The sequence below is a fragment of the Scyliorhinus torazame genome, chromosome 10 (assembly GCF_047496885.1).
Source record: "Scyliorhinus torazame isolate Kashiwa2021f chromosome 10, sScyTor2.1, whole genome shotgun sequence".
Taxonomy (NCBI): domain Eukaryota; kingdom Metazoa; phylum Chordata; class Chondrichthyes; order Carcharhiniformes; family Scyliorhinidae; genus Scyliorhinus; species Scyliorhinus torazame.
Genome location: NC_092716.1, coordinates 14,434,335 through 14,506,423, shown reverse-complemented (window position 1 = coordinate 14,506,423; position 72,089 = coordinate 14,434,335).

Here is a 72,089-nt window from a genome sequence, read left to right as displayed (position 1 = left end):
AGTAATTGATAATGGATAAAATAATGACACAGAAATGTGACAACAGCAACTAAGATTCTATGGACTCGAAACTACTTACCTCCCCCACAAACTGTTACCATAGCAACAATCACAACTGTAGAACTTCAGATCGGAATCATCATTCTCCTAGTAACACAACCAAGCATGTTGTTTGTAAGACATCATTCCCAAATGGGTGATGCACAATTGTATCACTCGATGGTGTGTATATCAGAAAACATATGCAATGTGCTGAGGGGTGACAATGCAAACCAACTTCAGTAATAAATTTTGTGTCACTTGAGGTATGAAAAAAGAACACTTGTCAGATAGAGGGCAGTAATTGAGTTGAGAGAAGTTCCAACAATGTTGATATTGATTGAGTCACTGCCTTGTAGTTTATTGCTAGCTGTCTATTATTCTACATATAATATAGATATTTCCTTCTGCGCTTCTGCTTCAATACACATAACCTTCTTACAGCATCTCATTACTGTTGTTGCTGAATTATAGCATTTTGAGATTTCCCTTACGACTGTGCTATTGAATACATTCCCCTCCCCCACCCTCCTAAAATCTTTGGATTTTACACTCCCCCACTGGCAGGCAACTCCTAAAATGCGGAACATGGCCAAACCTGCCTTACTATCTGTTCCAGATCTGTCTCCCATTTTACAGAGGGGGGTGGGAGGGAGGCAGTGGAGGCATAAGGTGGCCCACCTGCCCTATTAAGGATGTTGAGTGGCCAATTAGTGGCCATTTATGTGTTTTATCCCACCCCTGCCACTAATATACTCATGGCAGAGGGAGGCCCACACCATGTGGGTAGCCCAGCAGCTTTTACTGGGTGAGTTAATCTCAGGCAAACTTGGTGTAGTGTTACCTGCGTGATCGATAGCACTTGCTACTCAATCCTTGGCTGATGGTGAGGTCCCCTGAATCTTGCTGAAGAAGACTCAAGCTCGTCCAGTAACAACAAAGGTTTATTGAGTAACTATAACTATTAATGCGTGAGTTCTTTACCTTAACATGGGAACTAGGAATTGGAGAACAAGATTTAACAATTGTAACTAAATGTAACTCCACTAACTATCCATGTGATTTTGATGTTTCCCTGTTCACAGCACACCCGAGAGAGAGACAGAGACCCCGGGCGTCATTCTCCGACCCCCCCAGAGAGGGGTCCGTGCCGGGGAGGGGGATGGGGGGGGGTCCGTGCCGGAGAGGGGGATGGGGGGTCCGTGCCGGGGTGGAGGTTGGGGGGGGTCCATGCCGGGGAGGGGGATGGGGGGTCCGTGCCGGGGTGGAGGTTGAGGAGGGGTCCATGCCGGGGTGGAGGTTGGGGGGGGGGGTCCGTGCCGGTTTGGAGGTTGGGGGGGGTCCGTGCCGGGGTGGAGGTTGGGGGGGGTCCATGCCGGGGTGGAGGTTGGGGGGGGTCCGTGCCGGGGAGGGGGATGGGGGGTCCGTGCCGGGGTGGAGGTTGGAGGGGGTCCGTGCCGGGGTGGAGGTTGGGGGGGGGGTCCGTGCCGGGGTGGAGGTTGGGGGGAGGTCCGTGCCAGGGTGGAGGTTGGGGGGGGGTCCGTGCCGGGGTGGAGGTTGGGGGGGGGTTCCGTGCCGGGGAGGGGGATGGGGGCTCCGTGCCGTGATGGAGGTTGGGGGGGGTCCGTGCCGGGGTGGAGGTTGGGGGGGTCCGTGCTGGGGTGGAGGTTGGGGGGGGTCCGTGCCGGGGAGGGGGATGGGGGGTCCGTGCCGGGGTGGAGGTTGGGGGGGTTTGTGCCGGGGTGGAGGTTGGGGGGGGGGGTTCGTGCCGGGGAGGGGGATGGGAGGTCTGTGCCGGGGTGGAGGTTGGGGGAGGGGTCCGTGCCGGGGTGGAGGTTGGGGGGGGGGTCCGTGCCGGGGTGGAGTTTGGGGGGGGTCCGTGCCGGGGAGGGGGATGGGGGGTCCGTGCCGGGGTGGAGGTTGGGGGGGGGTCCGTGCCGGGCTAGAGGTTGAGGGGGGGTCCGTGCCGGGGAGGGAGATGGGGTGGGTCCTTGCCGGGGAGGGGGATGCGAGGGCAAGTGAGTTGGTCCACCTGGCCAGGTGCCAGCCTCCAACAGTTGGACCCATGCGGTCCATGCCACCTGGCTGGGGGGAGGAGGGGATATGGGCAATGATGACATGTCGTCGTTCCCCTCCCCCCCACCAGGCCGTCATGTTTTCCGATCATCCAGCGATGTTGGCCGCCGTGGCGGCAGCCGCTCATGTCTATGTTGCCCTGGGTGAGGAGGAGGAGGAGGAGGAGCGTGCCAGAGAGGCGGCGCAGGCTGCCGCAGAGGGACAGGCGGCAGCCGCCCAGGCTGGAGGAACACCTGACCGACAGGACGAGGAGGGGGAGGAGGACGTCGCGGCCCCACGGCAACGGAGGCACCCGAGGGCGCCCCGTGTGTACCGGCTCCGGCAGTCATACCAGGACCTCACGGACCGGGAATGCAGGAGGAGACTCCGGATGAGCCGGGAAACCGTGGCACACATCTGCCACCTGCTGGCACACCTGTCACCGCGTGGCACTGGCGGGGGACACCCTCTCCCCGTGTCCGTCAAGGTTACGGTGGCCCTGAACTTTTATGCAACGGGGTCATTCCAGGCACCGAGTGGGGACCTGTCCGGCATATCGCAGACATCGGTGCACCGGTGCATCCGGGCAGTGACAGATGCCCGATATGCCATGGCGCACCGCTACATCCGCTTCCCCGTGGACCGGGCCAGCCAAGATGCCCGGGCCGTGGGCTTCTCTGCCGTGGCCGGGTTCCCCATGGTCCAGGGCGCGATCGATGGGATGCACGTCGCCGTGCGGCCACCTGCAGATAATAGGGCCGTGTTCACCAATAGGAACGGGACCTATTCGATGAACATACAGGTGGTCTGCGACCACCGCATGATGATCCTGCACGTCTGCGCCTGTCACCCAGGCAGTGTACACGACTCATACGTGTTGTCGCGGTCATACATCACCGGCATGTACGAGGGATGCCATCCCCGGCTGAGGGGCTGGTTGCTGGGCGACAGGGGCTACCCATTGCGATCGTGGCTGATGACGCCTATACGGAGGCCACGCAATGAGGCGGAGAACCGCTACAATGATGCCCATGTAGCGACAAGGGGAGTGATAGAGAGGTGCTTTGGCGTGCTGAAGATGCGTTTCAGGTGCCTGGACCTCTCTGGGGGCGCCCTCCAGTATCGGTCAGATAGGGTCGGCCGCATCATTGTGGTGTGCTGCGTCCTGCACAACATAGCCCAGCAGAGGGGCGATGTCCCGCAGGCAGGGGAGGGCGGAGTGGAGGAGCAGCAGGAAGAGGCGCAGTCCTCCCCAGATGAGGGGGATGGGGGTAATGGTCAGGGCAGACGGGCTAGACACAGGCGGGTGACTGTCCACCGTTACCGGCTGGCCCAGCGGGCACGGGAAAGACTGATAGCCGCCCGCTTCACTGGCTAGATGGGCGTGGGAATCGGGTAGTATGGCCACAGACCGCACACCATGGCAACAGCCGACCACCCACACCCCCCACCCATCCACCCACACAGCACCCTCACCCCCCCTCTCCAACCCGACCCACCCCACCCGCATGCACACCACCCCCCCCCATTGCCGATCCACCTGCGGCAAAACGGGCCGGGCTCACACAGTTGCGGGTGGACGCGTGTCTATTGCAGGCCATGGAGGATGATGACAACCCGCCCTGCGGTGAGCTCCTGGCTCCACATCGTTGGACTATGTCTGACCCATGGCCACAGTACCACCATCCACCCGGACCATCCCTGCATGTGGCTGTGACACTGCAGCGCACGGTCCCGTCCTCTGCCCGGGGGGATGTTGATGGCAGCCCAGGGGGAAGGGGCAGACTCACCTGGGGCTGAGGTAAGACCACCCCTCACCCACACACTTGCGCTCAACGTACATGACACCCCCGCACACTTTGGACAGAGCACAAAGGCAGCTTCTGTAGGTGTAACATTGACTTTAATAACCAAACGAGTTCATGCACGTGCCCTAGCCCCTAAAACTCATCTGTGCCCTGCACCCGTGCCAACTTACTCAGTGTCTAATTGTTTGGCCTTACGGGCCCTTTGACTACGTCTACGTGGTTCCCCAGACGGTATAGCAGAACTGGAGGTGGACTCCTGTGATTCCTGCCCTCTGACACTGGATCCCTTTGGCGGCCGTTGCCTGGGGCGTCCTGGCCTAGATGGGCCAGGCTGCGGCCCGGGCGACTGGGATGACGAGCTGCTAGCCTGTCCTGCCCGTTGCCCACCTGATGCACCTGGGACGGAAGGGGGGGAGTCCGAGGTGTCGCGGTGTTCCGGGACCTCCCCTACAGGGGGAGCCGGGACGGACCACACCACCTCCTCCTCCCTCGGGGTGCCCGATGGCCCCCAGGCCTCTACATGGGTGGGGGATGCGAACGGACTGGCCATCCGACGCCCCCCCGACATCTGGCGCTGCCAGTCCTGGAGGCCCATGCTGGTATCGACAGGGGTCTGCAGGTTTGCAGCCATGGAGCCCAGGGAGTTGTCAAACCCTGTCTGTGACAGTGCGACGCCGGCTCGCACATGGCCACTGGCGCCGATGCCCTCAGCGATGGCCTGCTGAGACTGGGCCATGGCCTGCAGAGACTGGGCCATGGCCTGCAGAGACTGGGCTATGGCCTGCTGAGACTGGGCTATGGTGTTGAGCGCCTCTGCCATCTGGCGCTGGCACTGGCTCATGGCCTCCTGTGAGAGGGCAGCCGTGTCCTGGGCCACAGACGCCGCCTGCACAGAAAGCCCCAGGCCTCGCAAACCGTTCCCCATGTCTGACACCGTCGCACCCATTGCCTCCACCGCGGACGGCAGAAGTTCGCTTGGGCTGGGCTGCCCTCCGACCACCCGGCCCCTTTGCTGCTCCTACCTCCACCTGCTGTACCGGGACGGTTGTGTTGTGCGCACCAGTGAGTGTACCAGACGCCTCATCACTAAAGTGCCCAACCGAGGTGAGTGTTTCTGCGATGGTGGAGGGTGTTGGTGACAGCAGTGGCGTTGTGTCGTGCTCTTCGTCCCACTCTGAGTCCATGGCACTTTGGGGTGGGGGTTCGTCTCCACCCATCCACTCTGAGTCACTGTCCGGTATTTCGTCTTCCTGGGTAGTGCTGTCCCGGGTAGGAGTGTCCTGGGCAGTGCTGTCCCGGGTAGTGGTGTCCCGGGTAGTGGTGTCCCGGGTAGTGGTGTCCCGGGTAGTGGTGTCCTGGGTAGTGGTGTCCTGGGTAGGGGTATCCTGGGCAGTGCTGTCCCGGGTAGTGGTGTCTTGGGTAATGGTGTCCTGGGTAGTGGTGTCCTGGGTAGTGGTGTCCTGGCTCGGATGTGACGGAGGCCTGTGGCTGCCCCCCTCGTCACTGGGTGGTCGCTCCCGCACGTGACGGGGGTGTCGTCTCCCTGTTGCTCCAGGTCTCTCCATCTCCCGTGGTGTGCGAGGGGCATCCTGCGGGCGTCGCACGCTGGAGGGTCCGGTTCTCTCTGTCTCCCGTGGCCTCCGAGGGGCATCCTGCGGGCGTCGCATGCTGGAGGGTCCGGGTGTCTCTGTCTCCCGTGGCCTCCGAGGGGCATCCTGCGGGCGTCGCATGCTGGAGGGTCCGGGTCTCTCTGTCTCCCGTGGCCTCCGAGGGGCATCCTGCGGGCGTCGCATGCTGGAGGGTCCGGGTCTCTCTGTCTCCCGTGGCCTCCGAGGGGCATCCTGCGGGCGTCGCATGCTGGAGGGTCCGGGTCTCTCTGTCTCCCGTGGCCTCCGAGGGACATCGTGCGGGCGGTCTGCATCTGCGGGGATGGGTGCCTGGACGTTTGGTCCTGCGATACACAATGAAGCATGCATGGTTAGACACACAGGCAGTGATCAGGTGATATGGGGGAGGGGGGATATGGGGACGGGCTGTCGGTGGCTCACTTGCTAGTACGCCCCCGACCTCTGCATCAGCAACCTCCCGGTCATCAGGTCCGCCAGCCAGTTCCAGGGCCCTTTCCTCGTGTTCGGTCAGTGGCCTCTCATCAGCAGGGCCTCCTCCAGTCCTCACATGCTCCCTATTGTTGTGTGCGCGCTTCTCCTGTTGGGGGGTGGTGGCAGGGGTAAAAGGCAACACTGTTAGGCAGGTATCTGAATGCACGCCATCGGTTGCACGTGCATTGCAGAGGTTAGGGCTGGATTCACTTGGGGATATGGGGGATATGGGGAGGGGGGATATGGGGGAGGGGGGATATGGGGAGGGGTGGATATGGGGGATATGGGGGATATGGGGGAGGGGGGATATGGGGGATATGGGGGAGGGGGCATATGGGGAGGGGGGATATGGGGAATATGGGGGAGGGGGGATATGGGGGAGGGGGGGATATGGGGGAGGGGGGATATGGGGAGGCTCACCCTGCCTGCTCTGACGAGGTCGTTCACGTTCTTGTGCCACTGGGTGCCTGTCCGTGGTGTCAGGGCCACAGCGGTGACAGCCTCTGCCACCTCCCTCCACAGACGTCGGCTGTGGCGTGGGGCAACTCTGCGGCCGTGCCCGGGATACAGGGCGTCCCTCCTCTGCTCCACTGCATCCAGGAGCGCCTCCACATCCCGTGACTCGAACCTCGGGGCTGAGCGGCGGCCAGCCATCCAGTCGGGTGTTCCGGTCGGGTGTTCCGGTCGGGTGGGGGGGGAGAAGCTCGGCCTTATGAGCCGTCACGCCGTGCGGCGCGTATGATGCTGCATGGCGTGAACCACGTGCGCAAGCGCAGATCCCGTTACATCGCTGCTAGCCCATTTCGGGCCGGAGACTTTTGACCCATTTTTCCGGCGTGACGCAAGTCGGATTTGCGCCGTTTTTTGCGCCGATCTGCGGACTTTGCGCCGATAACGGAGAATTGCGCCCCAGATTCCAGACATAGAACCGCCATCCACCTCCGCGTGTTCCAATGTGTCTATTGTTCTGGTCTTTCTGGGTGGTGGTGGTGGTCACGGGTTTGGAAGGCACTTTTGAAGGAGCCTTAGTGTTCAAAATCACAAAATGTTTTAAGAGAGTAAATATGGAGGAACTATTTCTATTGGCAGAAGGGTTGGTAATGAAAGGATTTAGATTTAACGAAGAAAATAATTTTTATGCGGTGCATTGTTATGGTATGGAATGCACTGACTGAAAGGTAATTGAAGAAAGACCTGAAGGGGTAAGATTTGTGGGACTGTGGTGAAAAGGCAGGGGGGTGGGACTCATTTGGTTAGCTGTCCAAACGGACTGGCACAGGCAAAATGGGCCTTATGGCCTTCTGGGCTCTGTCCTTTCTAAGATTCCATCTGTAATAATCCAAGGAAGTCCCAAGGTTACTGCCATCCTGCTGATTAATCACACGGGGTTTCCTATGGCATTGAGTCGAAATTGCTCACAAAGAAGAGTTTCCTCACGCCAGTCCCAATTTGCCTTTCAGAACTTTCTTCCTTGGTTTGTCAGAAGCTCTTACGAAATTGGAAAAAATTAATGGGAGTAATTTCAACAACTGCTGACCGTGTAAAGCTGACAATGTTGGTTCAGCTCGTTCCATAAACAGTAGGGTTTGGAACCAAGAATCAGAGAGGTGTACAAGAGACGGCTGATCCAATGTCTTCGTTGCACACTAGATTTACGCATTGCCAGAATGCACGTGCCAATGGCAAGGTGAGCACTTAATACCCAATCCCTATTTACCTTTAAGAAGGTGGTGATGAGTCACTGGCTTGGACTGCTGCAGTCTGTGAGGTTAAGGTGCTGCCGTTAGGAAAGGAGTTCCAGGATTTTGACCCTGTACATTTACGGTCTGTGACATCTCCTCACTGTCACTTAGTGTTCCTGCAGCTTGCTGGAAATGTGCATGTGGATGTCGCATGAGGCAAGAAATGGGCCATTTCACCTTTAATGTGTTAAAATGGCCCATGGCGATTCACAGGAGAATTTTCAAACAACGTTTGACATTGAGTCACATCGAGGTATTCGGGCAGATAACAAAAAGTTTAATCGTAGATTTTGAGAAATGTCTTAAAGGAGGAAAGAGATGTAAATAGACAACGAGCTTCAGGGAGGGTTAGCGTTGCAGGACTGGGGACATTACAGAGATGGAGATGGGCGAGACGATGGAGGAATTTGAAAAGAAGGATGAGAATTTCAAAATTGAGACATTCCTTCATGGTAAGTACAGTTGCGATGAATGAATGGGACTTGGTGTGAGCTGGAACACAGTGAAACAGCCATCATCCAGGTTTCTGGAGCCCAATCTCGGTCTATATGTGACTTTTGTTGTGGACCTTTGGAGTACAGGTGACTCAGAGATATTAATTCTTAAATTTCTTGTTCTTTGGTTTGTCCTGGTTGAAGTTAATAAAGGTAGAGGTTTGAAAAGAACTGTACTTGATGCTTTTCTTGTTGATAGATGTTACATTCTTCTATTCATTGTAAGAATACCAATCACAGAACAAGGATTGGTAAAACAATGGTGTGAGTTCTTTATTTAAAGATAAGACGAGATGCATACAGTGTTAACTGGGAGGTTTAGGACATCTGTCTTGTAGCGTAATTGCTAGATACTGAGTGTGGAGTCATGGGGTTACACAGCACATCCTGTGGAGATGCGGGTAATGATTGACAATAGTTTAAGATACCATCTATGCACAGGGGCAGTCATTCTCCGTGTACACAGGGGCAGTCATTCTCTGTGCACACAGGGGCTGTCATTCTCCATCATACACACAGGGGACGGGATTCTCTGTTGCTGAGACTAAGTGCTGACGCCGACACAGAATTCGTGGACTTTCACGCCAGCAAAACTGGCACCGAACCTGGATCGATTCAGCGACTGTGGAGGCGTTAGCACTGGCGCCACGTGGAACACAAGCGATTTCAATGAAAAACGGTGCGGGATTCGCCTGGTCCATGATTGACATTCGTGATTGATGCTCCCTTAAAGGTACATGTCGGCCATACCACGACATAAATTCCAACAACAGAATATCAAAATAATTAGTATCAGCAACTGGAAGGAATTACGAGTTAATGGATACCTGGATTGAATTATTTTATACATGGTTCCACACATAAGAATCCCACAAAAACAAAAGCTTGAACATCCCTATTCTAGGTATATGCAATAGTGTAGCCGCTTAGGCGGAGTTCCAGGAGTTGACTGCAACCATGGACCCCCAAAATGGCAGTAAATTCATGAGAATGCAAGACAAGAGGAACAAAATACAATGTATAGAGGTAGCAAGACTACTTTCATCAATTATCCTAATTTGTTTCAGAGGAGATTCAATTGCTTCATCCATGGACCAAAGATGCCATCACTATGAGAGAAATGTACCTCTGAGGAGAGTGAAGGGAGCTTGCTGAACTCTTTTGCACTCAAGTGCTTTGAGTGGAACAGACAATATTGTTAAATTAATAGAAACAGGAATATCTGTTATTGGATAGTCAAAAAGATATAGAGGGAGATTGGGTAAGAGCAGTAAGACTAGTAGGGAACCAACAAGAAAATTATGAAAAACGTCCGCAGGTCTGGCAGCATCTCTAGGGAGAGAAAAGAGCTCGCGTTTCGAGTCCAGATGACCCTTCGTCCAGATGACACTTTAATTCCAGCATCCGCAGTAATTTGTGTTTATCCTAAGAGAAGTAGGGACATGCACTGATCCGGTGCGAAACAATCTTTGCCCCATTGTTGGACCCTCGGTACTGTTGGAGAACAAGAGATAAAAATAATCAACTGTTAGGCTTGTGGCGGAGTTGAAGCCTCTGAGGCAAAGGGCGGGACTTTTCAGCCCTCCATGCTGGCGGAATCTTCCGCAGGTCCCGCGGTGGTGCAGCCGGTGGGCAACGCGAATGGCTATTGACTTCACTGGGACCGGAAGACAATGGGGGCTCAATTGGATTCACTGATTACCCGACTTTGATTCTAGCCTATTCCCCCAAAGCAGGAATGCAGGAAGGAGCTGTACCAAGGTGACTCCTCTCTATTGCCCAACATCCCGGCCCCCTCACCCCCATCCCCCACTCCCCTTCCCCTCAGTCCCATCCCTTCCAACCCATGGCTTTGAAGGGGCTGGTATAGCACAGTGGGCTAAATAGCTGGCTTTTAAAGCAGACTAAGGCAGGCCAGCAGCGCGGGTTCAATTCCCATACCAGCCCCCCCAAAACAGGTGCCGGAATGGGGTGACTAGGGGCTTTCACAGTAACTTTGTTTGAAGCCTACTTGTGACAATAAGTGATTTTCCTTTTTTTCAAAATCGGGCCACCGCGCAATGATAGCTTTGCCAAAGGAGAGAAATTCACTTCAGAACATTTAAACTGAACTGCAGTTTATTCATCATCACAGGGAGTAATTCTTTTTTTTTTGTCAACAGGATCTGGCCTTCCATCTCTTCCAGTGACTGGAATCGTTCTTTAAAAAGAAATCTTCATCTTACCAAATGAGATTTTCTTCAGCAATTACTTTTTATTCTTTGTCCCAGATGGATACTGACGACAAAACATCTGATTTTAGGGCAGATCTCGGAAAAGAGGTTGATAGGTTTCCGAATGCAGAGGTGATACCAATCAAGCCACTCTGATACCAACAATGTGCCTGAGGCAGCAGTTTAAAAAGCTGTAGGTAAGAGATAATGTTGGCAAGAAAATTCTGTGTTTTACAGCTATGCATTTGAGTGACATTGATTCGTGAACTCCCATTTCTTTTATTTTCACAGGTGTTTTGAAAGGGCAAAAGTTTCTGGAATTAGATCATAAGGCCATAAAGATTTTAACAAAATAAATAATCTTTATTTGTGTCACAAATAGGCTTACATGAATGAAATGAAAATCGCTTATTGTAACAAGTAGGCTTCAAATGAAGTTACTGTGAAAAGCCCCTAGTCGCCACATTCCGCCGCCTGTTCGGGGAGGCTGATAGGGGAATCGAACCGTGCTGCTGGCCTGCCTTGATCTGCTTTCAAAGCCAGCGATTTAGCCCTGTGCTAATCAGCCCCAGTATTAAGGCACATTAAGCCTATTTGACCTGCTATGATAATGCTCGACTTCACTGTCCCTCCTTATCCCAGTGACCTTCACTGAGTTCACTTAGTGGCAACCCATGATCTCTGTTTTTACTTGTGGTATTAATATTCTCACCCTCATTTTGAAACTATCCATGGCCTCTCTCCTCCCCAACTCTGTAACCTCCTCCAGCCCTGCAACCCTCCTATATCCCTCCAATGCTGGAAATTTGCACCCCCCCACCTTCAATTTTAATTGCTCCGCCACCAACCTCACCTCTTTCCATCTCTCTCCTCTTTAAGATGCTTCTTAAGACCTACCCCATTGACTGAGCTTTTGGTTGGTCACTTGTCCTAATATCTCTTCACATAATTCAGTTTAAAATTTGGATAATGGGTGCGATTCTCCAACCCCCCACCGGGTCGGAGAATCGCCGGGGGCCGGCGTGAATCCCGTCCCCGCCGTGTCCCGAATGCTCCGCTACCGGAGATTCGGTGGGGGCGGGAATCGCGCCGGTCGGCAGGCCCACCCCCGGCAATTCTCCGGTCCGCGATGGGCCGAAGTCCCGCCACTGTCAACCCACGCCAGCCGGCGTGGATTGACCCACCTTTCGAACGGCGGGACAAAGTGGCGCGGGCAGGCTCCGGGGTCCTTGGGGGGGGGGGCGCGGGACGATCTGACCCCAGGGGGTGCCCCCACGGTGGCCTGGCCCGCAATCGGGGCCCACCGATCCGTGGGCGGGCCTGTGCCGTGGGGGTACTCTTTTCCTTCCGCCTTCGCCATGGTCTTCACTATGGCAGAGGCGGAAGGGACCCCCTCCACTGCGCATGCGCGGGCATGCCGTGAGCGGCCGCTGACGCTCCCGTGCATGCGTCGCCCGGCGAAGTCATTTCCGCGCCAGCTGGCGGGGCGGAAATCAGTCCGGCTCGGGCCTAGCCCCTCAAGGTGAGGGCTCAGCCCCTCAAGATGCGGAGAATTCCGCACCTTTGGGGCGGCGCGATGCCGGACTGATTCGCGCCATTTTCGGCACCGGTCGGCGGACATGGCGCCGATTGCGGAGAATCCCGCCCAATGCTTCCATGAAGCGCTTTGGGGTGTTTCACATTGTTAAAGATTGTAGGTAAATACAAGTTGTTATGATAGCAAATTAAATAATGTGAACTTTGTCTAGGCTGTATGAATTGCTGCCTGGAGATTGGTCAAAAGTATCTCTCACCTACATCTATCAATCAGTATTTCTTAGATGGTATAAGTGGCTAACTTGAGGAATTAACCTTTTTCACCAATTTTTGTGGAACTGTTCAAATGATTCGACATGTATATAATCAGTTGCAGTTCTTGGCTTCTCTTCTCTGTCAGTAAGCTGGGAGCCCCAGCAATTTAGCTGGAACCTCGAACAACACGGATTTCTTCCTTAGAGCAAGACTTCCAGGCATTAGGAAGATGGGAACTGTAAGGTACAGTTGACCAGCGCACGTTCCAATAATTATCCCTCAACCAACATCACTAAAAGACGGACTATCTGGTCATTATCACATTGTTGTCTGTGGGAGCTTGCTGTACACAAATTGGACACGCCATTTCCTAAATTACAACAGCGAGTACACTTCAAAATTACTTAATTGTCTGGAAAGTCCTTTGGAATGTCCTGATGCCATGAAAGGTGCTCTAAGGTCTTTCTTTCCTTTCCTTTCCATTCCATTCCACCTTTGTAATAAAATAGCATATCATCTGTTCTACCACTAGCAATATCACAAGGGTCTGTCGGAATCATAAAACAATCATCTCTCATGAAGAGCGTAGGCCAAGTTGTCCTGTGGTGACACCGACTGCTTAAAGGCTCACGTGACATCTTTGGATGTGCAGGTTAGGTGGATTGGCCATGCTAAATTGCCCTTCGTGTCCAAAATTGCCCTTAGTGTTGGGTGAGTTTACTGGGTTATGGGGATAGGGTGGAGGTGTGGGCTTGGGTAGGGTGCTCTTTCCAAGAGCCGGTGCAGACTCGATGGGCCGAATGCACTGTAAATTCTATGATTTCGCTGGAGCGCGGGCAGTGTGGGAGTTGTAAGAGTTGCTCAGAGTACTGAGTATACTATTAACTGCTCTAAATCCTTGGTCACCATTGATTGGAGCCCAGCACTTCTACAAAGAGAATCTCTCTCTTTGTTTGGGTGCTTTAACTGCGTGTAGAGATCTAGGTGTACAGGTCCACAGGTCACTAAAAGAGGCAGAATGGAGAAGGTAGTCAAGAAGGCATAGGGCATGCTTGCCTTCATTGGTCGGGGCATTGAGTATAAAAATTGGCAAGTCATGTTGCAGCTGTATAGAACCTTAGTTAGGCCACACTTGGAGAATGGTGTTCAATTCTGGTCGCTGTCGTGTTGGGTGTTCTGGTCTACAAACAGGTCAACACGCCTGGAGATGGTGTAACTCTATTTTATTAACAACTCAACTGCAATAACATACTGTAAGCTTGGGTACGTGCATTATCAGCTTATCTGTGGACCCTGTCCTATCACCATCTAGGTGAGGAACTCAGCACTTGGTGAATGTCTGAGAGGCAGGCTGTGAGCTCTGTGCTCTGAGCTGCCTGCTGCTAGAATGACCGGGAACTCTGGTGTCCCCTGTCTTTATAGTACGTGTGCTCTCACTGGTGATTGGCTGCGATGTTGTTTATGCTGGTTGGTCCTATTGCATGTCCATCAGTGTGTCAGTGTGTGTGTGATTGCACCATGATATGCTGATGTATATTATGACAGTCGCCACACTACCAGAAGGATGTGGAGGCTTTAGAGAGGGTGCAGAAGAGATTTACCAGGATGTTGCCTGGTATGGAGGGCATTAGCTATGTTGAGAGGTTGAATAAACTCGGTTTGTTCTCACTGGAACGACGGAGGTTGAGGGGCGACCTGATAGAGGTCTACAAAATTATGAGGGGCATGGACAGAGTGGATAGTCAGAGACCTTTTCCCAGTGTAGAGGGGTCAATTACTAGGGGGCATAGGTTTAAGATGCGAGGGGCAAGGTTTAGAGTTGCGAGGCAAGTTTTTTACACAGAGGGTAGTGGGTGCCTGGAACTCGCTACCGGAGGAGGTAGTGGAAGCAGGGACGATAGTGACATTTAAGGGGCATCTTGACAAACACATGAATAGGATGGGAATAGAGGGATACGGACCCAGGAAGTTTAGAAGATTTTAGTTCAGACGGGCAGCATGGTCGGCGCAGGCTTGGAGGGGCCGAAGGGCCTGTTCCTGTGCTGTACTTTTCTTTGTTCTTTGTTCTAGTGGGAAATGTTATGAATTAATTCTACTGCTGCAGTGGTTCTGGTTGAATGGGATATTGGGTGCAGGGGGCAACAGATCCTTCACACCCTTGCTGCAGGGAATTGTGTGTCGGACCCACTGTTTCCTGAATCCTCGAAAATAAAGTTAATCATACCTGATCCACAGAGATGGGCAGGTTAGGAGCAGATTTGATTGAAGTGTTCGAATTCATGAAGGGTGTCGAAAAGTGTAAATAAGGAGAAAGTGTTTCCAGTGACAGAAGCAGATTCCAGAGGCAGAGTTCAAGTAAGTAGTGAAAGAACCAATGAGAAACATGGGGCGGAATTCTCCGCAATCGATGCGATGTTCGCCGACATCATGGCGCCGCCCCAAAGGTGCGGAATCCACCGCATCTTGAGCGGCCGAGCCCTAACCTTGAGGGGCTAGGCCCGCGCCGGACTGATTTCCACCCCGCCAACTGGCGGGAAAGGCCTTTGGTGCCCCGCCAGCTGGCGCAAATCTGACTTTGCCCGGCAGCGCATGCGCGGGAGCGTCAGCGGCCGCTCACGGCATCCCCGCTCATGCGCAGTGGAGGGGGTCTCTTCCGCCTCCGGCATGGTGGAGACCGTGGCAGAGGCGGAAGGAAAAGAGTGCCCCCACGGCACAGGCCCGCCCACGGATCAGTGGGCCCCAATCGCGGGCCAGGCCACCGTGGGGGCACCCCCCAGGGCCAGATCGCCCCGCGCCCCCCCCAGGACCCCAGAGCCCGCCTGTGCCGCCTTGTCCCGCCGCTAAGAGAGGTGGCTTAATCCACGCTGGCGAGACAGGCATTCCAGCAGCGGGACTTCGGCCCATCCGGGCCGGAGAATCGCCGGGGTGGGGTGGGGGGGGGGCCTCCAACCGGCGCGGCACGATTCCCTCCCCCGCCGAATATCCGGTGCCGGAGAATTCGGCAACCAGCGGGGGCGGGATTCACGCCAGCCCCCCCCCGGAGAATCCCGCCCATGATTTTTTGTTAAATGCAGCAGGGTGTTAAGATCTGGAATGATTGGCTAGAAAGTGGCGTAATTGTAGATTCAATCGTAAATTTCAGAAAGAAAATTGGCTGATATACAAAAAACAAAGAACACAGAAAAATACAGCACAGGAACAGGCCCTTCGGCCCTCCAAGCCTGCGCCGACCATGCTGCCCGTCTAAACGAAAATCTTCTACACTTCCTGGGTCCAGATCCCTCTATTCCCATCCTACTCATGTATTTGTCAAGATGCCCCTTAAATGTCACTATCGTCCCTGCTTCCACCACCTCCTCCGACAGCGAGTTCCAGGCACCCACTACCCTCTGTGTAAAAAACTTACCTCGTACATCTCCTCTAAACCTTGCCCCTCGCACCTTAAACCTATGCCCCCTAGTAATTGACCCCTCTACCCTGGGAAAAAGTCTCTGACTATCCACTCTGTCTATGCCCCTCATAATTTTGTAGAGCTCTATCAGGTCGCCCCTCAACCTCCTTTGTTCCAGTGAGAACAAACCAAGTTTATTCAACTTCTCCTCATAGCTAATGCCCTCCATACCAGGCAACATCCTGGTAAATCTCTTCTGCACCCTCTCTAAAGCCTCCACATCGTTCTGGTAGTGTGGCGACCAGAATTGAACACTGTACTCCAAGTGTGGCCTAACTAAGGTTCTATATATGAAGGGGAAGAAAATTCTAACACTAAGGGGGAAGAACAGGGCTCTGGGGCTAATTGATAAGCTCGTCCAAAGAACCAGCACAGGATCAGTGGACTGAATGGGCTTCCTGTGTGATATATCACCCTATGATTAGCCAACACATGTATTGGTAGACTTGTATGCCTTTATATATGGACCATTTATCTCCATATTTCATGTAGGTTACTGCTAGGTTGGGATTTGTTTGACAGTTGTTAAAAGCTATTACTTTTTTTATGTCAAGCCCAGTGTTGAACTGAATAACTATTCATGCTCCTGGAGTTGATGGATGTGTAGCCTTCTCTATTGTACACCCATTATATTGTTTTGAAAACCGGACTTGTACTCTTTTTGACCATCCCAACGCTGTGCAAGACTGATGGCATGTATTCGCACCGAACACCAGTGCAATTTGTGGGTGTAAAATCTAGCTGTCATTGTTCAATTTCACTGTTCCTTTTCAGCTGGGATCCAAGTTTGAAATAAGCTACTCAGGGACTGTGATTGCCATCCAGCTCACTTCCCTCAAATAGCCTGGCAGCCTTCAGTTGATTTGAATTGTGTGGATCCTCTGGGGATTTAGTCAATTACATTCACACTGTGCCCATAATTCTGAGCACCAGATTTATGAATATATCCTGGTGTTGAAATTGAGAGTTTGTATCCATTGGCTGGTTGAAAGCATAAAGGTCACATCAGCATTGGACACGGTTACAATTGCCAGCCTGGTTTACAGGGGCTCTTGTCCAACACTTGCTCCTTCTGCTGGAGCACAACTTCCTTTCACTTTATTCATCACTCTTGTTTAGTGGCAGTACTAAAGTCTCTGTCGGGGCCCATACCTTTTAAAGAGAAATGTGAATTTCCAGTTAACAGCTAAAATAACAACACACCAAGATTTCAGATTTTAAAACTTTTACTGCAAGAAATGACTAAAAGCACTATTGACTAAACACATTGTGTTTGGGGGAAGAGGTCAAAAATGTGATTTGCGGCAATGGGACTTCTGGGGCGGGATTCCCCGACCCCCCGCTGGGTCGGAGAATCGCCGGGGGCTGGCGTGAATCCCGCCCCCACCGGTTGCCGAATTCTCCGGCACCGGATATTCGGCGGGGGCGGAAATCGCGCCTCGCCGGTTGGCGGGCCCCCCAGGGCGATTCTCCGGCCCGCAATGGGCCGAAGTCCCGCTGCTGTCAACCCACGCCAGCCGGCGTGGATTGAACCACCTTTGGGACAGTGGGACAAGGCGGCGCGGGCGGTCTCCGGGGTTCTGGGGGGGGGGCGCGGAGCGATCTGGCCCCGGGGGGTGCCCCCACGGTGGCCTGGCCCGCGATCAGGGCCCACCGATCCGCGGGCGGGCATGTGCCATGGGGGCACTCTTTTCCTTCTGCCTTCACCATGGTCTCGGCGGATGGGGCGGCGCGATGCTGGACTGATTCGCGCCGTTTTTGGCACCGGTAGGCGGACATCGCGCCGATATCGGAGAATCCCGCCCCTGATCTCCATATCCTCAGACCCTCCCTGATGAAGTTGTAAGATTCATGCCCAGGAAGGGCATGAAGCTGATTTGCATGAATTTGAATGTATTATAATGGCTGGAAGTTTCTGGCCGTTGCGATTCACTTTTCCCGCCGGCAAAGCACGCCTGCCCATGAGTTTCATCGTGACGTGTGGTGGCTGCAATGGGAAATCCCATCAGCAAGCGGTGGGAAGAAATAATTGGCGCGCCGCCGAGAAACACGCGGCCAGGGGACCACAAAATCTTTCCCAATATACTAAGCATGGTTAAAGTTGCATCTTCAGCCCTCATTGATTCTCCCCACCCAGCAGGCTTGATATTACTCATGGTGACGCGAATCACTACCACTTTGTAAAAATGAGAACCAGGCTTCATGACCTCCGGGCCGGAGGAAGGAGATGAGCATCAGAGTCTCCAATGAGCAGCTGGGACTCCAAGGGGATAGAGGCTGCTGGCCAGAGCAGAGAGTGGGGGATTGGGTTGGGTGGGTCAGGAGTTTCTGGGATGGGCTCATGATTGGTGTGGGTGGTGCTGAAGTCTACTGTCTGTGTTGTTTAAAAGTGCTTCCAGTGCTATATCAGTCTGTGGCATGGGGCAGTTGCTGCTGCGGGTCACATAGGGTGGGGGATGAGTTGTGATGAAAATAAAGGAGGCAAACCCCTAATGGGCTATGAGGAGGCAACATGGTGACCAGTCTGGAGGTAGAAGGTAGGGGCGGGCTCAAACCCTGGAGTACCTGGCCAGGAGTCCTCAGTGTGTCAGATCCATCAGATGGCTATTTCATTTTCCGCCAGCCAACCAATCGAAACAAACCCTTCCAATCTCGTGGGTGTCATAAAGTCTGAGTTCCTCTGCTCAAAAGACAAAAGTATATCACACAGTGTACTATTTTGGCATTTTGAGTTCCTTACTTCCTCTTCTGGGCTTTGAGAATTGGACGTCATTTGGTATTCTCCGCAAAGTGAAATGAAATGAAAATCGCTTATTGTCACAAGTAGGCTTCAAATGAAGTTATTGTGAAAAGCCCCTAGTCGCCACATTCCGGCGCCTGTTCAGGGGTGTGGAAATAGGTTTGAGCCTTTGAAGAATGGAAGAATTGGAGGTGGCTTACAGATTCCATGTACCAGCTCTGACAGTCTCCCTTCCTACCTCCTCCATCAACTCTCATCTCCATAAGCAGGGCAGTGATTCCCTCAGAAACAAATCACCACTGGTTTCAATATAAGGGTAAAAACAAAACCAAGGAAAATACATCGTTCAGCATTGGGGCGTACAAAAATCAACGCCTACTCCTGCTCCTAATTTCTATGTTTCTATGTTCTATCTGTCTATCTTTCGATATTGATTATACCTTCCATTACACACCTTCCATTTCTTTTCAACCCTTGTGGCAGAATTGTAAAAGTTACTGATGTCGCGAACAGTCCAAAGGTAAAATTACCCTTTTGCCAGGGACTGGGGTTCGATCCTGGCCTTGGGTGACTGTCTGTGTGGAGTTTGCACTTTCTCCCCGTGTTTACATGGGTTTCCTCCGGCTGCTCCGGTTTCCTCCCACAGTCCAAAGATGTGCAGGTTAGGTGGATTGGCCGTGCTAAATTGCGTCTTGGTGTCCAAAGATGTGCAGGATAGGTGGGGTTATGGGTATAGGGCGGGAGAGTGGGCCGAATTAGGGTGCTCTTTCAGAGGGTTAGACTCGATGGGCCGAATCTCCTCCTTCTGCTTATGTATCCCGAGGTTGGGAGGATGCAGAAGTTACTATTGAGAACATAGACCACATAGTGTTAAGGGCTTCACAGCCTGAGGGATGATACTGTAAGTTCAAAAATCTGATAAGGTAAATTTTCAATAGAACCAGACTTTCACTCTGACAGTTGGCAGTCCCGGAGAATGATAAATGGGTAGTTTTGCATTGAAACAGTTCAACAATGCACAGTCATAAACGTGCTTAAATGTCAAGTTTTGCTTTATTACTGTAATATTAACTTGGCACTTACAAGCATTTGCAGATATAATTCAGATCCAATTTTAACTCGCCCATTATTTCTTAAATTCCTGTTATAATTTCCCATGCCCACGTTTATAATTAAAACTCCCTGTGTAAACTTGCCAGACTGCTGATACGACCCCACCACTCCCTTCTCAATCAGTGGCGACATTGCAGAACCCTCCACCCTCCCCCACACCTTCACTGCAGGAAAGGTGTAATTATGATGTTTCCGATTTGCATACATGCTTTCCATTTTAAATGTTGCTATCGTCAGACTGTGTCAACAGAGGTTAAAAAAATTAATCTAATAAAGGTATAACCAACTAAGTTCCTCTTCCTGTTTTATCCTTCTCCATTTCTGTTCCTCCATACCATCAATCTTTCTACTTCATAGAATCCCAACAGTGCAGAAGTCCATTGAGTCTGCTCCGATCCTTCGAATGACCACTCTACCCATGTCCACTCCCCCATCCACCCTTCCCTATCTCCGTAACCCTGTGGCCTAACCTGCACATCCCTGGAAACCAAGGGGCAATTTAGCATGGCCAATCCACCTAACTCACACATCTTAGGACTGTGGGAGGAAACCGGAGCACCCGGAGGAAACCCACATAGACATGGGGAGAACGTACAAACTCCACACAGACAGTGATCCGAGGTCGGAATTGAACCCGGGTCCCTCGTGCTGTGAGGCAGTAGTGCTAACCACCGTGCCACCATGACTTTGATCGTTCTTCTATCCCAATCTCTCTAATTCTTGTTTTTCCTCAAAGAAAAAAACCTTCATATCTATGATTTTGTCATTTTGATTTGTTCTAAGAACATAGGCACAGGAGTCAGATGTTCAGCCCCTTCAACCTTCTACATCATCCAGTAACATCATGGCTGATCTGATTGTGGCCTTAACATCACTTGCCTGTCTGCATTCCATAAACCTTAATTCCCTTGTCAATCACATTCCTGTCCAAATCAGTCCTTAACATATTCAATATCCCATTGCTCCGTGTGGAAGAGAATTCCAAACACCAACAATCATCTGAAATTCCACCTTATCTCCATCTTATAAGACAGACCCACTTATTTTGAAACTGCACCCCTCGTGTTAAATATCCCCCAAGGGAGGAGGGTCTTCTCAGCATCTACCCCATTGAGCATCCCTCATAATCCAGGCCAGGACTCTCCGAGCCTCCGTGCGGAAATCACGCTCGCCGTCAGACCCGCGACGCCTTTGTGCGATTCTGCAGCGACCGGAGAATCGCTGGCAGTCGCGCGTGTGTTGTCAACGTGGCGCCGATCGGGGGGCCATTGAAAGAGGACCCCGCGGCGATTCTCCGCGGTCGACTGGCCAAGTTCCCACCAGTGTGGTTCTCGTATGGTTCCACCCGGCGTGATATCGGCATCGTGGCTGCGGTGGCCGTCCTGGTGGGGGGCGGGGAGATCAGTCTCCGGTGGGGGGGGGGTGCCTCCAGGACGGCCAGGCCCACGATTGGGGGCCATCGATCGGCGGGCGAGTGTGAAAAGGGCGGCTGGGCCTTCCTTCTTCACCGCCAGCCGGCTGTGTGGACCGCCATGTCGCGCAGGGCCTACACATGCGTGGTCCGGTGGTCGGATGTGCAGGGCCCCATATCCGCAGCAGGAGCTGCTTGGCACACGTCGGGGCCCTGCTGGCCCCCTTAAAGTCGGAGAACGACTCCGGACTTTTTAGAAAAAAGACCGGAGTGATTCGCGCCCGTTTTCTGGCGGGCGCGGGGACATAGCCCCATTATTGGAGAGAATCCCAGCACCTATCTCTCAATAAAATCACCTCTAATTCTTCAAAATTCCAATGAGTATTGGCCCAGACCTGCCTGCTCAACCTTTCCTCATAAGATAAAGCCCTCATCCCACTAATCAGCCAAGTGAACCTTCTTTGGAATGCTTCCAACTGTACTTCGCGTCATAGAGTCATGGAGCTTTACAGCAGAAAAAATCGCATGGACATTGGCTATTAAGCACCCATCTATTCTCATCCCATTTTCCAGCACCTGGTCTGGAGCCTTGTATGCGATGGCGTTCCGAGCGCTCATCTAAATTTTGCTTAAATGTTGTGAGGGTTGCCGGCTCTACCACCCTTTCTGGCAGCGAGTTCTAGATTCCCACCACCCTCTGGGTGAAAAAGTTACCATGGGTGTTGCGAGGAGTGGGGGTGGATGCGAGGGGGTGGGAGGGAGGGGGGGTTGCTGAGGGTGTGGGGGGGGGGGGCATGAATGAGCGCCAAGACAGACTAGGGTTAGGAGCCCCACGTCAGTCCTATGGGACTTCATCCAAGTTGTAGTAACCTACTCACTCCCCATAGAGCCTCACTCTCGCCAAGCCAACTCAATGACAACTCATGCCCCCTGCTGCTCCCCATGACCCCACACATTTGCGGTGCAAATGCAATACGATCTCTCGCCCCTTCCATGCCCATTCACCCAGAATTCACTGGCATGCAACTTCAAAGGTACTTTATTGGCTATGGAGTGCTTTGGGGCATGCTGAGTTCATGAAAAGCCCCTTTTAACTTTGATTTATTTTTTTCAATAAGCTTGCCGCTCATATCCACTCGACAAGGCAGTTACCATTATCCCAGGGCTTACAGGAGTACTTCATGCATTGGCTGAGAAATTGACTTTTTACCACTGCAGCAAAGGTCCAGATCTCTCTGAGACTGATGGGATGAGTATTTCTCTCTGATAGCTGTAATGGTTCTATGAGTTTCAGAGACTTGATCCATTTCCTCACAGAATCAAAGATTCACAGAGTCATAAAGTACAGAAACAAGCCACCATCAAATATACAATTGATCCCATTTGCCAGTACATGGTCCATGGCCGACTATGCCTTGCTGATTGAAGTGCTTGTCCAGTTGCATTTTTTTTTAAATTTAGAGTACCCAATTCATTTTTTCCAATTAAGGGGCAATTTAGTGTGGCCAATCCACCTATCCTGCACATCTTTGGGTTGAGGGGGCGAAATCCACGCAAACACAGGGAGAATACGCAAACTCCACACGGACAGTGACCCAGAGCCGGGATCGGACCTGGGACCTCGAAGCCGTGGAAAACGTTTCCTCAGGTCCTCCCCCTAAACCTCTTACTCCCCATCTTAAACCTTTCCCCTCTGGCCTTAGGCACCTCTGCCATGGGGAAAAGATTCTCACGACCTGTCCGATCTGATCTATGCCTCTCATAATTTAATAGACTTCTATCAGCCCCCCACCCACCCCCACCCCACTCCTCAGCCTCCTGTCTCCTCTTGGGCTTGAGGCTCCTGCAGATAGCTGGCAAAGTGACAGACCGGCGAGAAGCAGGAGGTGCTCTTTTGGAATTGGTCTGGAACAGGATTGAAGCAGACGAAGGAATTGGTGAGGTGGGCGGCGGGGGTTGGCCTTGAATTTAGCTGCGCTTTATATGACCTGGGGAGTGATGTCTACTGAAGCTGACTGCATGAAAAGAAACATATTCTCTCCCCCAGCATTAGAACCCCTTCCCTGAATGGGCACAAGAGGAATCAAGCCTCTATTAAAGCTAAGTTTTTCCTAGTCGATTATCATTAGTCACTGAATATTCTGCAGTCGCTAGCGTTATAGGTTCTGCTCAGCATTCCTCACATCCTCTTGTTTCCCAAGTAAAGAGTTAAGCCAAAGCAGGCTTCTTTTGAATTCAACGGTTGAACCTGAAAATTATACTTCCATGCTGCTAAAAGACAACAGTCAAGGAGAAATTACTCAGTGGCATTGGATGAGTGCCCTGGAAGGCCCTGCAGCAAGAGATAGAACCATACTTCATCTAGCAGCAAACACAGCAAAAGCCCCCTCTAATCATTGGCTTTAAAATGAAGTGACTGCTCCGTGAACCATGACATATTTGGATTTCTCACTTTGTTCCATTTAAAATCAGACAGAAAAGTCCCAGGGAAAGGAGTTATTTCAGAGTCAGTTGACAGCTTAAAAGAGAACGGGATTGATATCTGTCGAGTAAGTGGGTTGGAAGTCACACAGATTGAAGCGTGCAAGTTTTCGGAACAAAAGGAGGTGGGATGGGGAGGATGGCCCATTTGGCTCATCAGGTCGCGCCTGCAGCAATTGAAAACTAATCTTCTTATCCCTTGAATTATCCTCTCCTTCAAATATCTGTCTATTTTTACTTTAAAAGATGTGATGGCATCTTCTCCAGTTATTCTCTGTCGTAAACCCTTGCAACTTCACTGTCTTGGTGTTCACTGTTGTATACGGCCTGACTTACATAGGATTAGTGTCAGATTGAATACAGGACACGGTAATCTAACAGGGCACATGACCCGCACCCAAGCTCAGTCTAGTCTTGGGCAGAGCTGTGTGTACCAGCAAGCACGGAGACAGCTCCAAGCTTGTACTCTTTACTGTATATCTGTAAATAGTTATGAGAGTCAATAAAGACTTACAGTTGACCTATGTATGACCACAAGGCTTCATCAGACAGACCAAACTGCATCCAACACCCAAAAACATGGTGGCGGCCTGTGGACACACCTTGCAGAAAATGCAAAGAGAAACTTAAATGCTGGAAAATTGAGGAAGAAATCAACAAAGCAGCCAGACTTGAAAAGGAGCTCAAAAGTAGAGGTGCAGAGGGAAAAAAAACACAGTGATAATGCTCCAAAGAAAGGCTTGGAAGCAGGAGGCAGAAATTCCTTACTGCAGCAGAAGACTCCATTGAATTTCATTTAGAAGTCCAACTTCTAGTCCCAGAGTGCGGATTCGGCAGACCTGGAAAGGGTGAATTAAATCTTTTAAACTTCCAGGCCAAAGCAAGTCTTGAGAAATATTTAAATAATTCTGAGTCAGAAGTGCCGTTTGAAAGAATCCGCTGCTAAAACAATGACTGAACCGTGGATTCCGAGCTCGCTCCGAAATGGAAAAAATAATTAATAAATAATCCGAGAGAAGTGTGATTGCTAATCAGCTGACAGAAAATAAAAGCCAGGATTCAACAAATCTGTGACTTTAAAGTAAAAAGCTGAGCAAGAGATCTCTGCAGGCAGTTGATCTAGGCAGCCATTGTTGAAAATTGTATTTTTTTCAAGTTGGGCACAATTGCCATTGTAGCGGCATCCATGAGAACTTAACTGAGCATTAAAGTCTGCAGACAGGACTTCCGCTCCTCACTGGGGAGGAAGTCCCGCCTCAGCGAGCTGATGGACGATCTGATTGGCCAGCAGCTCTCCAGTCTCTGCAGTGGCAAGAGCTGTCGTGGGCTGAAGAGAAATTGCATGAAGGCACCAAAGATTAAATTTGGCCAGGATACATTCAGAGGGTCCCAGAGGCGGGAAGGGTTGCGAAGACATGGAGGGATGCAAAGGGTATGATTGGCGTCTTGAGTGAGAATCCGAGAGGAGGAGCGGAATGTGGTGGGCGTGGGGGGGACATGGAAGGAAGGTTAAGAGGCCATCTGACCTTTAGGTGAGCATCTGATGGAGACGCCCTCCGTCCTTCCTGTCTGAAATCTAAGTCTGTTGATTTTCTGGTTCCCCCATGCAATGCCAATACTCACGCCAGGCTAAAAAGTGAGGTGGCCAGGAAATGGCCCCACCTAAAATCCCGATGGTGGAGGAGTGTGAAATTCTGGCCTCCATTTCCAAAGGTATACACAAAGAGGTGAAAATTAAGAACCCAGAATGGCAAGAGAAAGTAGAGCTTCTCACAAAAAGGCATGAAGATTCTCAGAAACAATTGTCAAAATTGCAATTACAGAATGTGAGCTTGAAGGATTGCGCAGAGCAATTATACTCTTCTAAAGAACAACCGATCAGTGTAGAGAGCCAACTTTTTAAAGGAAATACGAGAACCGATGGGAGCATTGAAATGTTGCTCACAGCAACGAGAACACTTGGAAGCTAACTTGAAATTCCTAAATAACAAATGTGTCGAAGTACATTCAGCAACGATAGATCCTCAATTAAAACTTAATGAACTTCAAGCATCAGAAGTCTCCAGTGCGCATCAAGCAAAATGTCTGGAACATGAGAAGGAATTGCTGATGTATGAGAATAGTTGTTTGAAAGTAGAATTAACAACCAAAACTGATAAGCTTCTTGAATTTCAGTTCAATCTCAACAACACCAACAACACCATTTGGAAGAGTATATCCAGACTTTGAAAGCAGATAAGAGAAATTCTACGAAACAGACTGACAATCTAATGAGCGAATTGAAAGTCAGTGACCTTGGAAGAAAGATTCTGAGCAGTATTGAAGGTCCAGATGAAGTTGTCAAACTTATATAAGAGTTCCGCAGGTAACTCTGAAACAAAGGCAAATGTTGTCCTTAATCATACGGAACTGCAAATACTCAAAGAAAAAAAGAGTGTCCTGACTGGGACATTACCTCTGAACTGTCTTCTCTCTTTCTGGAGCAAGTTCCTTCATTCTCATTGCAGGTGCTGGAAATCCTTTGCAAGCCACCTAGGATACAACCATGAAGCTTCCAGTGGAGGATTTAAAACAAGGCGACCAGCAGTCCAATGAACCTCAACCTCCGGGCTCCGATGACGGTACAGCAGGTCAACACTGCAATCACCGAACATAGGCTGCAATTCCCAGCCAGCATGCCAAAGTCATCCATTGCCGACAGTGAAATGTAGAGGGAAGTGTGCCATTGAACCTCATTCTATCCTCCACCACGGAGGACCGTGCCACGAATCGCATGTTGACAAAAGTGGAAAGAAATGACAAGGAGAAGAATACAATATTCATCAACCACACATCAAACAAGTGAGGGTGGCAGCCACTGACCAGCGCAACAGGCAAACCAACAAAGCGAGGTTCAACATGCGAGAATGACAGAAATGGATGAAAAGATACTTAAGTGCCAGAACAATCGCAAACTCAGAGGATGAAATGAAAATGAAAATCGCTTATTGTCACAAGTAGGCTTCAAATGAAATTACTGTGAAAAGCCCCTTTTGGATGAAACAACAGTGACAAAGCCTACTATTACTCCGGCAGTAGTGTAAATGAGATATGGAAGGATTAAAAGTCCTTGAACCAGCATGAACCTTTGAATTCAAGGACTTGAAGGAGGGAGAGGGGTTGTGATAATGTAGTAATGACAATATAAATGCAATACAGTAACAGCTATGTCAGACATAAGGGGCTGGATTCTCCGCTGGTGGGATTCTCCATTGCGCCGGCAGCACACGTCCGAGGATTTCCTGACGGCGTGGGGCTGCCCATAATGGGAAAACCAATTGGCCGGCTTGCAGGATGGAGAATCCCGCTGCCGGTGGTGGCGCACCGCACCAGGGGCGAAATTCTCCGGAAACGGCGCGATGTCCGCCGACTGGCGCCCAAAACGGCGCAAATCAGTCGGGCATCGCGCCGCCCCAAAGGTGCGGAATGCTCCGCATCTTTGGGGGCCGAGCCCCAACCTTAAGGGGCTAGGTCGGCGCCGGACTAATTTCTGCCCCGCCAGCTGGCGGAAAAGGCCTTTGGTGCCCCGCCAGCTGGCGCGGAAATGACATCTCCGGGCGGCGCATGCGCGGGAGCGTTAGCGGCCGCTGACGGCATCCTCGCGCATACGCAGTGGAGGGAGTCTCTTCTGCCTCCGCCATGGTGGACTCCGTGGCGAAGGCGGAAGGGAAAGAGTGCCCCCCACGGCACAGGATCGCCCACGGATCGGTGGGCCCCGATCGCGGGCCAGGCCACCGTGAGGGCACCCCCCCGGGGCCAGATCGCCCCGCGCCCCCCCCAGGACCCCGGAGCCCGCCCACGCCGCCTTGTCCCACTGGTAAGGTAGGTGGTTTAATCTACGCCGGCGGGACCGGCATTTTAGCGGCGGGATTTCGGCCCATCCGGGCTGGAGAATTGCTTGGGGGGGCCCGCCAACCGGCGCGGCGCGAATCCCGCCCCCGCCGAATATCCTGTGCCGAAGAATTCGGCAACCGGCGGGGGCGGGATTCACGCCAGCCCCCGGCGATTCTCCGACCCGGCGGGAGGTCGGAGAATCTCGCCCCAGAAAACTGGTGCAGCGGGACAGAGAATTCCGCCCAAGGTAAACTATTTTCACTTTCAATACATTGGGATAAAGACTTGGTGTAGTATTTGGGTCTGGCAGGTATTGAGTTCATATGAGACTGAGTATAGTACTGTCCCCACAGTGATGTGAGCAATCACATGGCCCACACACACATGGCCAGTCTAGTGTTAGACAAAGCAGTGTGTACCAGCAAGCTTGGCGACAGTCAATAAAGACTTAGAGCTAACCTATGTATGGCTTCTTCAGTCCACCCAAACTGTAACGAACATTCTACAGAAATCACCTCCCAGCATTGACTCCTCTACAACAACAACAACTTTCATTTATATTGCACCTTTAAATGCAGTAAAACATCCAAATACGCTTTGCAGGGGCATAATTAGACAACATTTGACACAGAGTCACAAAAGGAAATAATGAGGCAGGCAATCAAAAGATTGGTCAGAGAGGTAGCATTTAGGGAATGTCTTAAAGAAAGAGGATGGGATTTTGGTAGGAAATTCAAGAGCTTGGTTCCCAAGCATCTGAAGGCACTTTTGCCAATGGTGGGGTGGCAGAATTTGGGATGTGCAAGAGGCCTGAACTTGAAGGGTGCAAAAATCATTCCATTCACTCCAACAAAACTCTTCATAAATTCCATACTGCTCCACTAAATCTCCTCGGAGCTCCTGCACAGTGAAAGCAGTCCCAAGGTTTCAATTCCCTCCTCAAAACTCTTAGCACTTCCTGAGTGGCCTCCCATGTTCTGTGGTCCCTAAGCGTGACCGCAGCCAAATCTCTGCTGCCCATGTCTTCACTTTCACCAAATCCTGCTCATGCTTCATCCCTGCACTCACTGTTCCACATTGGCTGCTAGTTCAGTAGCACCGGATTTTAAAATTCTCAACCTCAATTTCAAATCTCTCCATGCCCCTGCCCTTATCTATTGTTAATCTCCTCCAACAATGCAACCTTAAAAATGTCTTCTCCAAAATTCCCTCCCGACATCTCTCACTCACTACCACTATCTTTCCTTAATGTCTACCTATTTGAACAGGTTTTTAGTCACCTGTCAGAATGTGGTTTGGTGCCAAATCTTCCTTCAAGTGCCTGGGGATAAAAGTGCTTTTTATTATGTCAAATGTGCTATTTAAATGCAAGCTATTGTAGTTGCTGCTGTAGCAGCAGCAGCCATCATTCTGGTGAATATAAACTTTCTCCCTCCCTCTCACAATGAGGAATGTTCCAGTGTAATCACTGCATCTAACCCAACATTATTTCAAATACCCAGCTATGCCCTGTCCATATACAGCAGGACAAATTAAATGAACCTCTTCAATCCACCCCTAAACTCTGTCACCCAGGCCCCAACCACACAGTCTCTGAGGAGAGGCAGAAAAATCCTGAGGCCAACCTATGAAAATTGACCCCTCTATTCCTGATAAGGCCCAACCAAGGTTTTGTACAAAGGAAAAAGTGCTGCAGGTGATGGAGCTCTGTTACCAGCAGTATCTGTTTTTATCTGATTCAGCAGGTTAGGCAGCATTTGTGGAGAGAGTAACAATCCTGATGAATAACCATTGTTAACTCGGTTTCTCCCTCCACAGCTGACTGACTTGCTGAGTGTTTCCTGAAATCTCTATTTCAAGATTTTGTAGTGACTATATGAGCGACATGGTAGCACAGTGGATAGCACTGTTGCTTCACAGCGCCAGGGACGCGGGTTCGATTCCCGCCTTGGGTCACTGTCTGTGCGGAGTTTAAACGTTCTCCCCGTGTCTGCGTGGGTTTCCTCGGGTGCTCCAATTTCCTCCCACAAGTCCCAAAAGACATGATTGTTAGGTGAATTGGACATTCTGAATTCTCCCTCCGTGTACCCGTGTTCCCATACCAGCCTCCCCGGACAGGAGCCGGAATGTGGTGACTAGGGGCTTTTCACAGTAACTTCATTTGAAGCCTACTTGTGACAACAAATGATTTTCATTTCCATTTTCATTTCAATTCATTTTCAACAGGCGCCGAATGTGGCGACTAGGGGCTTTTCACAGTAACTTCATTGCAGTGTTAATGTAAGCCTACTTGTGACACTTATAAAGATTTTACTATTAAATGGTTTCATTCATATCAGCCCAGCTGGGGATAGTTTCCAGGGAAGATTGCATGAGAGACTCATGATCCCATTAATATCTGGGGTATGGACACTACTTGGGAGCGTTACATTCACACACATAATCCATTCACGTACAGAATTCTCTGACAATGATCACAGACCAAGACTTTAGGAGTTTAGACATCGAGTCATGGAGATTTACAGCACAGAAAGAGGCACTTTGGCCCACCATGTCTGTGCTGGCCATCAAGCACCTATCCATTCTGAACCCAATTACCAGCACTTGATCCATATCCTTGTAAGCTATGATGTTTCAAGTGCTCATTCAAATGCTTCTTCGACATTGTTATTCTGCTACCCTTTCAGGCACTGAGTCACTGATTCCCACCACTCTCTGGGTGGAAATATTTTTCTTCAAATCCCCTCTAAATATCCTTCCCTGACCTTAAATCTATGCCCCCCGGTTATTGACCCCTCTGCCAAGCGAAAAGTTTCTTCCTATCCACGTTCTCTATGTCCCTCATAATGTTATCCATCTCAATCAGGTCCCCCCTCAGCCTTCTCTGCTCTGAGGAAAACAACCCCAGCCTAACCAGCCTCTCTTCATAGCTGAAACGCTCCAGCCCAGGCAACATCCTGGTGAATATCCTCTGCACTCTCTCTCGTGCAATCACGTCCCCCCAATAGCATGGTGACCAGAACTGCACTCCAGTGGCCTAGCAAGCATTTTATAAAGCTCTGTCAATACCTCCCTGCTCTTACATTCTGTTCCTTGGCTAATAAATATCCCTTGTCTTCTTCACCACCTTATCCGCCTGTCCTGCTGCCTAGTTGTTTGGTGCGCTCAGGAAATTGCACCTGGAGATTGCCATATCTTTTGAAAAATCACCTCAGTCTTTCCCGTGGCTGCATATGTAGGCAACTGAATAGTTCAACAGGACATTTGTAACTTTGACAATGCAGAGTCTCTGGAAGAATCCAGTGTGTCCACCGTCACGACGAGAGTAGCATTGTGAAGAAATTACAAATTATTTATTTTTCTCAATAAATTTAAAGTACCCAATTCCTTTTTTCCGATTAAGGGGCAATTTAACGTGGCCAATCCACATATCCTACACATCTTTGGGTTGTGGGGGAGGAGACCCATGCAAACACAGGGAGAATGCGAAATTGCAAATTATTGCACCATTTGCGTTGATTCCCTTCCTTGGTGAGGAGTGTGGGCCTTGCATATTGCTCCTCAGTCAGGCCAAGGTAACCCTTCAACTGACGGCGGAGATTGCAAATCCTTTTAAATTTCCTCTGGTGGGCTATCGAATTTTTGAATATTTGCTCATCTTCTTGCTCTCGGTTACTTTGGGTTCTTGCATCCTGGATCACCTTCATGGGTTAATCCTAAACCTTGCACCTTCAGGAAAATCGAGACATAAAAGTAATATTTCAGTAATGCACCAAGGGAACAAATGGCAAACACTGTGTGATTGCTTTTTTCCTTTCAGAATTACGCCTCCATATATTCAGTTTGGGTTTCATTTTGTTTAAAGTTTAAAATATCAAGTGAATTTATTCAACAAAAGATGAACATGCATACAGAATGATAGAATCATACAGCACAGAAGGAAGCCATTCAGTCCACTGTGCTTGGACTAGCTCTTTGAAACAGTTATCAAATTAGTCCCTGCTCTTTCCCCAGGGCCCTTGATTTATCTCCCCCCACTTTTCAATTTTGCATCCGAATGTTAACGCTGAATCTACTTCCAATAACAATTCAGACCGTTTGTTACAGATCATCACAGCAACTCGCTGCACATAAAGATTTATCCTCAATCATCCACCTTCCCTCCCTCATCCCACCCCCAGCACCACCACCCTTGACCTTTTTACCAATTATCTTGAACCTGGGTCCTGTTCCTGTTTCACTGTTCTTTTGTGGAGAAGTGTTTTAAGAATAGCTTGCATTAATATGGAAGATTTAATGTAAAATAATACGCCAAGGCACTTTGCAGGAGTGTTCTCAATCAAATTTAGAACCAAGCCACAGTGTTAAATATCAGGACAGATTAACAAAATCTTCATCAAAGTAGGGATTTTAAGAAATGTCTTGAAGGAGGCGAGAGGTGGAGAGGTAGAAGGAGGTTACCACTACACCTGCTGGCAAATTTATATCATTTAGTTTTATAATTTCAAAAAAACAACCCTCCATCTAATAAGATTCCAACTCTAAAAATAAAATCATTCATTTGCAAATTACCTTGAAGTTGCACGGAATGGATTTATGTGGAATAGCATGATGTGTGACAACAGCGAAGCCCGCCATTCTGTCCTACTGGTCCATATCAATTATAATGCTCCACATAGGCATCCTGCAATTCTCTTTACTTCATTGAACCCTATCATGATAACCTTCTATTTCCTTCTCCCTCATGTATCTATCCAGCTGTCTCTGAAATGTATTTTATGCTGTTCACCTCGACTGCTCCCTGTGGTTGCGAGTTCCACATTCTCACAACTCTTTGAGTAAAGAAGTTTTTCCTGAATTCCCTATTGGATTTATTATCAGTGGCTATCTTCCTTTTTGGAAATAAAAGATCAGTCAAGGTGCAAATAAGGACCGCTGAATCACTATCGCGCATTTCACACTGTCGCTCAGTCAAGAAGGTCTACCCCTGGGTGTTTTTTTTTCGTTCTTTAAGGACTATTAAACTGATTAGCACTGACTGGTTGCATCTCTGACATTTTGAGCTGGCATGTCCCATGGAATGTTCCCACTGCCTTGGTTTAATCGGAACTGGGCTTTTGTAACAGGGATTTCCTGCATTTTGAATACCTGACCTTTGAATTCTTTTCTTTTTAAAAAAAGGGAAGCAACTGGCAGTGAAACACAAACTTGGCAATCAAACAACATGGCGTTATACTTAAACTTTGCATTCTTTAACCCCCTTTCTGCCCTCTCTCTCTTTCCCTCACCTGCAAATCGCAGAAGCTGCAGTGTTGTATGTAGGATGGCCAGGGCACAAGCTTTTAGCTTTAGTAGCCGACAGACAACTCTGAATTCAAAGGAGGCAGCGACTCGACCGCACAAGGTAAAAATCATTCATTTCTTTTGACACTCGCAAGCTCTCCTGTCTGCCTCATTCTATGATTCTGTTTGGATTGAAACGCATTTGAGTTCACAATAGTTCCTGCTCGAGTCCATTCTCTGGTGACCTTGCCTCTGCTACCTTCATACCATCTCGATTGTGAATGTGATTCATAAAAAGTGGGCTGGAAGGTGGGCCATTCAGCCCCATAACTGCCATCATTCAATTATATCATCGATGACCTGTACCTAGACTCCACCTGTCCACCTTCAGTTGCCATGAATTGATACCTGCACCAAATAGAAATCTATCAGTTTTGGAAATGATCAATACTTTGATGTGGAGAGGGTTGCATGATTTCACTGTTCTTTTGTGGAGAAGTGTTTTAAGAATAGCTTGCATTAATATGGAAGATTTAATGTGAAATAATACCCCAAGGCACTTTGCAGGAGTGTTCTCAATCAAATTTGGAACCAAGCCACAGTGTTGAATATCAGGACAGATTAACAAAATCTTCATCAAAGAAGGGATTTTAAGGAATGTCTTGAAGGAGACGAGAGAGGTGGAGAGGTAGAAGGAGGTTGGGGAGGGAATTCCAAAGTTTAACCTAGATCGCTAGCCACCAATGGTGGGGCATTTGTAATCGGGGATGGTCAATAATGCAGAATTGGAGGAGAGCAGAGTTCCTAGAGAGTGGTCACATTGAATTACAGAAATAGGGCGGGATTTGAAATCAAGGTTCAGAATGTTAACATTGAGACATTGGTTGGATAGGGGCCAAAGCAGGTCAGTGAACATTGGGGCTGAGGGGCTATGGACAGGATTTAGGGCTGGATTTCTACTTTTGAGGCAGGTAGCACGAGTTGGGAAATAATAATAATCACTTATTGTCACAAGTCGGCTTCAATGAAGTTACTGTGAAAAGCCCTTAGTCGCCACATTCCGGTGCCTGTTCGTGGAGGCCAGTACGGGAATTGAACCCTGGCTGCTGGCCTTGGTCTGCACTACAAGCCAGGTGTTTAGCCCAGTGTGCTAAACCAGCCCCCGTCCCAACTCAGCAGACATGCCTCGGTTTAAAGTGCTCATCAACGTACAATTTTCACTGGGGGGTTAGGTGCGGGATAGACTCAGGTCCACTCACCCCAGAAGGAGATCTTGGGTGGCCAAGGGGGCTGCTGTGTGCCGAGGCAGGCTGGTTAGAAGGCTTACCTTGGCTTTCCAGAACATTGTTTCAGTTGCAATAAAAGTATATTCAAAGACCCCTCCCACCCGGCTTACTCACTCTTCCAACTTCCTCCACCGGGCAGAAGATACAAATGTCTGAGAGCCCGCACGAACAGACTCAAAAACAGCATCTTTCCCGCTGTTAACAGACCTAAACGAGCCTCTTATGGACTGACCTCATTCACACTACACCTCTGTATGCTTCACCCGATGCTGGTGTCTATGTATTTACATTGTGGACCTTGTGCTACCCTATTATGTATTTTCTTTTTCTTTTATTTTCATTCCATGTACTAAATGATCTGTTTGAGCTGCATGCATAAAAAAACTTTTCACTGTACCTCGGTACACGTGACAATAAACAAAATCCAAATCCAAAGGAGTTTATGAGCAGCACCCCTGACACCACTTAATGCCACCCCCCCACACCTCAGCCACTCGCCATGATCACGCAGGCTCTCCATACCTACTACTAACTGAGTGCCAACTCATGCCCCTTCCATGCCTATTCACTCAGTACACACTGTGTATATACATAACCAAGGAGCATAGCAAGTGTGGAATTGTTAAAATGCCCATTCAAAAAGATTCTTTAAAAGTAAAATCTGCTGCTCCTGCAATCCTATAAAAAGTAGACCAACAGAATATCAATAAGAGAAGCTTCAAGCACTTCCTATCTGTTAATATCGTCACAATAAATATTCAGACATTGACAAAGATGTCACGCAGAGAACAACTTATTATAACCACTTAAAGATGTCAATCACAACATTTACAAATCACTTCACTTGTCAAAACAGATTTCCTGCTGACTTAATGTTTTTTTTACTGGTCTTGGCTCTCAATCAGGCACGCAGAAGAAGGACAGGAGTCCGCAACAGACAAGAAGGCTCAACAGTAAGACCTGTCAGCCAATTGGAGGGCCGGTAGTTCTCTTGAGTGGTGGCCACTGCTGGAATTGCAGGAATTCCTGAAGAATAGGAGCCATGGAACTCTAAAGTTACAAGTGTAGGATCTCACCACGTCAGGCTGAGAAGCTCTGGGGGTGGATAACCAGGATCATAAGGGTGGGAGGGAGGGGACCCCATGCCATACCTGTTCCATGCTCAGGGAGCTATAACACTTCATAGCTTCATTTATTGGAACATGCCTTTAACTGCTATATTTATTCCACATGGGTCCACATAATGCACCTACATAGCTCAATAAGACTAATATTTGAACATTCCTCCCTTAATGGTTGTTCAACTTGATCATTCCCAAGAGGAATTTTGGGAACCCAATAAAAGTCACGTTAACGAACTATTAAAGTAACACCATGCTAATAATGCACATCTTGTGTACGCATCCGCTATAACGCAGTGTAACTTAACAACCCGCCCTCAGGTATTTCTGAATTAATTATCAAACATATTTTTTAATATGCTCTGAAAATTCACAATTTGAAAACTCATTAACTTAATCGGGTTAGCATTTTAGCAGGCGCAACATGTGTGTGAAAGGTAAATTGGATGAATTTTAATAATTATCTATAATATGCAATAAATTACCCATAATATGTGATAAAATGTATTGCTAAAGTACACTTGACTTTTCATCAAACATCTGGCATTAAATTGGAAGGCAATTAATCTCCTCATGACCTCACTAAAGTAGTTCTTTGCCTTCTTTATCAGATGTGAGAATAATTAATAGCTCACAATCTGGCCATTTAAACTTTTTAGTGTTTAATTGCATTGCTGATTATTTTTCAACTAGTAGATTGATTTTAGTTTTGAGTTTTTGGGATGATTCTTATGAATAACAATTATTTTGCTGGCAAATTTGTATTTTAATAGTAATGTCACGGTTCAGTGGGTAGCACTCATGTCTACCAGACAGAAAACCTGTGAGTTGAACTCTTGCTCATTTGAGCAGAAAGTTCTTGGGTGTGATACAACTGCAGTGCTGAGAGAGGGCTGCGCTGACAGAAATGCTGGGCTGGATTTGCCGTTTTTGGGGCTATGTCCCCACGCCGTCGTAAAAACTGTGGCCTTTCACAACAGAAAATCTGGCGTGAAAGGGCCATATATTCATAGCACGGCAGGGGGCTAGCAGTGACCCTTCGGGGAGCTCGCAGCTTTAGCTGCAGATATGGACCCCCGTACCACTGGGTCAGAGGTCGCACATGCGTACGGCGACTGCCTCCAGCAGCCGCGCCGTGCTCCATGGCGGACTCAGACCGCGGAGCTGGACTTCCCAAATAGTGCCCTCGATTGGCCGCGCACCCGACCCGGACAGCCCGCCCAAAAATACCGCAGGCCCGTATGGGGCCACCCCTGCCCTCCGATCGGCCCGTCCCCGACCATGGCGGCCGCGGACTGATTCTGCAGCCGCCTTGCGAGTATCCCGAACAGCAGGACAATGAGTGGTCCACACCGCCGGGACTTCGGCCGGTCGGGGGCGGAGAATGTCGGGGGGGGGGTCTCCAGAAATGAGTGCAGGTAGGGGATTCGGGGTGCGGAGAATGGGGGAACTGCCGCCGGTCCCGATTCCGTGCGCGAAAGTGGATTCTCTGCCCCGGCGCCGGACGCGATTTCGGCATCGGGGTTGTGGAGAATCCAACCCGCTGTGTTTCGGATGAGACACTAACACCCGGTAGCATGGCCAATGTTTATCTCTCAATCAGCATCACAAAATAGACCATATTATCATCATCGTCACCTTGTTTGTGTGAGCTTGCTGTGCACATATTGGCTGCTACATTTCCTGCACTACAAACACTTCAACCACTCCCTTCAAATCAACTTCATTTGCTTTAAAATTTAATGACATGTTGGGATCTTGAAAGGTGCTATATAAATGATTTACTTTCTTTTTTAAGAATCTTTCAGGGGGAGACATTATCCTGGTACAACAGATTTCTTTTTTAATTTATTCATACAATGTGGACATTTCTAGCAATTTATTGCCCATTCCTAATCACCCTTGAGGAGATGATGGGGAACTGCCTTCTTCAACCGTTGGGGTCCTTGTGGTGTAGGCACACGCGCAGTGCTATTAGGGAGGGAGTTCCTAGATTTTGATCTCGTGACAATGAATATTGTCAATCATGATATATTTCCAAGTGGAGATGGTGTGTTCTTTGGAGGGAGAATGCTCAGGGAGAGCGAAACACACCCACCTATCCAGGGTCCAAGTATAATTTGCCGACCATTGAAGTTCTCCCACTTCCACCTCTGATGCCTCATTCCAAGTCACACGTTCTTAACTTGGAACCATGTATATCTCCATTCCTTCATCGTCACTGGGTCAAACTCAAGGAACTCCCTTCTGGTAGTATCTCCACAGCATATACCAAAGCATTTCTGGAATGTGGTTCCCCGCCACTTCTCAAGGACAATTAGGGATGGACAATAAACGCTGGCCAAGCAACTTGTGAATGAAAGAAAAAACAATGCTCTCCCTAATTCCTCTGAAAAACTCATTTGACACTCAGTTACAATGGCAGGTATTTGGTCAGGGGACCAAATCTTTGGTCAAAGGTGAAGAGCGAAAGCTTGGGGTGGTGAGATCTGGAGGAGTGACCACCAGTGACAGAGCAATAAAAATCAGCTTGAAAAAAGCTTGAGATATTGGCTGGAGATCATTTGTGTGCTAAAGTCAGACACTAGGGCTATGAAAATGAGAACGAGGAGATTGGAATCAACCAGATTGGTGATATGAAACCAATGGAAATTGATGACCAAAGTGTGATGGAACCACAACACTTTTCACGAGGGATGACATTGTCAGTTAAGTCTAGGAACTGGAAGCACTAATTAAAATGGAGGGACAATGATGTTTTAACCTAAATTGAAAAGTGGCTTTAACAAGATGGGAAAAAATAGAATCATAGAATCATTACAGTGCAGAATGAGGCCATTCAGCCCATCAAGTCTACCCTCCAAAAGAGCACCCACCCAGGCACATGCTCCCACCCTATCCCCATAACCCCGCCTTGACCTTTTGGACACTAACAGCAATTTAGCATGGCCAACCAACCTAACTTGCACATCTTTGGACTGTGGGAGGAAACCAGAGCACCCGGAAACTCATGCAGACACGGGGAGAACATACAAACTCCACACAGACAGTCACCCAAGGCCAGAATTGAGCCCAGGGCCGGGATTCTCCCGTACCCGGCGGGGCGGTGGGTCCCAGCGGGATGGAGTGGCGTGAACCACTCCGGCGTTGGGCCGCCCCAAAGGTGCGGATTTCTCCGCACCTTTAGGGGCCAAGCCTCACCGTGAGGGGCTAGGCGCGCGCCGGAGTGGTTGGCGCGCCGCCAGCCGGTGGGAAAGGCCTTTGTCGCCACGCCAGCCGGGGCTGAAAGGACTTCACCGGGCGGCGGAGGTCCGCGCATGCGCAGGAGCGTCAGCAGCTGCTGACGTCATCCCCGCGCATGCGCAGGGGGGGGTGTCTTTTCCGCGTCGGCCATGGTGAAGACTGTGGCCGAGGCGGAGGGAAAAGAGTGCCCCCACGGCACATGCCCGCCAGCGGATCGGTGGGCCCCGATCATGGGCCAGGCCACCGTGGGGGAACCCCCCGAGGCCAGATCGCCCCGCGCCCCCCCCACCCCCCGCCCCCAGGACCCCGGAGCCCGCTCGTGCCGCCTGGTCCCGCCTGGAAGGTAGGTGTTTTGATTGATTCAGGCCGGCGGCATAGGCATTCCAGCAGCGGGACTTCGGCCCATCGCGGGCCGGAGAATCGCCGGGGGGGACCCGCCAACCGGCGCAGCGTGATTCCCGCCCCCGCCAAATATCCGGTGTCCGTAGAATTCGGCAACTGGCGGGGGCGGGATTCACGCCAGCCCCCGGCGATTCTCCGACCCGGCGGGGGGTCAGAGAATCCCGCCCCAGGTCTCTGGCACTGTGAGGCAATAGTGCGAACCACTGGGCAACCGTGCCGTCTATACTAGTCCAGGTTTGCAGATAAAATAAGGAACGAGACAAGGAGGATGGATTGCTTTACTTATCAAGAAACATACAGAGATTTTTTTTTATTGATGCTGGCACCCAGGTAGAGTCAGTTTGGGGAGAGTTGTTAATGAGCAAATGATCTTCGACCAAATTAAAAGCAGGTCATAGACATCTGCATAGATAGAGAAAAAATGAATTGGAAGGGGAGTTTTAATTTGGAGATTCTTGTCATGGTGCTACAGTTACACCTCTGGCATATTTGAAATAAAAGTTAGTGGTTTCAATAGTCAGGGATCATTCAAAATCATTCAGCCCCGCATCATTAATCAGCATATTGTGGAAAGAATATAGAGTTGATTCTAGTTTTGAGTAATGGGACTGGACAAGTTAGTGGACCTGAAGGTAGGGGAGAGAGCAATGCCTCTTGCTTCAAATTTGGAAAAAAAAGATAAATGTGTCCATTGAACATAGGAACAGTCTATTCGGCAACTTCAACCGCTTCTGTTTTTCAACGGGTACACGTTACCCTAATGCCATCCACCCCACTTGTCTCCATTTCTTCTTATGCCTTTTCTGGCAAAACATTATAAATCTCAGATTTGGAATGATTAATTCAGCAAGCAGCCTGAGGGAGAATGTTCCACATGGTCTGTGTGGTGAACCACTTTCCATTACTCACTGCTGTATATATATATTCACCGTTATTGTTTGTTCCATTGTTACTGACTGTTGTTGTTCTTGGTGCTTCTGTTGGCTCCGCCCCTGTGGCTCCGCCCTCGGGCTTTGTATATAGTTGACTGATCTGTGGCCCTGCCCCCAGTGAGGGATCAGCAGCAGGCAGGCACACATCTCAGTGTATTAAAGCCACAATTTAGTTCCATAACTCGCTTTGTCTATTATTGGTGGTCCATCAGTCTGCCATCCTTTTTCATGATGAAATGTTTTCTGACTTCTCCCCAGAATAACCTGGTTTTGATTTGAAGGCCCTTTGTTCAAGCCAGCAAAGCATGGCTGTCTCTCTCTGCCCTCCAAATACCGTTCAAATCCTAACATCTTCAATCAAATCCCCCTTTAAACTTCTGTGTTCCAGGAATATTGGACTAGTTCTGATGATCTTTCCTCATAATCTAACCTTTGGAGCCCTTCTGGTAACATTCTGGAGAATCAGAGCGGTGCTCCCTCCAAAGCCTGTAGACCTTTTTATAATTGACTTACGTTAGCTCCTGGTTTAAATACCTAGATTTTCAAATCATCGCCCTCGTGTTCAAATTCCACCACAGCCTTGTGCCTTCCTATCGGGCAGCACGGTAGCATTGTGGGTAGCACAATTGCTTCACAGATCCAGGGTCCCAGGTTCGATTCCGGCTTGGGTCACTGTCTGTGCGGAGTCTGCACATTCTCCCCGTGTGTGTGTGGGTTTCCTCCGGGTGCTCCGGTTTCCTCCCACAGTCCAAAGATGTGCAGGTTAGGTGGATTGGCCATGATAAATTGCCCTTAGTGTCCAAAATTGCCCTTAGTGTTGGGTGGGGTCAGTGGGTTATGGAGATAGGGTGGAGGTGTTGACCTTGGGTAGGGTGCTCTTTCCAAGAGCCGGTGCAGACGCGATGGGCCGAATGGCCTCCTTCTGCACTGTAAATTCTATGATAATCTATGACTATCGCTGTCATCTCCTTCATTTTCACCACACTCCGAGATAACTGCACTCCTCCAATTGTAACCCCTCGCCCGTTCCTGATGCCAATTGCTCAGCCATTGGCCGCTGTAATTTAAGGTGCCAATTCCCTAAATTCAGTAATCACCCCAAGCCCCCCCCCCCCCCCCCCCCACCCACGGTTAAACTTCTCAGACCTTCTGCCCCTCGTTTCTCTTATAAGATGCTCCTGCCTTTTCCTGACCTCACATCTCCTTGGTGACAAATGTTGTTTCAGTGAAGCACCTTGGTACATTTTATTGTGCTGAAGCCAAAATATAAATGCAAGTTGTTGTTGGAAGGTGCAGAACTGGGATGATACACGGCACTCAGGATGTACGGCACTATTTAACGGGAAGATTTCTAAGTGTTATTTTGGACGTGATTGGCGGGTGGTTTTTCGACAGCCACGGTGGCGAGCTCAATGACACCTTGTACCGGAAGTGAGTCTCCACGAACTTCTCGCCATTACCGGCTGTCCCCTCATCCAATTTGCCAGGCTCGTGCCTCAGCGTCTCACCATTAACAATGCATGGAAGCACTCAGACCTGCTCCTCGCTTTGGCGATGCCTACCTGACCACGATTCTTGACGTTGTGGGGACGACACGGTACATTCTGTTCACCCGAGGGGATGGGAGGACCAGCAACAGTGTCACCAATACCGCCTGGGAGGCAGTGACAGCGGCTGTCAGTGCAGGCAGCATGACTAGGAGGACCAGCGTTGAATGTTGGAAGAAGACCAATGACCTCCACTGAGCTGCAAGGGTAAGTTACCACCTCTCTCCTGGCATCAGTCCTGCCTGCCTTCCCTCAAATTCCCAAGCCCCCCAACCAGCCCTCCACAAATCACTGGTTGACACTTTGCACCCTCCCCACATCTGATCTTCATGTTTGTTCCTCAGCAACGGGCCCTGGAAAACGCAGCTTTGACCAAGGAGAGAGCAGTCACCAACAGCGAGATTGGCCTGTGCTGCAGAGGTGAGGATCCACTGCCACTTTACGAAGATGACCTGTCTCAAGTGAGTTGTTCATGTCAGGCAGAATGACCCTTCCCTCTCACTGAGCACATGTCCATTCTCTCGCATCTCCATCTGATGAGGCTGGGCCATCGGGAGTTGTCCCCACCCCTGCCCCAGCCACCAAAGAGACCACCTCCTAGGAGATCACCATTGTGATTTCACAGCTGTCAACCCCACCTTGCACCAACCCAGAGACATGCACCTCAGTGGGCAACAGAAGTGGTATATGCTTCGGGTGCACAATCTGGTGAGCACCACACAGTTGCTGATGCACATCAGGTGGGGGTAGGATCATCCAAGGGAGGCAGCAGGCGGAGGTCTGCTGGATCCCAGGATTCAGCTGGGTCCCAGTCAGATGCCAAGCCTCTGGACAAGGTTATCCCAGAGGTGAGGCAGATGCAAGGGCATAGCCATGAGATTTAGGAGGGGATGTCAGTAACATTCCAGCAAGTACATTGGTGATTGGAGGAGTCCCAAAGGCTATGGGTGCAGGAAATGATGTCAAGAATGTGTGGCACCGAGGTCAAATGGCTAGGGTGGCGACCACAGTGGAAAGCCAGGAACATGGGGCGTCATTCTCCGACCCCCCAGCGGGTTGGAGAATGGCCGTTGGCCACCGTGAATCCTGCCCCCGCCGGTTGCCGAAGTCTCCGCTACCGGATATTCGGCGGGGGCGGGAATTGGGCCCCGCCAGTTGGCGGGCCCCCCCCCGCTCGATTCTCCGGCCTGGATGGGCCGAAGTCCCGCCGATAAATTGCCTGTCCCGCCGGCGTAAATTAAAGTACCTATTTACCGGCGGGACAAGGCGGCGTGGGCGGGCTCCGGGGTCCTGGGGCAATCTGACCCCGGGGGGTGCCCCCACGGTGGCCTGGCCCGCGATCGGGGCCCACCGATCCGCGGGCAGGCCTGTGCCGTGGGGGCACTCTTTCCCTTCCGCCTCCACAACGGCCTCCACCATGGCGGAGGCGGAAGAGACTCTCCCCACTGCGCATGCGCGGGAAACTGTCAGCGCCCGACATGTCATTTCCGCGCCAGCTGGCGGGGCAACAAAGGCCGTTTCCGCCAGCTGGCGGGGCGGAAATCCCTCCGGCGTCAGCCTAGCCCCTCAATGTTGGGGCTCGGCCCCCAAAGATGCGGAGCATTCCGCACCTTTGGGGCGGCGCGATGCCCGTCTGATTGGCGCCGTTTTGGGCACCAGTCGGCGGACATCGTGCCGTTTGGGGAGGATTTTGCCCCAGAGGTCAGCACCATGAGTGATGGTGCCCAAGCCATGGCACTGTCTGTGACAACAATGGCTTCGGGTCTCGACATCACATCGTAGTCGATGAGGAATATGTCCCAGATGCAGGTGGACTTTGCCAAGGCACTGCAGAGCATGGATCAGTCACTGAGGACTATTGCTGAGGGCGTCAACACTATGGTGCAGACAATGGGGACCTCAAGGACTGGCAGAACCAGATGATGCCATGGCCTCTGGAGCTCATTCCAACTGCCCTCTGGCCCCTGGAGACCCCCAGAGCTCTAGGGGCACCAACAGGGAGGAGGAATCACTGGAGACCAACCTGGGGCCTGACACCAAGGAGACAACGGCGGTGTCCAGTTATCCAAATACCCCCCTCCTGACACCGGCACATCTCAAGGGTAAAGGACAGATCAGGGTGGCACAGCGAAGCCAGTGATACTGATAGATTAGCTGGTGCCCTCCACTCCAGGCCCACCAAAGAACGTGCACCAAGGGCATCAAAGACCTTTGGGGCAGCACGGTGGCGCAGTAGGTTAGCCCTGCTGCTTCACGGCGCCGAGGTCCCAGGTTCGTTCCCGGCCCTGGGTCACTGTCCATGTGGAGTTTGCACATTCTCCCCGTGTTTGCGTGGGTTTCACCCCCACAACCCAAAGATGTGCAGGTAGGTGGATTGGCCTCGCTAAATTGCCCCTTAATTGGAAAAAATGAATTGGGTCCTCTAAATTTGTGGGCAGCATGGTAGCACAGTGGTTAGCACTGTGGCTTCACAGCGCCAGGATCCCAAGTTCGATTTACCACTGGGTCACTGTCTGTGCATGTTCTCCCCGTGTCTGCATGGGTTTCCTCTGGGTACTCCGGTTTCCTCCCACAGTCCAAAGACATGCAGGTTAGGTGGATTGGCCATGATAAACTGCCCTTAGTGAACAAAAAGGTTAGGAGAGTTTATTGGGTTACGGGGATAGGGTGGAAGTGAGGGCTTCATAGAATTTACAGTGCAGAAGGAGGCCATTCGATCTATCGAGTCTGCACCGGCTCTTGGAAAGAGCACCCTACCCAAGGTCAACACCTCCACCCTATCCCCATAACCCAGTAACCCCACCCAACACTAAGGGCAATTTTGGACACTAAGGGCAATTTATCATGGCCAATCCACCTAACCTGCACATCTTTGGACTGTGGGAGGAAACCGGAGCACCCGGAGGAAACCTATGCACACACGGGGAGGATGTGCAGACTCCGCACAGACAGTGACCCAAGCCGGAATCGAACTTGGGGTGGGGGCAATGGTTCGGGTGCGTGTGGGGTTCCGGCGGGCGCCAGGTCCCGAAGGGAGACCGTGTCTTGGCGGCCGTCAGGGAATGCTACGTAGGCATACTGGGGGTTGGCGTGCAGCAGGTGGACCCTCTCGACCAACGGGTCCGACTTGTGCGCCCTCACATGTTTCCGAAGCAGGATGGGTCCGGGTGTCGCTAGCCAGGTTGGGAGCGAGGTCCCAGAGGAGGTCTTCCTGGGGAAAACAAGGAGACGTTCATGAGGTGTCTGATTTGTGGTTGTACAGAGCAGCGACCTGATGGAGTGGAGGGCCACCGGGAGGACTTCCTACCAGCGGGAGACTGAGAGATTCCTGGACCGTAGGGCCAACAGGACGGTCTTCCAGACCGTGCCGTTCTCCCTCTCTACCTGCCCGTTTCCCCAGGGGGGGTTGTAACTTGCCATCCTGCTCAAGGCGATGCCCTTGCTGAGCAGGAATTGACACAGTTCATCGCTCATAAAGGAGGACCCCCTATCACTGTGAATGTATGTGGGGAAACCGAACAGTGTAAAGATACCCTGGAGGGCCTTGATGGCGGTGGCTGTGGTCATGTCTGGGCAGGGGATGGCGAATGGGAACCGGGAGTACTCGTCAATCATGTTAAGGAAGTACGTGTTGCGGTCGGTGGAGCGGAGGGGGCCTTTGAAATCCATGCTGAGGCGTTCAAAGGGACGGGAAGCCTTTATCAGGTGCGCCCTCTCTGGCCGGTAGAAGTGCGGTTTGCACTCCGCGCAGATTTGGCAGTCCCTGGAGATGGTCCTGACCTCCTCGATGGAGTAGGGCAGGTTGCGGGTCTTGATAAAATAAAAAAAACGAGTGACCCCCGGGTGGCAGAGGTCCTCGTGGAGGGATCGGAGGAGGTCCACTTGTGCAGTGGCACATGTGCCGCGGGACAGGGCATCAGGAGGCTCGTTTAGCTTCCCCGGACGGTACAAGATCTCGTAATTGTAGGTGGAGAGTTCTATCCTCCACCGCAAGATCTTGTCGTTCTTAATCTTGCCCCACTGCGCATTATCGAACATGAAGGCAACCGACCGTTGGTCCGTGAGGAGAGTGAATCTCCTGCCGGCCAGGTAATGCCTCCAATGTTGCACAACTTCTACTATGGCCTGGGCCTCCTTTTCGACCAAGGAGTGCTGAATTTCGGAAGCATGGAGGGTACGGGAGAAGAAGGCCACGGGTCTGCCCGCTTGGTTGAGGGTGGCCGCCAGAGCTACGTCGGACGCATCGCTCTCGACCTGGAAGGGGAGGGACTGGTCGATGGCGCGCATCGTGGCTTTTGCAATGTCTGCTTTGATGCGGCTGAAGGCCTGGCGGGCCTCCGTCGACAGGGGGAAGGTCGTGGACTGGATCAGGGGTCGGGCTTTGTCTGCGTAGCTGGGGACCCACTGTGCGTAAGGCAGCGGTCTAGGGCCTTGGGGCAGTGAGGGAGGGGGAACTCCATGAGGGGGCGCATGCGCTCAGGGTCGGGGCCTATGACTCCACTTCGCACTACGTAGCCTAGAATAGCTAGACGGTTGGTGCTAAACACGCATTTTTCCTTATTGTATGTGAGGTTAAGGATTTTCGCGGTCTGGAGAAATTTGCGGAGGTTGGTGTCGTGGTCCTGCTGGTCATGGCCGCAGATGGTGATGTTATCCAGATACGGGAATGTTGCGCGTAAGCCGTACCGGTCAACCATTCGGTCCATCTCTCGCTGGAAGACCGAGACCATGTTCGTGACACCGAAGGGAACCCTTAAAAAGTGATAGAGCCGCCCATCTGCTTCGAAGGCAGTGTACTGGCGGTCACCATTACGGAGGGGTAGCTGATGGTAGGCAGACTTGAGATCCACCGTGGAGAAAACCTTGTACTGCGCAATCCTGTTCACCAGGTCGGCTATACAGGGGAGAGGGTACACATCCAGCTGCGTAAACCAGTTGATGGTCTGGCTGTTGTCTATGACCATCCTATGTTTCTCCCCGGTCTTTACCACCACTACTTGAGCTCTCCAGGGACTTTTGCTCGCTTCGATGACCCCTTCCCTCAGCAGCCTTTGGACTTCCGACCTGATGAAGGTCCGGTCCTGGGCACTGTACCGTCTGCTCCTGGTGGCAACGGGTTTGCAATCCGGGGTGAGGTTCGCAAACAGGGGAGGCAGGTCGACCTTAAGTGTCGCGAGGCCGCAGACAGTAAGGGGGGTATAGGGCCGCCGAATTTAAAAGTCAGGCTTTGCAAATGGTACTGGAAATCCAGCCCAAGGAGGGTGGCTGCACAGAGGTGCAGCAGGACATACAGGTGGAAATTGTTGAATTCCCTGCCTTGGACAGTGAGATTCGCTAGGCAGAACCCCTTTATCTCCACTGAGTGTGACCCGGAGGCCAGGGAGATCTTTTGATTTACGGGATGGGTGACAAGAGAACAGCGCCTTACCGTGTCAGGGTGAACAAAGCTTTCCGTGCTCCCAGAGTCAATCAAGCACGATATCTCGTGGCCGTTGATGGAGATCGTCGTTGTAGCTGTTGCAAGCGTCCGGGGCCGACTCTGGTTCAGAGTCACCAAGGCCAGCTGACGTAATTGAGAGTTGTGGTCAGGCAGCGTGTAGTCGGCAGTGCTGGGGGCCTGGGGCCCCATCCAAGATGGCGTCACACATGGGTCGCACATGGTGTCCGGGGATCAAGAAGATGGTGGCGGCGTGGGACAAAATGGCGGCGCCCACTCATCCAGCGTGGTGTCCGGGGGCAAGATGGCTACGCCCGCGGGTCACACGTGGCCTTAGGATAGGGGGGTGGCGGTAAGCGCTGGGCGGTCGGGGTCTGAAAGGAGGTTGCCGATAGTCGCTGGAGACCGCGGCCACGGCACGGGCCTGGCAGACCCCCACATAGTGGCCCTTCTTACCGCTCCCTTTGCAGGTGGCGGTGCGGGCTGGGCAGCGCGGGCGGGGATGATTCGCCTGCCCGCAGAAGAAACAGCGGTGTCCGGCAGCGGTAGCGGGCCTTCTCGCCGCGCAGGCTTGCGGGGTCAGGGGAAAGGTCTGTGGGGCTGCCGCTACGGGGTGCCACGCAGCACAGGGGGCCGCCGCGCGATCGGGTCCAAAGGACAGCGTGTTTTTATAGGCAACGTCCATGGACCCTGCCAGGGCCCGTGCCTCTAAGTCCCAGAGTGTCCATTTCTAGGAGCCTTCGGCGGATATCGGGGGAGGTCATACCTGCCATGAAAGCATCCCTGATCAAAAGTTCCATGTGCTCGCTCCCTGAAACTGGCAGGCAGCCACAGTTTCGGCCCAGCACCAGCAGCGCCCGGTAGAAGTCTTCCAACGTTTCCTCGGGGCTTTGCCTCCTAGTCGCCAGCAGGTGACGAGCATAGATCTGGTTCACAGGGCGGATATAATGTCCTTCTAGCAGCTCGATCGCGGCAGCATAATTTTCCGCCTCCTCGATAAGAGGGTAGATCCCAGGGCTGACCGTGAGCATAGGAGATGCATCTTTTGTCCTTCCGTGGGGGTGTCAGCGGCCGTGTCGAGGTAGCCCTTGAGGCACGCCAGCCAATGTTTGAAAATAGTAGCAGAGTTGTCCGCGTGGGGGCTGAGCTGAAGGCCCTCCGGTTTGATACGGAGATCCATCCTTCCAACTGAAGTTGTAGCAGATTAAATTGATGCGCAATCAATTACTCTCAAGACGAAGTGATTCATAACTGAAGGCTTTAATCTGCTAGAACTGTTCTCCAGCAGCTTCGATACATAAAGTGAAGGCTGCTGGGACGGCACCGGTTCTTATACTCCGCCTCTCAGGGTGGAGCTACGTACATCAGCCAAAGGTAGACTCCTGGGTCTAACCAATGGTCATCCACCTCTCAGGTACCGCAATACCTGGTCTTACCACATGGCTGACTGGGTTATTTCACCCCCCCCCCCCTTCCCCTCCACGTGCAATGGGGCAGCAGCTCCAGTGCCTTTGAGCTGCATGCTGGGAAATGGAAAAGGCTACTCACCTCTTCAGCCCCCCCTCAGCACCCATCATGTCAGCTTCACGTTTTTGAAAAGGAGTGCCAAACGACGCCTGCGTGATTTTCGCGGGAGAGACGGTTAATTCCCGGGAGGCCAATACACTTGACGTCAATCCTATTAATGGGATTGAAGTTTATGCAAATTGGTGTCAGTGATATGCTGGTCACATTTGGGCGAGATCCAAAACTTGCCATCGGGAGCGGGCTGGTCAGATAGCAAACTGAATCACGCCTGGCACGAATCTCTAATTTGGCCTTTCCCGCTGTTTAACCGGCACACCCAGATCCCCGCCCGGTGGTGCAATGCGGTGGTTAAACCGCGCGGCCCCGTCTAACCAAGGCTTTGTCGGGCTGTTGCTAAACTTTCTCCCTTTCATATTCTAGTCGCCTACTCCATTTGCTGCTTCTTTTTCTCTCTCATTGCTACAGTTTAGTGAACCGTGTCAATGGACCCCCATGTCTTGAGGGAACGCCACTGCCCCTGGATTTTTACCGTTTAAATAATACTCAGAACTGTCTTCTCTGATCCAAAATTGATGATTACACACTTAACTGCACTGAAATCCACCTGCCAAAGTCTTACCCAGTCACTTAATCTATCAACGTCTCTCTGTAATTTCATGTTCCTGTCTACGCTCCTGATTATTCCACCAATCTATGTGGTGTCAGTCTTCAAATTAGCGAACTTAAGAGGAACAAAATAGAACTAAGATAAAGTGGTTGGAAATACATTGTTAGATCAACCAGCGGAGCTGTAGTAGAAGTTATTTCACTTGAAATGTGCTAGTTTTTAAAACAAAATCTAATTTGGGAAAGAAGGATGACATCAGAGTCCAAGGGGTTAATTGATAATTGCAGAAGTTAGAGGAAATATGGAATTTGAATAAGGAAGTTGATGTATCGTGGACATATTGCCTGCGAATTTGCTCAGTTGGGATTACACATTCTTAAAACAGACCCGAACATCTACAAGAGCCCCACCAAGGTTTGAAGTTAGGATTGTGAGGTCAGGTAGAAAGGAAATCAGCTACGATTGCACCTCGTGGTCACTCTTCTTTCCTACACCTCCCCTCTCTCCTCCCCAATGCCACCAGGAAGTGATGTCCTGTATGATTGACTGGACAGCTGTCAATCACACATAAAGCACGGGACTGCATCATGAAGATATTCCTAACATCAGTTCAGCTGTACCCTAATGCAAATGGGAGGAATTCGATCCTTTGAAAACAGGAAAGAAAATGCGCTCCATTTCTGTTTTACAAATTTAAAGTACCCAATTCTTTTTTTTTCCACTAAAGTGGCAATTCGGCATGGCCAATCCTCTTACCCTGCACATTTTTGGGTGTGGGGGTGAGACCCATGCAGACACGGTTAGAATGTGCAGACTCCACTCGGACAGTGACCCGGGGCTGGGATCGAATCTCCCTGCACTTTTGTGAGACATGTTTTATACCTGTGCTTGGTTGCACATGTAGCGATGCCTCCAATACCTTTCCTTTAAAACTTTACTGGAGAGTTGTCTCCATAACCTTCGCCTGGCTCTGCTTTGCATCGAGGCTCACACAGAACAGCTGATTGAATCTGGTTCTCAGTAATTGCCCCAAACTCCCTTATCTCCACCTTTTTGGGGCCTAAAATGCTGCTGGAATTAGAAAGCAAGGCTTATTAGCACTTTGGAGCCTCCGGCAGCTCACCACAGGGCCGAGATGGCTGAAGGCAAGTCAGTGTAAGAGCTCTATCTCATCCTGTCCTCATCCTTTAGGACTCGGCTTAACATCTACTTCTGACCACGCTGTCGGTTATTTGACTGAATGTTTCCTTCCACGATTCGGTATCGATCCTTAATATTCCCGTTTGGTGTTCTTTGTGGTTCCGATCCTGAGGATCCTGGATCCTGAGGCATCGTGTTCACAAAGACCGGAACAAGCTTTTGTATGAAGCAAAGCTAAAGAATTATCTACACTACTTAATTGAATTCGACCTCTTACTTCTATATAATAAACAATTGATTGACAATAAATATACAATCTACATTCATCTACCACTAATCTCTACACTAATACAATAACTATGATCTGCTCTCACTCACACTAGCTTTCCTACAGTCTTTCTCCTAGCCTTCTCCTCGACATTTGCCCATTGCTGCTTTATATAATTCTGCATCTAGCTACCTCTAGTGGTTGATTTGAATATAACATTAACCCTTACATTACTGTACATTTCTCATCATGTCACACCCGTGAATTATTTGCGATGTTTTACAACATGTAAGTTGTTATTTTTGTGGTGTGCAGCCAAGAGAGGGACAAGAATGAGATAAGGATCGACTCGGATTGAGGAGGCAGGCGCCTCGATTTTCTAATTGATGCAACCCACAGCATCATTTGGGAAATCCAAGGTACAATATTTACAATTCCACCGACAACACCAACTAGTGTCCTAAATGTAGCAAAACGTGAGCCCTTCATAGTAGTTTTCTCAGACAAAAAAAATAACACCAAGCCACATAAGTTGATGTTGGGGCAGGCTCGGTCAAAGAAGTAGGCTCCAAAGAGCGTCCCAGAGGAGGAAATAGAGGCAGAGAGGTGGAGGGGTTCATGGAGAGAATTTCAGAGCGCAGGGCCTCGACATGTGAAAGCAGATCAATAATAGAGCGATGAAAACCAGGGAGATGCGAGAGGCCAGATTGAACTAGGTTTTTTTTCTATCTCTGTTTAATGAAAAATAATTAGTTTTTTTTTTAATGGATGGTTTAGCAGGCATGCTGGGAAGTGCGAGCCCATAGCCAGAACTGCTCGTATTGATTGGACTGATGAAAGAATAAGCTCTGCTTGGAGCCCCTTGGAATTTGACTGTGCTTGGTGCATGAGAGATTCCTTGGCTGCTTGCGTTTTTATCTCGTCCAAAAGAACAAAAGCAAGGATATTGGGATTTGAAGTCAATCATTATATTGAGATCTCCTGCTCGTTATTGAGTTGAAGTTTTAAATTAGTCCCGCAAAAATGTATTCTTTGAAGCATTTGAAGGATTCATACCTGCTAAAGCACTGGCAGATATCAATCAGGCAAAGGTCCACTGGGAATATGTAACCATTATATACAGAGTGCACAGGAAGATGATCAGTTCCTTAAATCCAATGGAACGTTAAGAAGAGCTGGCATTCCTATTACAGTTATCACACTTGCAGGGCATCCCAAAATGCTTTGCAGCCAAAGATGTGCTTTTGAAATGCAGTCACTGTTGTCATATAGTGCAGAAGGCAGCCAGTTTCTGCACAGCAAGCTCCCACAAGTGGCAAACTGTAAAGTAACGAGGTGATCTGTTTTACACGTTAGCTGAAAGATAGGTGGTGGCCAGGACACAGGAAGAACACCCCTTCGGAAAGTCCTCCAGCTGCCAGCCTTCCTCTATCGCAATGCTGACGTGATGATTGACAGTGGAGTGTTGTGTAAATCAGCAAAGTAACAAGGAAGTGATACCTGGAAATAGCGAGAGAAAGGGAGAGAGAGAGAGAAGACAGAGTGAGGGAGTGAGTCACAGGAAATCAGTCAGACCTGGCTGTCCTGATTTGCCCACACCACTTTCCATCTGTTTCCAAGTCCAGTAGGGATTCAGTGTCAGTGAAAGAGGGATTTTGTACAGAAGATCTGCTCCTTGAGGTCTTGGGAAATAATAAATTTAGAGTGAGATGTGCACTTGATTTTAATGCTATGAGGGTGTGAAGTGACTGGTTTGATCACTGAACTTAAAAACATGTTTTTCCACCTCCCCCGCCCCTCCCAATTTCATCAAAATGTCAGCTGTAATCAGTCAGCTTTTGATATTGCGATAATCCTCCTAGGCTAAAAATCCTGATGTAGTGAAACCCTTCATAGAATGACACTCCTTATGCGCTAAAGCTGCCGGAAGAAACTTAGCGAGTCACTTAGATCTTCTTTGAAAAAGAACTTTAGGTATCACACGATAATTTCCAGTGCAAGTTTTTTTTTTTTAAATTGTTTGTAGGATTTGAACTTTGCTGGGGAGACCCGTCCCCATTGGTCCTTCAACTGAATGGAAATCAGAACCAACCACATGGATCAGGAGTGACATGCAGCAGATTTCCCTCCTCTGAAGGACATTGGACAAGCTGATGGTTTACCACAATGTTTTTACGGCCTTCATCAGACTTTGGATTCCAATTTTTTTCTGGAGTTCAGATTTCGCCGCCTGCCATGGTGGGATTCAAACTCCCCCTCCCCCCTAGAGCGTTACCCTGGGTCTCTGGATTACTAGTCCAGTGACACTACCAATACACCACCACTCAGTTTCTAAATACACAGGAACTTAGGAACGAGTGTAGGCCATTCAGCCCCTTGTTCTGCTATTCTAGTCAGATCAAATCATGGCAGCTCTGCACCACAAGTCCTACCCTTGGTATCAATATTTTCCAGCAATCTATCGATCTCGATCTTGAAAGGTCTCAGTATTCACAACAATGTGCAGTAGAGATTCCCAGATTTCCAACATCCTCGATGTGGGAATGGTTCCTAATTTTTCGCCAAAATGGTCTCGCTCCAAATTTTAGATCTTTTCTCCTTGTGCTTGATTTCCCCCTGCAGTGGAAACACGGGGCAAAATTCTCCGTCACCCGCCGCCAGTAGTAGGGTTCAAAGGGGTAACCCCTTAAGGGGTCCAACAAGAGAAAATCCAACCACCTCCCCTTGACATTCAATGGCATTACCCTCGCTGAATCCCCCACGATCAACATCCTAGGTGGGCGGGGGGGGGGGGGGGGGGGGGGGGGGGGGGGGTTACCAGTGGCCAGAAACTGAACTGGACTAGCCATATTAATACTGTGGCTACAAAAACAAGTCCGAGGCTGGGAATTCTGCAGTGAGTAGCTCACCTCCAGGCTTCCCAGAACCTAAGTACCATCTACAACACAGAATTCAGGAGTATGGTGGAATACTCTCCCCTTGGCTCCCCAACGCTCAAGAAGCTCGACACCATCCACGAATGTCCGCTTGACTGGCACGCCATCCACCACCATCAACATCCACTCCCTGCACAACAGATGCAGAGTGGCAGCAAGAATGTACCATCGGGGCAGCATGGTAGCATAATGGTTAGCACAATTGCTTCACAGCTCCAGGGTCCCAGGTTCGATTCCCGGCTTGGGTCACTATCTGTGCGGAGTCTGCACGTTCTCCCCGTGTGTGCGTGGGTTTCCTCCGGGTGCTCCGGTTTCCTCCCACAGTCCAAAGATGTGCAGGTTAGGTGGATTGGCCATGTTAAATTGCCCTGAGTGCCCAAAAATTGCCCTTAGTGTTAGGTGGAGTTACTGGGTTATAGAGATAGGGTGGAGGTGTGGGCTTGGGTAGGGTGCTTTTTCCAAGAGCCGGTGCAGACCCGATGGGCCAAATGGGCTCCTTCTGCACTGTGAATTCTATGAAATCTATAAAGTAGGCAGCATGGTAGCATTGTGGATAGCACAATTGCTTCACAGCTCCAGGGTCCCAGGTTCGATTCCCCGCTGGGTCACTGTCTGTGCGGAGTCGGCACATCCTCCCCGAATGTGAGTGGGTTTCCTCCGGGTGCTCCGGTTTCCTCCCACAGTCCAAAGATGTGCAGGTAAAATGGATTGGCCATGCTAAAAAATTGCCCTTAGTGTCCAAAATTGCCCTTAGTGTTGGGTGGGGTCACTGGGCTATGGGTGGAGGTGTAGACCTTTGGTAGGGTGCTCTTTCCAAGAGCTGGTGCAGACTCGATGGGCCGAATGGCCTCCTTCTGCACTGTAAATTCTATCATAATCTATGATAGGTTACATGGATTGGCCATGCTAAATTGCCCTTAGTGTCCAAAAAGGTTAGATGGGGTGATTGGGTGGAAATGAGGGCTTAAGTGGGTCGGTGCTACTTGATGGGCCGAATGTCCTCCTTCTGCACTGTATGTTCTATGTTTTTATAAGATACACTGCAGTACCTCATCAAGCGTCCTTTGACAGCACCTTCCTTCCCCTCAACCTCTAGAATGACAAGGACAGCAGACGCATGGGGGAAATCCCCCTCCAAGCAGCACGCCATCCTGACTTGGAACTATATCGCTGTTCTTTCACTGTCACTGGGTCAAAATCCTGGAATCCCCCTCTAACAGCACTGCGGGTGTACCTACATCATATGCACTGCAATGCTTCAAGAAGGTGGCGCAGCACCACTTACTCAAGGGCAATTAGGGATGGACAATGAAAGTGTTGGCCCAGCCAGAAATACTCATTAATAATAAACAAAACATAAATCAAAGGCGATATGCCCATCTTTAAATCAAAACTGCACACAATACTCCCGGTGTGATCTCACAAGCAAGGCCCTATATAAGTGATGCAAGATTTCCTTACTTCAACACTTCGAATCACTTGTAATAAAGGGAATCACACCATTTGCCTTTCACATTTAACATGGAGGCTTGCTGTCCCTCCATGTTAGCTTCCTGAGTTGTGTAGCATAAAAACAGGATATCCAGCCCAAATAGTCTGTACTCTCACCGCATTCCATCCAGCTCACCTCATCCTTTTTGGATATTGATTTTTTTCCCCCCCCTTTTCTCTCGTACACTCAGCTCGATTCCTTTTTTTGAAGCTATATTTTGCAACAGTTTCACGGAACAGTAAAGTTGGCAGAATCATCTTTATTTTGTTTTTCTTTCCTCATCCACTTGTAGTCCTTCCCACAGCACCAGCTCCAATGACTCACCTGACTGAGGCTGGGTCCTGGGGATTTGCATGACTCAATGTCATGCTGGGTGGAGCATTTATACGCATTTAGCTGCTGATAGGGCCAATCTCAGCACATCCCATAATACTTCACGGACTGTAAAGTACATCTTCTAGCCTATTCACTATTGAGATGTTCTAAACAGGGCAGCCAATGCGCACAGCAAGCTAGCACAGTAAGCAAACTGATGTTCACCAGAAAACGTGTTTCAGTGATCTTGTTTGAGGGATGGATGTTGGCCAGGCGATCAGGGATAACACATGGAATCTTCTACATGGCATCTTTCACGTTTACCTGGGAGAGTAAACATGGCCCCGGTTTAGCATATCATCTGAAAGGCGGCACTCACGACAGTGCAACACTCCCTCAGGAAGCAATTTTCCTGCTCCTCACGCTGGCGAGATCTTCCATCCCACTGAAGCCATTCGGGATCGGAATGGCTCGCCGCATCCAACACGAGAAAATGCGCGGCAGCGGGACTGAAAGGGGCCGGCATCTGTATTACACTCGCTCAAGTCTTTGGGTGTGACTTGAAACCACAACCTTCTGTCTCAGAGGTGAGGGTGTCTTCTGTTCGTATGGACCCTCTGATGTAGACTGAGCTCACAAGCATTATGGTTAAAGCTAGTCGAAAGCAATACAGTTCATAGTGACGATTTGATATGGCAATTTGGCTTTCATTGTAAAAGAATGTGAAAGTTGTCACATTTCTCTCAGCTTCTAAGGGAAAATATAATTATCTTCAACCCTCTTCTACTCATCAGGTCATTCTGGTTAACTGGTCATTCATCTATGTTTCTCTTTGTGGTATATTGCTGTGTGCAAATTGGCTACAACCTTTGCTTATAGAACAACAGTGGGCTGCGGTTCAAACTAATTCATTAGCTGCATTGAGATGTCTGACAAACACAATCCAGGCACATTCAACCATAATGCAAGTGATTTTAATTTCAAAAGGATAGCCTATGGCTGCTTTCTGCAGGAATATTTCTAATAACCCTTTCAAAGCATTCTCACTACACTGTTCATAACTGATCAAATGATATCTGGCTGGCTGGAGATGAGGAAAATCGATTATCCTTCTCCATGACTGCTTAACAACTTATTTAAAATGACCGAGTACGAACCTTACGAGGTGGGCACAGAATTGAGAGTAGAACAAATAAAGATATTTATCTTGCACCTCTTCAAAGATTAAAGATTTGGTTAAAAACTTGTCAAAAAATCAATTCAGATTTGCTGAATGTCTATGTTTGAAGTTGTCATTTTATATTTTTGTGGGTGGCGCTGGGTGCTAGCTGCATTAAGTTATCAATTCCAATTGGTTTCCTGCCATTTTCTGCTGCTTTCCATTGATCCCCCTGCCTCCAACACCCTGGTGAATAACAAAGAAACATAGAAAACAGGAGACGGCCATTCGTCCCTTTAAAGCTGCTCAAACATTCAGCATGATCATGATCATGGCTGATCTTCTATCTCGATGCCATAGCCCCGTGCTCTCTACACACCCCTTGACACATTTAGAGTTTAGAAATTTATCAAATCCGTTCTTCAATATATTCAGTGACTTTGCCTCCATGGCCTTCCGTGGTAGTTAATTCCACAGGATCGCCACCTTCTGAGTGAGGACGTTTCTCCTTATCTCAATCCTAAATGGCCTACCCCATATCCTGAGACGGTGACCCCTTGTTCTAGACCAAGCCCAGCCAGAGGAAGTAACATCCCTGCATCCAGCCCTGTCAGAATTTTATACATTTCAATGAGATCCCTTCTCATTCTTCTAAACTCCCGTGAATACAGGCCTAGTCAACCCAATGTCTCCTCATACAATAATCCTGCCATCCCAATAATCATTCTGGTGAAAATCGCTGCACTCCCTCGATGACAAGTACATTGTTTCTTCGATAAGGAAACCCAAACGGCACACAATATCCCAGTTTTGATCTCAAGATTCAACTCCAATTCGATCAATAAGTTTGCGGATGATCCAACTGTGGTGGGCCGTATCTCAAACAACAAACCAGACTACAGAAGGGAGATAGATCTGTATTATACATCTTGCATGGTGTACCGAAAACTGCCTTTCTATAAATGTTGGCAAAACCAAGGAATTGATAATCGACTTCAGGAAGCGTAGCACGACAGCACCCCCCCCCCCCCATCTACATCAGCGTCTTCAAAGTGGAGATGGTCGATAGCTTTAAGTTCCTGCGGGTCACCATCACCAACAATCTGTCCTGGTCCACTCACGTTGATGCAACAGTCAAGAAAGCCCAGCAACATCTCTACTTCCTACAGAAGCTAAAGAAATTCTGCATGTCTGCATCGACTCTCACAAAACTTCTACAGATGTGCGATAGAGAGCATCCTATCCGGCTGCATCACAGCTTGGTATGGCAACTGCTCGGCCCAAGATCGCAAGAAGCTGCAGAGTGTGGTAAACGCAGCCCAACGCATCACACAGGCTTGCCACCCTCCCATTGAGGGCAGCTCGGTAGCACAGTGGTTAGCACAGTTGCTTCATAGCTCCAGGGTCCCATGTTCAATTCCCGGCTTGGGTCACTGTCTGTGTGGAGTCTACACATTCTCCCTGTGCCTGCATAGGTTTCGTCTGGGTGCTCCGGTTTCCTCTCACAGTCCATAGATGTGCACGTTAGATGGATTGGTCATGCTAAATTGCCTTTAGGTTAGATGGGGTTGCTGGGTTATGGGATAGGGTGGAAGTGTGGGCTTAAGTAGGGTGCTGTTTCCAAGAGCCGGTGCAGACGCGATGTACTGAATGGCCTCCTTCTGCACTGTAAATCCTATGATTCTGTCCACACCTCCCACTGCCTCTGGAAGGCAGACAGCATTGTCAATGACCCCACACACCCATGACCCCTCACACCCAGGCTTTGCCCTCTTCCAGACCCTTCCATCAGGCAGAAGATACAGAAGTCTGAAGACCCGCACATCCCGACATAGGAACAGCTTCTTCCCCACAGCTGCTGGACTCCTCAACGACTCCCCCTCATACTGATTTGTTCCCTGTAAGAACACTATTCACAACACCCTATGCTGCTCTTGCTCATGTATTTGTTTTATTTGGCCTTGATCCGCACTGTAACCAATCACTATTTGTCGATGTACTTTGTTGATTATTCTTTTTGTCTACTGTGTACGTTCCCTTGCCGCAGAAAAATGCTTTTCACTGTACTTCGGTACACGTGACAATAAATCAATCAATCAGTCACCCAAAACCCTGTTCAGCTGCAGTAAGACATCATTGCTCTTGTACTCAAGTCCTCTTGTAATAAAGGTAAAATATAATTTACCGTCATAACTGCTGGCTGCATAGCATGCTTGCTTTCAGTGACTGGTGCACAAGGATACCCAGCTCCCTTTGTATGTCAACATTTCCCAATCTATCACCATTTTAAATAATACTCTGCTATTCTCTTTATCCGTTTGAAGTGGATAACTTCATATTTATTAATGTTGTACTGCATCTGCCATGCATTTGCCCACTCACTCAACTTGTTTAAAGCATCTTGAGGCCACTTAACATCGTCCGAACCACGCACATTTCCACCACGTGTATATTGTGAATTGTTGGGACCCAAGTACTGATCCCTAGGGGGTCCCAACTGCCATTTTGAAAAATAACCATTTGCTCGTACCCTCTGTTTCCTGTCTGCTAACCAATTCTCAATCCCACATATCATCAGCAATCAATGGGAGCTAAAACACCCACCAATCCTCTGTGATACAGAAGCAGCCCCATCTCTTTAATGGATCACCAGTCCACCGGGGCCTAGTGGCAGCTCGGGAGCATCGCTGGACCAGCTGCATGTCTGGGGTGAACCAAACAGGACAAGTAAATTCATGGTTCCCTTCATTGAACAATGGCATGTCCAGCAGCTTATTCTGTAATCCCGGGAGGTTCCAGAATGATCCTGGAAGGATGCCGACACTGATTTACATTTTTGTGAGCAGCTGGTCAGTAAAGGTTAAGGCTTCACGCTCAAGCATTATGTTGGAGTCTGAGGGGAGCTTTAGGTTAGTGCCTGACCAAGAGCACACAATGGGGAATATGACTGTAACACATTCCTACGGAGATCAATTCAAAGATCACCTAAAATTGCTGTCAAGGCCTGATTTCGATATCAAGCCTCTAGTCAGCTAACCCACTTGAATGTTCCAACTTTAAGCAGCTCACCTTGTTGGCAGCAACCCTTGGGTAGGTAATGGGGATGAGGATGGTGATCAGGAGCCTCCGGTAAGAGTGCCACATGTCATAAGGTATCATGAGGTAAAAGAAGGCAGTGACAGACATCCAGGTGAGCCAATCAATATACAGAGCAGAACACAACCAATCACAAGTCAGGACACCAGGGGGGGGGGGCTTCCAACTATAAAATACACGAGGCATCAGCACTCTGCCTCTTTCCACTGGTGACAACTGTAGTGACAGTCAGGGTGTACAAATCATTCAACACTTTCTACACATGGATCAGAGCTAGCCTGGTCTAGATAGTTAGTGTTAGTTTACTTAGAGGAGCAGAGAATCAACCCACAGGCAGCTGTGTGTTTCGTTACCAGAGTTCAATAAACCTTATTGAACCAACGCCTATGTTTGGTGTATGCTTTATCATTTTACTGCATCGTGTTGCAGTCCGTGTTACCCCAGGGTGAATAACACAACACCATATAACTGGGAACAGCGTCTTCAAACCTTTTCGTTTTCACTACTCAGGATTTTCTTTTTTCGATACGAGCAGCAATGTTTGAATATCTATCATTTGTTTTCACGTGTTCTCCCGGTTGTACCTTTTATACGCCTCAAAGCAATGCAGAGATTACACTAATTTGTCGGTGTTTATCAGGTTCCTTTTTGAAGTGTTTTAAAATGCTTAAATTCTGGCTGCCAGCTCTTTCTGCAGCCTGTTTGTCTTTGTCTGGGCGCGATTTAACAAAAGAAAAACAGAGTCTGTTGCGAGTGGGATTAGCAGGGCTGTTTCCGACACCGCTATTGAACGACACTCTGTTTCGTTTTCGGGCTCCTCAGTGCAGGAAGATATTGGGGCGCCATTTGACCTCTCGTCTGCCCGTCGCGACCCTGGACCCCCCCCCCCCCCGCCCCTGCCCATTACCCCAACTCACCTGCTGGAGGGTACCTGAGCCCCCCGCCCCGCCTCGCCCCGCACCAACAGGGAACCCCCGGGCCTGATCACCAACATGGGGAAATTGACAGCCTGGCACCTTGCCACTGCCAACCTGGCATCCTGGCAGTGCCACCTGCCTACTCAGGTGGCACCAGCAGGGTGGCATCTTGGTGGCACTGCCAGGGTGCCCAGGTGGCACAGCCAGGCTGCTAGCCTGGCCAGCGGCTGACCACCGGGGGCCTCCGATTGCCTGGAAGACCACCCCAAGTATCGATCTGCCTGGTCCCCATTTATGGGGACCAATGTTTAATGGCGCCAGGCTGGGGTCTCCTCGGCGAGGCTGATAGATGCTGGTTAGATCCTGCAGCAGCGTAGGTAAGTGAGCTTTTTTAAATCTGCGAGTATGGATCGCGCCCATTTTGTTCGATCTCGCAAGGCGTAACGACCACCAGGAATCTTGGGAGAGGCCTCTCCCGGGTTCTACCGACGCATCCAGACCCGAAGATAGCCAGACATGGCCGGTAAATCGCGCCCGCTGAGTCTGCACCCAGGCTTAACCAATCAAGCACAGAGAGCATTAATTGTGGAGGGCTCACATAATCAAACACAGAACAATGGAGGGAGATATACTCGCAATGTCAATAATTTTCAACATAATATTCATGGTTATATTATAGTTGACAGTAACTTTGTAATTTTAAATAGTTGACAGTAACTTTGTAATTTAAAAAAAAAAGTATTTATAAAAAAAAAGACAAATTTTAATTTTAATTAATTGACGTAATGTCAGTTAGAGGGGTGCTGTGCTCTGACTGTGAGATGTGGCAGGTCCGGGAGGTTTCCAGCGTCCCGGATGGCTTCATCTGCAGAAAGTGCACCCAACTGCAGCTCCTCACAGACCGCATGGTTCGGTTGGAGCAGCAATTGGATGCACTTAGGAGCATGCAGGTGGCGGAAAGCGTCATAGATCGCAGTTATGTAAGTGTGGTCACACCCAAGGTGCAGGCAGAGAAATGGGTGACCACCAGAAAGGGCAGGCAGTCAGTGCAGGAATCCCCTGTGGTTGTCCCCCTCTCGAACAGATATACCCCTTTGGATACTGTCGGGGGGGATAGCCTATCAGGGGAAAACAGCAGCAGCCAGAGCAGTGGCACCACGGCTGGCTCTGATGTTCAGAAGGGAGGGTCAAAGCGCAGAAGAGTAATAGTTATAGGGGACTCTATAGTCAGGGGCACAGATAAGCGCTTCTGTGGACGTGAAAGAGACTCCAGGATGGTATGTTGCCTCCCTGGTGCCAGGGTCCAGGATGTCTCCGAACGGGTAGAGGGAATCCTGAAGGGGGAGGGCAAACAGGCAGAGGTCGTTGTACATATTGGTACTAACGACATAGGCAGGAAGGGGCATGAGGTCCTGCAGCAGGAGTTCAGGGAGCTAGGCAGAAAGTTAAAAGACAGGACCTCGAGGGTTGTAATCTCGGGATTACTCCCTGTGCCACGTGCCAGTGAGGCTAGAAATAGGAAGATAGAGCAGACAAACACGTGGCTAAACAGCTGGTGTAGGAGGGAGGGTTTCTGTTATCTGGACCACTGGGAGCTCTTCCGGGGCAGGTGTGACCTGTATAAGATGGACGGGTTGCATCTAAACCGGAGAGGCATAAATATCCTGGCCGCGAGATTTGCTAGTGTCACACGGGAGGGTTTAAACTAGTATGGCAGGGGGGTGGGCACGGGAGCAATAGGACAGAAGGTGAGAGCATTGAGGGAGAACTAGGGAATAGGGACAGTGTGGCTCTGAGGCAGAGCAGACGGGGAGAAGTTGCTGAACACAGCGGGTCTGGTGGCCTGAAGTGCATATGTTTTAATGCAAGGAGCATTACGGGTAAGGCAGATGAACTTAGAGCTTGGATTACTACTTGGAACTATGATGTTGTTGCCATTACAGAGACCTGGTTGAGGGAAGGGCAGGATTGGCAGCTAAACGTTCCAGGATTTAGATGTTTCAGGTGGGATAGAGGGGGATGTAAAAGGGGAGGCGGAGTTGCGCTACTTGTTCAGGAGAGTATCACAGCTATACAGCGAGAGGACACCTCAGAGGGCAGTGAGGCTATATGGGTAGAGATCAGGAATAAGAAGGGTGCAGTCACAATGTTGGGGGTATACTACAGGCCTCCCAACAGCCAGCGGGAGATAGAGGAGCAGATAGGTAGACAGATTTTGGAAAAGAGTAAAAACAACAGGGTTGTGGTGATGGGAGACTTCAACTTCCCCAATATTGACTGGGACTCACTTAGTGCCAGGGGCTTAGACGGGGCAGAGTTTGTAAGGAGCATCCAGGAGGGCTTCTTAAAACAATATGTAAACAGTCCAACTAGGGAAGGGGCGGTACTGGACCTGGTATTGGGGAATGAGCCCGGCCAGGTGGTAGATGTTTCAGTAGGGGAGCATTTCGGTAACAGTGACCACAATTCAGTACGTTTTAAAGTACTGGTGGACAAGGATAAGAGTGGTCCGAGGATGAATGTGCTAAATTGGGGGAAGGCTAATTATAACAATATTAGGCGGGAACTGAAGAACATAGATTGGGGGCGGATGTTTGAGGGCAAATCAACATCTGACATGTGGGAGGCTTTCAAGTGTCAGTTGAAAGGAATACAGGACAGGCATGTTCCTGTGAGGAAGAAAGATAAATACGGCAATTTTCGGGAACCTTGGATGACGAGTGATATTGTAGGCCTCGTCAAAAAGAAAAAGGAGGCATTTGTCAGGGCTAAAAGGCTGGGAACAGACGAAGCCTGTGTGGCATATAAGGAAAGTAGGAAGGAACTTAAGCAAGGAGTCAGGAGGGCTAGAAGGGGTCATGAAAAGTCATTGGCAAATAGGGTTAAGGAAAATCCCAAGGCTTTTTACACTTACATAAAAAGCAAGAGGGTAGCCAGGGAAAGGGTTGGCCCACTGAAGGATAGGCAAGGGAATCTATGTGTGGAGCCAGAGGAAATGGGCGAGGTACTAAATGAATACTTTGCATCAGTATTCACCAAAGAGAAGGAATTGGTAGATGTTGAGTCTGGAGAAGGGGGTGTAGATAGCCTGGGTCACATTGTGATCCAAAAAGACGAGGTGTTGGGTGTCTTAAAAAATATTAAGGTAGATAAGTCCCCAGGGCCGGATGGGATCTACCCCAGAATACTGAAGGAGGCTGGAGAGGAAATTGCTGAGGCCTTGACAGAAATCTTTGGATCCTCGCTGTCTTCAGGGGATGTCCCGGAGGACTGGAGAATAGCCAATGTTGTTCCTCTGTTTAAGAAGGGTGGCAGGGATAATCCCGGGAACTACAGGCCGGTGAGCCTTACTTCAGTGGTAGGGAAATTACTGGAGAGAATTCTTCGAGACAGGATCTACTCCCATTTGGAAGCAAATGGACGTATTAGTGAGAGGCAGCGCGGTTTTGTGAAGGGGAGGTCGTGTCTCACTAACTTGATAGAGTTTTTCGAGGAGGTCACTAAGATGATTGATGCAGGTAGGGCAGTAGATGTTGTCTATATGGACTTCAGTAAGGCCTTTGACAAGGTCCCTCATGGTAGACTAGTACAAAAGGTGAAGTCACACGGGATCAGGGGTGAACTGGCAAGGTGGATACAGAACTGGCTAGGCCATAGAAGGCAGAGGGTAGCAATGGAGGGATGCTTTTCTAATTGGAGGGCTGTGACCAGTGGTGTTCCACAGGGATCAGTGCTGGGACCTTTGCTCTTTGTAGTATATATAAATGATTTGGAGGAAAATGTAACTGGTCTGATTAGTAAGTTTGCAGACGACACAAAGGTTGGTGGAATTGCGGATAGCGATGAGGACTGTCTGAGGATACAGCAGGATTTAGATTGTCTGGAGACTTGGGCGGAGAGATGGCAGATGGAATTTAACCTGGACAAATGTGAGGTAATGCATTTTGGAAGGGCTAATGCAGGTAGGGAATATACAGTGAATGGTAGAACCCTCAAGACTATTGAAAGTCAAAGAGATCTAGGAGTACAGGTCCACGGATCACTGAAAGGGGCTACACAGGTGGAGAAGGTAGTCAAGAAGGCATACGGCATGCTTGCCTTCATTGGCCGCGGCATTGAGTATAAGAATTGGCAAGTCATGTTGCAGCTGTATAGAACCTTAGTTAGGCCACACTTGGAGTATAGTGTTCAATTCTGGTCGCCACACTACCAGAAGGATGTGGAGGCTTTAGAGAGGGTGCAGAAGAGATTTACCAGAATGTTGCCTGGTATGGAGGGCATAAACTATGAGGAGCGATTGAATAAACTCGGTTTGTTCTCACTGGAACGAAGGAGGTTGAGGGGCGACCTGATAGAGGTATACAAAATTATGAGGGGCATAGACAGAGTGAATAGTCAGAGGCTTTTCCCCAGGGTAGAGGGGTCAATTACTAGGGGGCATAGGTTTAAGGTGAGAGGGGCAAAGTTTAGAGTAGATGTACGAGGCAAGTTTTTTACGCAGAGGGTAGTGGGTGCCTGGAACTCACTACCGGAGGAGGTAGTGGAGGCAGGGACGATAGGGACATTTAAGGGGCATCTTGACAAATATATGAATAGGATGGGAATAGAAGGATACGGACCCAGGAAGTGTAGAAGATTGTAGTTTAGTCGGGCAGTATGGTCGGCACGGGCTTGGAGGGCCGAAGGGCCTGTTCCTGTGCTGTACATTTCTTTGTTCTTTGTTGTTCTTTGTTTTTTTTTGTGGGTTGTTTTAAAACCGCATAATATCTTACTGTGTGGGAACAATTAATTCCGCTGTGAACGAGCTTCTCCATTAACGGGGTAGGGGATCTCTGAACAATGTATTGTTGTTGGGTGTATAAAGCCGGCCATTTAGGACCAGTAGTGATCTACCGTGCGATGTATGGAATAGTTATCGTAAATAAACAAAGTTTCTTTGAACTACTCGGTGTGGGCTCCTGCGTGGCCTTATAAAAGGGGTGCTATGCCAGACGGTTTTGGATTTGCTGTGTCACTTTTCATTCACTTTTTCGATTGGCATGAGAGTAGAATGAACACTCTGAGGGCAAATTGATTCATTTTCAAAGGCAATATATTGATTGTATTCAGAAGCTCAATCTTCATTAGTATTTTGTCCGGTCCTTGTGCGTCAAGGTAGGAACAATTATTTTTCCCCCTATTAAAATGATCATAAATGATAAATAAAGTCTAAAGATATTCACACGCGACACACTAAATGTCAGGAAGCTCTATTCTGTGTAACCCTTTAAGCTTTAAGAAAGCTTTACATTGAACTGATTCATCATGTGGAATCACGGGAGTGAGTCGCCTTTGTTTTCCACAGTTTGAAAGAATACTTGTACAAAACTTGAAAAATAAAGTTAAGATGCTGGGTTTAATGTGGTTTTCCATTATTAAGTTACCTGGACAAAAATGCAAACAAGGCCAATTCTGGAAAATGCAACCAAGGTTGGAATGTTCCCAAAATGGGCTTTTATGACAATCAACAATGGTTGCATGGTCACTGTTAGGCTTGTAATTATTGAATTTAAATGTCACCATCTCTTGTGGCGGGATTAGATCCTGGGTCACCAGAGGTCTCTGGATTACTTGTCCAGTGACAATGCCACTATGCCACCACCTCCCCAAATGTCCGAAAGCCACTTTGAGACCTTACGGAGAGAAGGTAAGTGCTTAAGGTAAGTGCGTGAGGCGGTAGAGTAGCAGGTTGTTGATGGGGTATGGTGGCAGGTGGGTCAGAGGGTAAGGAAGTAGGTGCATGGGTGAGGGGATTGGATGGCAGATGGGTGTTTGAGGGGTTAGGTGGAAAGTTTCTGGACGATAGGGTGTGGCGCCAGGTGCAATGGTGAGGAGATAGGATGAGAGGCAGGGTGGCATGTGGGTGGGTGAATGGGTCAGGTGGCAGATGGGTGGGTGAGGGTGTAGGCTAGATTGAAGGTTGAGGATCAAGGGATTGGAGCTTGGGATGGTCGGGGGCTCTCATGAGGAATTGGGGGTGTTCAGTAGTACAGTTACCCAGGTATTAGAACTGGCTTTAATCCTTCTAATTTTCTTGCTAACTATTCTGGTAAGTGAGTCAGAACCATCCAAATACTCCAACTCTCACTCAGAGTTTCAGAGGGTTCCAGATATTGCGGGATTACCAGTCAGAAAACCAAATTTACCAAGAATTTCCCACATAGTCAGGGACTTCCGATGGGGCCCCCAGTGCATCATGGGGGTACTGTACTGGGTCCCCTAATATTCGTCATTTATATAAGCAACTATGAAGAGGTAGGATCAGCAGGTTTGCGGATGAAACAATGATTGGCTAGGTGGTTAACAATGAGGTTGAGTGTCTTGGGTTACAGGAGATATAGCCGGGATGATCAAATGGGCAGAAAAGTGGCAGATGGAATTTAACCTTGAAAGGTATGAGATGATACACTTTGGAAGGAGTAATTTGACAAGGACGTATTCAATGAACGGCCTGACACTGGGAAGTTCTGAGGAACAAAGGGACCTTGGCGTGTTTGTCCGTAGATCTCTGAAGGCGGGAGGCAGGTTAATAAGAAGGTGGTGAAAAAGACACATGGTTCACTTGCCTTTATCAAGTGAGGCATAGATTACAAAAGCAGGGAGTTCATGTTGGAGTTATTTAGAACTTTGGTGAGGTCACAGCTGGAGTGCTGTGTGCAATTCTGATCGCCACATTATAGGAAAGGTGTGATTGCACTGGAGCGGGTGCAGAGGAGATTCACCAGGATGTTGCCTGGGGTGGAACATTTAAGTTGCAAAGAGAGGTTATGAGGGGCATGGACAGGGTGGATAAAGATCAGCTGTTCCCCTTAGTTGAAGGGTCAGTCATGAGGGGGGCACAAATTCAAGGTGAGGGATGGGAGGTTTAGGGGGGATGTGAGGGAGATCCGTTTTACCCAGAGGGTGGTGACGGTCTTGAATGTACTGCCTGGGAGGGTAGTAGATGAGGGTTGCCTCACAACCTTTTAAAAGAAACTGGATGAGCACTTGGCACGTCATAACATTCAAGGCTATGGGCCACGTGTTGGAAAATGGGATTAGGGAGGTAGGTCAGGTGTTTTTCATGCGCTGGTGCAGACTCGATGGGCTGAAGGGCCTCTTCTGCACCGTATTTTCTGTGATTCTGCCGTACCTCTGGGGTCCAAACATCTGGAGATTGGAGGTTCTGGGCCAATGTGTCTTTAAGGTAAGTAAATGTCCCAAGGTTCTTCAAAGGAGACTTATCAAACAAATTTAACTCTGAGACACAGGTGATGCCATTCGGAAAAGCGATCAATGTCCTGGTCAAAGAACCATGTTTTAAAAAGTGTCTTGAGGGATGAGAGGGAGGCAAAGAGGTGGAGCGTTGTCTGGAGGAAAGTCCAGAGTTCCAGGGCCTCAACAGCCGAAGGTTTCATTGGCCAATGGTGGATATATGGGAATTGGGGGTGTGGAAGAGGCCAGAATTGACGGATTGCACAGATCTCAGCGGAGTGAAGGAGATTTCAGAGAAAAGAAGGGGGCCAGGCCATGGAGCTTTTGTGCACAAAAGCTGAGGATTTTAAAATCAAGTCATTACTGGTCCAGGAGTCAATGCAGGTCAATGATGGATGATCAGAATTTGGTACAAGTTTGGATATAGACAGCTGAGATTTGGTGGAGGTAAATCACAGTGCACTTCTTCATGATACAAGACACACATTTTTGCCTTAAGGAGGAGAGTATGTTATGCCACAGGTTTATTTTTAATAGGATAGCTTATTAATTTAAATATATTAATTGTTTAATGATAGGCTGTTTGTCACTGATCAGAAATCAGATCAATAAAGCAGAATTTATTTGTGTCTTCTTCAATAGCCACCTTCCAAAACTGTGCCAGCTCCACCATCTTGAGGAACAAGGGCAGCAGATGCATGGAAATACCGTCACACGTGGTAGCTTGGAGGGACTCAGATGCTTATTTCTCCTACTTTTAACAGTGGTGCTGCAAGATCTAAGCGCTTCTATGGGGCTGCGCCAGGACTGCTGCACGGGAGGCAATATTAGCGGGAAGATGAAAGAGAGAGGCATGACTGCGGGGTGTGAATGGAGTACAGGAGCCAAGGGTGGACACTGAGGCATGATTAAGGCTAAGTAAATGTAGCCAGGGAGGCAGGGGGATGGGACGGGGGGACGGGGGGGGGGGACGGGACCGGAGACAGAGTCGTGACTGTGCAGTGTGAGGAAATCGAGAGCTTTAATATTTATTTTTCGCAACACAATTTCCATATTGTCATCCCTACCCCTGTACTCAAATCCCCTCGCTATGAAGGCCAGCATGCAATTAGCTTTCCTCACCGCCTGCTGTACCTGCATGCCAACCTTCAGCGACTGTTCCATCATGATACCCAGGCCTCGTTGCACTTCCCCTTTCCCTAGCCTGTCACCAGTCAGATAAGAATCGCTCTTCCTGTTTTTTCCACCAAAGTTGATAACCTCACATTTACCCAACATTATATTTCATTTTCCAAGTATTTGTCCACTCAGCCAGCCTGTCCAAGTCACCCTGCAGCCTCTGTGCACCCTCCTCACAGCACACACTGCCACCCAGCTTAGTGATGGCTGCAAATTTGGAGATATTGCGTGCAATTCCTTCGCCCAAATCATTAATGTATATTGTGAACAGCTGGGGTCCCAGCACTGAACCCTATGGTACCCCACTAGTCACTGCCTGCCACTCTGAAAAGGACTTATTTATTCCCACTCTCTGCTTCCTGTCTGCCAACCAGTTCTCTATCTCCGTCAATGCATTACCCCCAATACCATGAGCTTTAATCTTGCTCACTAATCTCTTGTGTGGGACCCTAGCAAAAGCCTTTTGAAAGTCCAGATGCATAACATCCACATCCACTGGTTCACTCTTGTCCACTCTATTGGTCACATCCTCAAAACATTCCAGAAGATTTGTCAAGAATGATTTCCCTTTCGGGGGCAGCACGGTGGGGCAGTGGTTAGCATTGCTGCCTCACGGCGTCGAGGTCCCAGGTTCGATCCCAGCTCTGGGTCACTGTCCGTGTGGAGTTTGCACATTCTCCCGTGTTTGCGTGGGTTTCGCCCCCCAAAACCCAAAGATGGGATAGGATAGGTCAATTGGCCAGGCTAAATTCCCCCTTAATTGGAAAAAATGAATTATATACTCTAAATTTATAAAGAATTCCCTTTAGTGAATCCATGCTGACTTGGACCAATCTTGTCCCCGCTTTCAAAATGCTCAGTTATTTCATCCTTAATAATTGATTCCAGCATTTCCCCCGATGTCAGACTAACCGGTCTATAATTCCGCATTTTCTCTTTCCCTCCTTTTTTAAAAAGTGGGGTTACATTAGCTACCCCTAATCCATTGGAACTCTTCCAGAGTCTATAGAATGCTGGAAAGTGATCACCAATTCATCCACTATTTCTAGGGCCACTTCCATAAGTACTCTGGGATGCAGAACATCAGGCCCTGGAGACTTATCAGGGTTAATTCCATCAATTCCCTCAATACAATTTCCTGACTAATAAGGATTTCCTTCACTTCCTCCTTCATTCTCGACCCTCTGTCCCTGAGTACTTCCAGAAGGTTTTTTGTGTCCTCCTGAGTGAAGACAGACCCAAAGCAATTGTTCAACTGATCTGCTGTGTCTGTGTTGCCTATTATGAATTCACCTGATTCTAACTGTAAGGGACCTACATTTGTCTTCACCAGTCTTTTTCTCCTCACATATCTATAGAAGCTTTTGCAGTCAGTTTTTATGTTTTCTGTAAGCTTATTTTCATATTTTTTTCCCCCTTACGAATTAAACCCTCTGTCTGAATTTTAAATTTCTCTCCATCCTCAGGCTTGCTGTTTTCTCTGGCCAATTTTATGCCTGCTCTTTGGCTTTAACACTATCCCTGATTTCTCTTGTTAGCCATGGTCGAGCCACCTTACTCTTGCGCCAGACAGGGATGTACAATTGTTGAAGTTCATCCATGTGTTCCTTAAATGTCTGCCATTGTCTATCCACCATCAACCCATTAAGTATCCTTTGCCAGCTTATCCTAGCTAATGTACGTCTCATACCATCAAAGTTAGCTTTCTTTAAGTTCAAGATCCTCGTCTCAGACTTAACTGTGTCACTCTCCATCTTAATGAAGAATTCTACCATATTATGGTCACTCTTCCCTAAAGGATTTCGCACCGCAATATTGCTAATTAATCCTCTCTCACCGCACAATACCCAGTCTAGGATGGCCTGCTCTCTAGTTGGTTCCTCGACATATTGAGCTAGAAAACCAACCCTTATACATTCCAGGAAATCCTCCTCCATCACATTGCTAACAGTTTGATTAGCCCAATCAATATGCAGATTGAAGTCACCCATAGTAACTGCTGTACTTTTACTGCACGCATCTCTAATTTCCTGTTTGATGCCAACCCCAATCTCACTACTGTTTGGTGGTCTGTACACAACCCCACTAATGTTTTTTGCCCTTTGGTGGTCCGCAGCTCCACCCATTCAGGTTCCACACAGTCCAGGCTAACGTCCTTCCTTACTATTGTGTTAATCTCCTCTTTAACCAGTAATGCTGCTACCCCACCTCCCTTTCCTTTCCTTCTACCTTTCCTGAATATTGAAGACTGTTGGATGTTGAGTTCCCATCCTTGGTCGCTCTGGAGCCAGGCCTCCATGATCCCAGTTACATCATATCCATTGATGATTGTCAGCACAGTTAATTCATCAAACGTATTACAAATGCTCCTTGCATTGAGGCACAGAGCCTTCAGGCTTGTTTGTTTTACATTTATTGCCCTTTTAACATTATGATGTAATGTGGCCCTTTTTGATTTTTGTCTTGGGTTTCCCTGCCTTCCACTTTTCCCTTTACTGCCTTTTGTTTCTGTCCCCACCTTATTTCCCTCCGACTTCCTGCATCGGTTCCCATTCCTCTGCCATATTAGTTTAACCCCTCCCCAACAGCACGAGCAAACACTCTCCCTATGATGCACTGGCACATGGTAGCGCAACTGAGACCTGGGGGAAAGCAGAAGTACAACCTTGTGCAGAAACGTAGGAACTGAAGTCGGCCATTCAGCCCGTCGAGCCTTCTCCGTCACTCAATATTATCATGGCTGATCGGCCATTTCAATGCTTTTCACCCACACTGATCCCATTACCCTTAACGTTCTTGTGAATCAGAAATCTAGCAATCACTACCTTAAACATACTCAATCACTGAGCTTCCATGGCCCTCTGTGGTCGAGAATTCCTTCAATTCACAACCTCCATATAAAGAAAGTTCTCCTCCTCTTGCTCTTAAGTGGTTTCCCCCTTATTTTAAAATTGTAGAGTACTGAGATGTATGTAGATATGAATGAAAATGAAAATGAAAAATCGCTTATTGTCACAAGTCGGCTTCAAATGAAGTTACTGTGAAAAGCCCCTAGTCACCACATTCCGCCGCCTGTTCGGGGAGGCTGTTACGGGAATTAAACCGTGCTGCTGGCCTGCCTCGGTCTGCTTTCAAAGCCAGCAATTTAGCCCTGTGCTAAACAGCCCCTGACGTATATATGTACATAGATCCGTAAATAAACAAGAATATTTTTTATGACGAACAGACTGTGGCCGCGAGAGTAACAGGCAAACCCAAAGGAAACTCGGCTGGACTCGGAATGCAAGACAAAACAATAACGACGATGGGCGAAATTCTCCCGAAACGGCGCGATGTCCGCCGACTGGCGCCCAAAACGCCGCCAATCAGACGGGCATCGCGCCGCCCCAAAGGTCCGGAATGCTCCACATCTTTGGGGGCCGAGCCCCAACATTGAGGGGCTAGGCCGACGCTGGAGGAATTTCCGCCCCGCCAGCTGGCGGAAACGGCCTTTGTTGCCCCGCCAGCTGGGGCGGAAAAGACATCTCGGGGCGGCGCATGCGCGGGAGCGTCAGCGGCCGCTGACAGTTTCCCACGCATGCGCAGTGGAGGGAGTCTCTTCCGCCTCCGCCATGGTGGAGACCGTGGCGGAGGCGGAAGGAAAAGAGTGCCCCACGGCA